Consider the following 72,089-nt stretch of genomic DNA (forward strand, 5'->3'; position numbering starts at 1 on the left):
ATGAACATAAGAAGAGTTATGAAAGGCTCAAGAAATTAGCTATAGATGCTCCATCCTTGAAGTATATTGATGTGTCAGACAGTATTATCTGACACTGCAAGAGAAAAGACTAAATGCCTATAAGACAAAAGCATTTACAGACGCATAAAATTATATGCACATGTAGGAAACAAACTGTTAACAATAATGTATGTTCACTTTTTTGCCAGAATTTAAGGCCAATATCACTAGCACTAGTTTAGATTTCAAATTATTTGTTAGAAAAGTAAACTTAAAATACATTTTTTATGGTATCTCTGGTAAAGGGAAGAATGCTTTCAAAAAAGCTGGTAATGTTAACCCTACCTTGATTAATTCCTTAAATACTTTTTCTTCAGTTTGTGAAAGTGAACTTTATAACCTATTTAGAGGATGAAAAGTGAGGGAAGGAATAATAATAATAAAAAAATGAAAAACATTTATAATTTGACCCAGGCATAAGCTAATGCATTAAAACAGTTGAAGAGTTATCCCCATCTTAGATACATGAAATCTGACAAGGGACAGGCAATAGTGATAATGGAGTCTTCAGATTATAATGAGGCAATGTTTTTATTGTTAGCTGATTTTACTAAGTATAAGAAAGTCACTAAAGATTTTGTTAGGAGGAGTTACCAAGAAGTTGACTTAGTTTTACTTGATTTGTTGCATCAACAATATATAACAGTGGAATTATTTTAATTTCTTATGGTTGAGCAACCACATCTAGGAGTTTTATTTGGAATACCCAAAATACATAAAGATGCCATTCATCCTCCATTTAGGCCCATTGTGTCAGCCCCTTATAATAAAACATCTAAGATATCTATGTATTTGGATGAGGTTTTGAATCCAGTGGTTCAAGCTAGTACGTGGTATTTAAAAGACTCTTGGACTTTTTAGATGAACTTAAAAAGTATAGTTTTATAGGAGATGGAATGCTTCTGTGCATCATAGATGTCTGTTCATTTTATATATATATATATATATATATATATATATATATATATATATATATATATATATATATATATATATATATATCCACTGAACAGGTTGAAAGGCTTGAGTTTATGAGATTATATTGAGTAAGTTTGGAAGTCAAGTGAAACAAGACATTTTTGTTATATGCCAATTAATGGAGTTAGTGTTGAGTATTTTTTTATGTTTGGTGATGGGATTTACCAACAAATGAAAGGAGTAGCAATGGGAGCTCATGTAGCTCCAGTTTTTGCTAATTTATTTATGTGCTGGTGGGAACAAGAATTTTTTTAAAAAATTGCCTTATTTTAATTATATAAGATTTTATAAGAGGTACATTGATGACCTGTTGTTTATATGGGCTGGTAATGGTTATGAGCTGGTTGAATTTCTTTCCCAGATAAATAATAGTGTGCCTTGGTTAAAATTTACCGAAGGTAGTAGAGGGTCAGAGTGCATTTTTTGGATGTTGAGATTCAAATAAATGTTTTTGAAAGGAAGTTTTTTAGTAACATCTATAGAAAAGAAACCTTTACAAATAATTATTTGCACTTTGACAGTTTTCATCTGAAATTCATGAAGTTAAATATTTTTAAAGTGCAAGCTATTCATATTAGTAGAATGACTAGTGATGATAACACCTTCTGGGAAGAAGTTAATAAATTAAAGCAGATCTTTTTAGAGCAAAGGTACCACTTAGATGAGTTAATGAATATTTCTAATAGTGTGGGTGCACAAAGATATATTAAGTATCCACCTATTATTAAGGCAGGTTTCTTCCCCAACACTAATGAACAAGGTCAAGGACATTCCCAACAGAGGTAGTGAAGTATTCTTTTCTTCTCCCCATGAATATTGATAGGTTGCAAATTAAGAAGGTGGTAGATGATAATTAGAAAATAATCATGGGAAATCAGGATCTTGTTAATGTTTTGGGTGTTGAACTGAGATGTATTTATAAAAAAAACTAAGAATTTAAAACAACTTCTTGAGAGTTCATCTGGAATTATTAAAAGGACAGGTAAAGACAAACAAATAGGTACTTTACCCTGTCAGAAATGTTCACAGAGTAGGTTTATGATGGGAACCTATAGTTATTACTTTAAACATTTAGACTTTTTCTTAATTTCTAAAGGTAGGTTTAATTGTCAAAATGATGGGCTAATTTATTTAACTGTTTGTTCTAATTGTGACCATTTGTATATTGGGAAAACTACTTGAAGGCTAAGAGAGTAAGAGAGCATCTCTTTGCTATTAAAAAGAAAGAACACACTGATGCATTAGCTAAACATGTATTACAGTGCAAGGATTTTAGGAAGTTTTTTTCTTTGTTGTAGAGTTAGTAGACAAAACTAAGTCTGTAGGGTCAATTAACATTTATTTGGAATTCTTAGAATTAAAATGGCAGATTTTTTTAAGGGCAGACATTGCCCCAGGTTTGAATGAGAAAATATCTGTCAGAAGTTATTTAAGAAATGTTAATTTTAGTGGATATGGTTTAAGTATTTTTTTACAATTTTTTATCTTTGAAGCTTATACATTTTTTTATGTCAAGGAATGAGATGCTAAATCTACAAAATGTATAATGGTTCTTACTGAAACCAGAAGTGATGTCATGATGATGGTGATATATAAGGGGGTGGGTTTTGTGTGTTACTTATTCTGAGGAAGTTCTGAATAAAAAGAACGAAAGCGCTTAACTTTATTCTTCTGGTCGAGTGTCCTTTTGTCAGTATTTTAGTGGGTTTTTTTTTGTTTGCTGCTGGTTTGTTTTTTAACAATAATGTATGCATTCTTTTTAGATGAGACCCAAAGTGGTATTTATATTGAGTGGAGGAAATGTAGCCAGAACACTGGAAATAGTGCATTAATCTTTTTGAACTGAACCACTGGGAAGTTAGCTACTGGATTCAGAGACTTTCAACATGGTACAATAGCATTCACAGAGCTGAGAGTGCAACAGGGCCTATGGAGCCTGATACAGGGATGGTAGTGACAGTTTTGGCTGATTTTGATGGTGAAGGACTTGAAATGCCAGTTTTCATGGATTTAATCTAGGTGGAAGAGCCAAAGGACGGGGAGGTGACTGACTAGAGCACAATGGTTGAACCAGGGCTACAGGAACAGGACATTTCTGAAATTCTGGTAAAAACAAGGAGCAAAATCTGGGTTCATGTTCAATTAGTGGAAAAACAGTCTTCAAGAACATATACATGTGAAGGATCAAGTAAGAAGAAATTATACAAACATTAAATGGAGAACTACAAAAACGTCTGCTGAAATTGTGAGCAAGGCAGACAGAATAAGCATGGAAGAAGAAGGAAGGACAAACCTGCAATACAACACTGAAGGACTAAATGTGCAGAGAAAATGACAGGTGATATGAATCACAAAAAAAAAAAAAAAAAACACAGAAGCCATTAAAAAACCCAGTGGCAAATAATATTATTCCTAGTGCTATATATTTTATAGCACTAGGAATAATATTATTTGCCACTGGATTTTGATTCAAGAGTATTAATTCACTTAAGTAATGAAAACTCTTGCAAAGTGGCATATATATTTATTTATTTATTTATGTATTTATTTATTATCAGAATACTTTATGAATGAAGCAAGAAAAGTATGCTGTCACTATAAAATACTTTCTATTTTAGAACTGAAGAATGCAAGCAAAAAGAAAAATACATGTATAGTTTATCACATTAGATGTAGAAAATAAGAGTTAAGAACTCTTTTCTATCTTTTGTCATTAAGTATATCATGTTAAGAAAGTGTCTAATAAAAGAAAAGTCTGGACTGGAGGTAGAGAAGTTGGAAAGCACTGTATGCAGGACATGGAAAAATACACCATGTATCTAACATAATGCTGATATTATAGGGAAAAGGATTATGTTTGATACTGGAACAACCAGAAGCTTGTGTGTATGTGTGTGTGTGTGTGTGTGTGTGTGTGTGTGTGTGTGTGTGTGTGTGTGTGTCTGTGAAACAATCCATTTGCAAAATGTGTAATTGAGGGGAGTGGAAGCATACTGCTAGGAGCTGTAAACCAGTATGTAGAGTTTGTAATGATTCAATTTTACAAAAAAGAAAAAACAATGAAGAAAAATTGTAGAGAAGAGAAAGGGCCGATTGCTTAAAGATGTTACTTGCTATGTTTGTGAATAAGGAAGTATTAATGGGAGAATAAGTGAAGAAGAGAATGTAGAAAGTACTGGAAAGGATGCAGTAAATGGAAAGAAGGATGGCCTGCAAAAGCAATGTCTCAGATGGAAGCCAAATAGAATTATGCAGTATTACAAACTGATAAAGAAAAGGAGTGATAGTTGGATCAGTGGAAGAACATGAACAAACTCATGAAATATCAACTGGGGAGGACTAGGAAAAGAGAGAGTAAAATAAAAAAAATGGAAAGAAGAAACACAAATAATAGAAAAGTATGATAAAGAAATGCTGGCATTAAATATAAATATTAAAGGAAATGGTACCAAGAATTTATTAGTGAATGGATGATTTAAAAATTAAGCATGGGTGTTATATGTTTGTTGAACACTAAGTCTGTGAAGAAGGAAAAAAATGAGAAATAGTTTAGATTATATGGTCAGTTGTAAATGAGACATGATGAGAGATAAGGACTCTGATAAAAAGTGAGGAAATAAAAATATTAGATGTGACAATAGTAGTACCCATGAGGACGGTTTTATCTGATATGAAATTAAAAGGAAAAATGTGTCAGAGTAATAGTGTCATTTGCATTCACAAATACATCTGAAGCAAAAAAAAGTTTGAAGAAAAAAGATAAGTATGTAATATTAAACATGTGTTTTACTTATGATAAGAGACTTTAACTGTAAGTTAAGAAAGGAAAGATGTAAAATAATATCTTCCGATGATAAAAGACACATGCAGAGTTGAAATAGCCACTGCTCATACGAAAGAGGACTTTTTAAAGCTTAAATAGCTTGTATGATATACTCAAAATATTTGAAGGAAGTGAAAGGGTGAAAATGGCTGAATTTTCAGATCACACAGCAGTATGGGTTAGATTAGGAAAGTAGAAAAAGAGGGAGAAGCTGAAAAAAAGTTAATTAGTGAGGTTAGAAAAAGGATGAATTGAAGGAACAATGTTGTTATTTATGGAATAAACATATGATGAAAGAGCACAATGAAAACTGAATATATTGGTGGATGATGCATAAGAAAAATTATGAGCAGTTTTTTAGAAGTTGAGAACAGAATTAACAAAGAACTAAGATAAATGTGATATTTGATAAATTTGAAGAAACTCTAAGAAGGTATGAACAATAATTATACCATGACCCCCCCCCCCAAAACGTGCACGCTGATTGGCCAGCGCCCCCATTAGTTATACTATACTAATAATGGAAAAAGGTCCGGTAGACTTTTTTTCCATAGTATATCTCGTTGCTGCTATCTAATCACTATTAAATGGGTGTTACATAATAGAAAAAACAAAAAACGGAGATCTCATTGCTTATTTTAGGTGCTTCTTGCTCTGATTTAAACTCATTAGAATAGCGAGAAGAATTTTTAAAAGGATCGGAGAAAGCAAGACCTTTAGCGTAAACATTACTAATAAGGTGTTATTATATACCACAGTTTTTTCTTTTAATACGGATATTGCCGAATAGGGCATAAAACAGGCCAATGTCATTGTCACATTAATGCTAAAATTGTTTAGTTTTTTTCTTTTGTTCTGTCCCCATTATAATGCAATGCTTGGTACTTAGGGTCACTAAGTTATACCCATCATACACAGCGCCAAGCGTCGCGTTATACTAGGACATGACAGTGACAAAAAATTGCATGAAAATGGAAAATAAAGACAAACCTGGGGATTCAATGAACTCTCTGCAGGCTTAGCATGAAGCCTACACAGAGTTTAAGTGTTAGCAGGATGAGCAGAAGTGCTATCTGCATATGCATGGTGTGCATCTCACTTACATAAATACATGAATGCAAGCACAGTTTTGTGGCCAGCAACAGGTTTGTTGACCATGAAACCATGCAAAGCAGCGTGAACACCTAAAGACATGTAAACTTGTTTACCTACAGGCAAACTAGGTCTACAGGATTGCAGAGAAAGCCACAGTGACTACTAGGGTTTAATATAAAACAGTGTATACAATTCTAACATATTATATGAAAGCATAGTCATTGCAGAGTAGAGTACAAACCTGTTTTAGGCCTACTGAGTAAAAGTTTTGCTAGTGATTAGCAAGAGTACATAGACTGCATTGGAAATACATATTCATGGGAAGTGAGTATATTGAAAAGGGGCACACACACATGAATTGTAGGAATGAACACAGGGAAAGAGGACAGGTAAAACATGGTAATGTACAGCAGATGAAGGTATGTTAATGTATGTACACCACAAAGACAAGGCAGTCGTAGCATGAACAGCAATTACATATCTACATGATACAGTACATACTACTGTTTACACCTCCTATGTGGGTATTGTCATATCATCACACAGTTATTGTATATTATGTGACTGTCACACGTAGTGACATATTGATGGAAAACATTTTTCATTATATAAGCATCCTGACATGATCACTGGAGAGGACATTTATTAAACACGGTACATACGATAGGGGGTAGGTGCATATTGTGAAGCTGTGCAAAATGAGTTGCCTGAATATAAAAGTAATGTCAGCAGAGATCTCAGCCAAGTGGGACACATAGCAACAGGCTCATGGACAACAGTAAACAGAAGCACGTACAATCATGGACAATATCAGTATATACTACCATTGCTCTGTGTCATTCACAGAGCATATGTGATTCTGAGTTACTATACGTGGTTCTGCAAGAACACATTTGTACAACTGTCATGATTTGTCAGTAATCTATGAGGGGAATCAAGCACAACTTCCTCAAAAACTAACATCTTTCACAGGTGTTAAGAGGGACACTGTTATACCTGTAGTTGAAATTAAGAGCAATCCTGGTTAGTTGACAGGTTTGTATGGCATATATGCCACAATCCAGACTTTCACAAATGTCACCCATTCCTTCAATGTTGTCAATTCGTTATATTTACTGTGTGCATCACAGGAACATGTAGTAAACATGTGTCTTGTATAACACCTTGAAGGGGCTTCAACACTATCAATTCCTAATGGTTATGCATCAAAAATAATACTTAGGTATGGCTGATAAGTTGTTTGGGAGCTCACTGTAGCAAAAGTGATACATTTGAGTAACTCTTCCCTAGAAGATGTGTTGGAAGGAACATGCAAAAGGGTACATTGCACCCAATTATTGGTGTGATCAGGACTGAGAACAATGGGATTATAATGCCGTTTGATGTGGATTTCCCACACATACTCAGGGGTCGTGCTATATATAAGGGATTCATCACTTCTGTGGGCACATGCTGGTGGACGTTCCACATGCCATCTACCTGAGTACACAGGTCACATACCATTTGGTCTGCTCATAGGGTTGTGTTGTCTATATTGTAATTAGCTTGTGTAGTTTCTTTCATAAAGGAAATAATTTCCCCATGATTTTTGTTCATCTACTGTGTTTTCATGGCTGTGGAAACAATCCTTTGTGTGTGTTAATAATGTCTGCATTATACCAATACAATACTTGGATTCAATGATTGCCCACAATTTTCATTCCTCTACAAAGCTGATTAGACAAAGGATGTGTTGTGTTAGTCTTGTTGTCTGAGATAAATACTGAACAGAAAAGGGACTAGTACAGAACCCTGAGGTACAGACCTGGTACTTGACTCTAGCTAGAGGTGACTTCACATACTTCAACATTATCTGTCATGTATGTCATACCCTTGTTTACCCACTTGGTGATGTATGAGTTTATGCCCACTTGAGACAGTTTGCTGGTAATATCCGAGTCTGAATTTGTGTCACATGCATTGGCCATGTTTAGTTATGCAGGATGATAGTGTTTTCCCCATGTGTGCCTTTGGTGACCTTCTTGAGGACATCAAACACACATAACAGACTCAATGTAGCCTTAACAAATCAAACATGGGATTGGTACACAGTCTGGAGATTATCTGTGTCCTTTTTGATAAGGTCCATGATGACTCATTAGTCTGCCTCACAGATGAGGAGAGTCAGATGTATGGGTCTATAATTCCATGCATTAGGTAATTGTCCCCCCACCCCCAGTCAGATGGATGCATGCTGCTGTACACCCTTCTATGAGAACATAGGCTGTCGGGAGACTGTGTGATCTAACTATGTCTACTACATCAGGTTTTAAGCCATGCTATAGGCAAACTGTGATCTTGCCAGGGGACATTGACTGTGTATTATTAGTCATAGAGAGCACACAGATGAGGTGCCTTTCTGAGAATAAAAAATGAGTAATGTTCGCATGTATACTTTGGCTGATGACCAGTGGCAACAAGGGGGTGAAATATGAGAGAAACTGTTAGCTAGCAGATTATCTATATTATCCAGCTGAGTATGTCTGGTGGCATCCACAAAGTTCTCTTTGCTTAGTTGTGTATTCCCCTTAACAATTCACATTTATTGAAATACATGATTTGTGAAAAGACCTCCAAATACAACTTTGCTCATGTGTCACATTCCACAAACTGGTACTGTTCACACTGTCAAACAACTGCACTCATGTCACGTAATTATATCAATTGCAAGACATATGCCTATACTATAGACTGTGTAACTGTGACAATAAAGACAATCCTGGAACATATAACAATTGGAGTGTACAGACCACCAAAGTCAAGTGCAGATGACCTAGAGGAATTCATACATTTCTTACATGAAACACAGGATGGAAGAATAATATTAGCTGGGGACTTAAATTTACCAGAAGCAGACTGGAATAATATTGACTCAACAACATTAGTAAAGAAATTATTCACAAAGTATATTCAGGAACAACAAATGCTTCAGATTTTAAAAAACCTATCAGGGAACGGAATATACTAGATATTTTTTGTGTTCCTAAAGAAATTACTGTAACTTCAAATCAAGTTTCACCACCATTGATGTTCAGTGATCATGGGGTCATAAAGGTTAATTTGTTGCTAGATAATTCTGCCAAATTGAAATCTAAGCCAATGCACAGAAGGTTAATTACAGATTATAGGGAAGCAAAAATTTTGCTATATAAAACTAGCTGGAGTGAGGTGTTCAGTGGAAAAACTGCAGATGGAATGTGAAAAGTTTTGAAAGAGAAATTGTTTGAGTGCAAAAAGTCAAAACAATGTTTAACAACAGGATCTAGGCACGTAACATCAGGGGGTATATTTCCATAAGAACAAGATACCTGATTAAGGTGACAGACAAAAAAAATATAAGAAATGGAAGAGAGGTCGAACTACAACTTTGAAAACTGAAATAAACAAGGTGGACAAACAGATTAAGCATAGTATTAGACAAGATCAAGAAAAATTTGAAGAAAATTTATATAAAGATATTGAGCATAATAGGAAACCTTTTTATAGATACATACGATGTGGAAGGAGTAAAGATACAAAAATAGAACAACTATGTGCAGATTCTAAAATTTATTCTCAGACACAACAGATTATAGATATATTTACAAAATCTTATGCAAAAGAGTTTGGCTCCACAAAAGGGGTGGTAAGTTGTCCTAGTGACATCCAGGTAACTCCAGATACTGGAATCAAATTAGATTATATTGAAAAAGAAATATGCAAACTGGATCCAAACAAAGCGCAAGGAGGAGACGGAATAAGTAACAATGATTTGAGAACACTTAAGCAAGAACTTACACTGCCATTACATCTATTATCCACTAGGTCATATAAATATGGGGAGATTCCTCAAGATTGGAGACATGCACTTATTAAACCTGGCTTTAAGGGAAAGGGGAGTAGGACAAACCTAGAGAATCATATAGACTCAAGTCTACTTTCATCTTCTTCTTCTTCTTTCGGCTGCTCCCATTAGGGATCGCCACAGCAGATCAACTGTTTCCATTTCTTCCTGTCCTCTGCATCTTGCTCTGTCACACCAACCACCTGCATATCCTCTCTCACCACATCCATAAACCTTATCTTAGGCCTTCCTCTTTTCCTGTTACCTGGCAGCTTCATCCTTAGCATCTTTTTCCCAATATACTCTGCATCCCTCCTCAGCACATGTCCAATCCAACGTAATCTTGCCTCTCTGGCTTTGTCTCCAAACCTTCCAACCTGGGCTGACCCTCTAATATACTTATTCCTAATCCTTTCCATCCTCGTCACACCCAGTGCAAATCTTAACATCTTCAACTCTGCCACATTAAGCTCTGACTCCTGCCTTTTTGTCAATGCCACTGTCTCCAACCCGTATAACATAGCTGGTCTCACTACCCTCTTGTAGACCTTCCCTTTCACTCTTACTGGTACTCGTCTGTCACAAATTACTCCTGACACTCTTCTCCACCCACTTCATCCTGCCTGTACTCTCTTCTTCACCTCTCTTCCACACTCACCATTACTCTGAACTGTTGATCCCAAGTACTTAAACTCATTCACCTTCGCCACCTCTACTCCTTGCATCCTCACCATTCCTCTATCCTTCCTCTTTTTCACACACATATATTCTGTCTTAGTCCTGCTGACCTTCATTCTACTTTCATGTTGTGGAAAAATAATGGAGAAGGTAATACTAGATAAGTTATTGTCAGAAATGGATAGGTTGGGACTAGAAACCATATATCAGCATGCATATGTTGAAAATAGATCTATTACCACCTGTAACATGATGTTCTATAACAGTATAATAACAGCTATGAATGAAAAATTATGCTGTGATGTGATTTATATAGATTTAACTTCAGCATTTGACAGGTTCATGCAGAAAACACTGATCAATAAATTAGTACAACTAGGTATTGATGTACTGTTGATAAGCTGCATAGCTTCATGGTTTTCAAATAGGACATGGTAACTATCACACACCAGCTGGATAGGTGAAATCTTTGGTTACAGTCAAGGTGTCCCACAGGGCTCTGTACTAGGCCCTTACTTGTTTAGAGTCTATCTTTCAGACCTTGCTTTTTCATCTGAGGTGTTCTACAGTCTATATGCTGACGACCTGAAATTGGGTAAATTGATTACAAGTGTTACAGATAAGGCTTGTCTGCAAAATAATTTGACTAAATTGACCATTTGGGCACAGGAGAATAATATGTGGATAAATACATCAAAAACTAAGCATATGAGATTTGGGAGACATGAACTGAAAGGTGAATATTTAATATAGCACACAGTGATTAAAACTGTAGACTCATTTAAGGACCTGGGTATATGGGTAGATTCAGCTATGTGTTTTTCTAATCATATCAACCAATTGGCTAATGATAGTTATAAAACTATAGGTTGGATAAAAAGATTTATATAGTCTAGGAAATCAAACATAATGAAGTCATTGTTTGTTAACAACACTAGATCCAAACTTGAGTATGGAATAACAATATGGAAACCCTATTGGAAAACAAGCATGAATAAACTGGAAAGAGTACAGTGGAAATATACTAAGGGCATCCATGGATGTGAAAATCTAAGTTATTATGAAAGACTAAAATATCTGAACTTGTACATTGTCTCTTACAGACATTTAAGAGGAGATCTTATTCAGGTATATAAGGCATTTAGGGACAACTACCTCTGGGAATGTTTGGGGTTATCAAAAAGTACTAGAGAATCATCAGATAACCTATGTAGAAGATTCTAGAGGAATGAGAAGTGTACTAATTGGTTCTCTGACAGAGTAGCTGATGCTTGGAACAGACTACCAAATTACATTAAAGCAAGTACTAGTTTAGATATTTTTAAGAACAGCCTGGACATTTATTATGGGAACAAGTGTTTTGGCATATTAGCAAGCTAGAAGGGCTTAATGCCCATGCTTGAAACATTTGTATGTATGTATGTATATGTGTTTTATGTGAAAGCTGTGTTTGAGCAGACTGAGGCCATGTAAGGACACATTACAGATCAGTTGTCTGTGCTTCATGCAGAACATTTTCTGACACAAATGCTAATAGTCACACAGTGGTGCTGCTGACCACCTCAATAATCCTTGGGAGTAGCAACACAACCACACACACAGTGAATGATATAAGGGTGCAATTGAATCAAAACATGTGATATTGTTGTGCATATCACATCATTACAACATGTGGATGAAACAAAACGTATGTGTCCATGTAATCTGTATGAATTTATATTGATGTCTGTCACAAAGCATTTAATGATGGTAGGTAGATACATGCCCACCTGTGCCATACTGTAAGAGTCTCTGTGATGGTGAAATGAGAACTGTGTCGAAGGCTGATCTGCCCCACTACAACAACATGTCTTAATAAACCAACAATTATAGAAGGAGCATGTAATGAACTGGTAGCAATGGGTATATATACATTAGCTCACAACACAGATTGTAATAACCTCTTGTAGGCATACTGTACATCCACACCTCAACATAGCACATGTCAATGACAGCAACATTAAAAGGTGGCTTGCAGAGGCTCATGGAAGGACCCTGCTTCATGATGTGTGTATGCATATTTGACATGCGGACATCATCCACTCCTCTGAAGGAATGTCATGTGGTCAGAAGGAAAAAGAGGATGTTGGCTGCATGGGGCTACATTAAAGGTTCTCCTAAGTGGTAGTGAAGTGTAAAGCGATACAAAGGATCATACAATGGCCATAATATACCACCAGCCATACACACAACAGTAGACTGGGTCTGATCTGAACATTACACCTGTGTAGGTATAGCAGATGAATGTCATGCAGTTTAACAGTAGCACCACCACATATGTCTGACTTTAACACTGTCACAATACACTTTATGGAGTATGATAGGAAGAACATGTTGGGAGAAGTGTCTGACATGGATGTGGAGTCACATGTCTGTGTTAAATTGTCTCAAAAGTAATACCTGAATGCATACACACTGAAGTTGCTTGCTGTCAGATTAGAATCCTTATATATCTAGGTAAAGTAGCTTGAGAACGCAGTAGTTAATGATACTGCCACAGCACAGGTTTGTCTTGAATGATAGCAGAGTGCATGTTATACAAGATGACATCATCAGTGTATGTTACAAGAAAATGTTCTGAGGAGGTTCTGACATAGCTGTGGACTCAAATATCATTCTAAAACTGTCACCATACTGATTGCTGAATGCACACACAAACCAGCTGACTGTAGTGAGAGTAGAACCCCTACCTGACTATCTACAAAGCACAGTACTTAACAACAGAGCCACAGCACAAGCCTGGCAGTGATAGTGTCAGACAACACTTTATAGCTGAAGACATCAGCAGTGTGTGTTGAGAAGAAGATGGTAATAACTGCCTCACATGCTGGTCTAAAAGGGTCTCTTGAATGTTGTGAATAAAAACACACACACACACACACACACACACACACACACACACACACACACACACACACACACACACACACACACACACACACACACACACCGGTTGATTGCAGTGAGATTAGTAGCCCTACCTAGGTACATCAGCTGGAGAACTCAGTACTTAACCCAAACGCCTCAGCACAAGTCTAACTTTTACACTGCTGCTGGACAACTTCTTGTGGATGACATCATCACTGAATGCTTGAGAGAAGATGCTTGGAGGCCTCTATAAAATGGATGGGTAACCATTTAACTGTCAAAAAAATTTTGTACTGCAATTTATTGAATTGCTGACAGTAGTATACAGAGTTAAGCTCTTCTGAATTATGCATTTGCCTTGTCTTAGTGGTCTTTACAGATGATGCCATCATCATTAAATGATGTGGGTAACATATCTTGTTATTAGTGGTGTGAGAAGTGTGGAGTTTTGTATTTTCTGTTGTGTTTCCAATGTGCAGTTATACTTTAAGAGACAGCTTGTCAAACTATATGTAAACAGCTGTCAGAAATGCATGTAGCAGAAATGAGACATATGCAGCTGTTTTCCAGGTTGCTGTGTATATTATACACTTAAATTGTCACATACAGACACACACATTTTTTGTGATCATATTTGTGTGTTCATATTTGTGAAGAATTTATGTCTATATTAATACAAGTAAAATATAATCTGAATGTGTATTGTCATTATAAAGGTGTACATGTTATGTAACAATGCATGTTTTTGTATTTATGTATGTAGTGTAGTTTATATTTGAGAACAAGTACTGACATATCAAGTTTGAAGTGCATGGGTGAAGGTAACACATGACTTAGTGTCAATATGTGTTCAGTCATTATAAAGTGCCTTCCCTTTGGTTGTGTTTTTACATGGACATTAATGAGATGAAGACTAACTAGACAGTAAACATAAGAAATATATGCTAATAAGCATTTTCCATAGCAGAGCAACTGGTTTGCCCGATTGATTGCTGTGTTTGCACATGTGAGATGCACATTTAGGGAATCTAGTTGAACTTGAGAAGTACTTATCCATACTGGCTATGGTGGACACAGCTAACAGATACTTTGGTGTTTATAACTAGTTCACTTTTATTCTACTTTAAGTGTGTATTTCCTTAATGCAACAAGTTTAAGCAGCATTGTGTGGAGGTAACCACACCATGCCATAGGATGTGAAGATCCATTCACCGTTGCTTGTCATTAGTGTGTGATGCCAGACTCCATGCAAATGGAGAGGACAACAAGTGAAAGGCATCACTGGGAATTTCTTATTTATGCATGTGGTATGTGATAATATTTTTGACTAGATTAAAGGTGGGAAAATGGGATAGAAAGGAAAGTGCTGAAATTGGGGAAAGCAAGGGAAAGAACAAAAGGAAAGCAATATACGAATGTGCAGGAAGGAGTTAGGAAAGAACCATTGCTATCCACCTCTTTAACAGTGTAAAATTAATTTTATAGCCAATTGGGCCGAATCAAGTGTGTCATGAAGACATATGTGCGAAGTGGACAGCTATGTGTTGGACAATATATATATATATATATATATATATATATATATTTTTTTTTTTTTTTTTGGACAGGTGCCCATTCTTGAGTTTTTTATTTCAATAAAAGAGGAATGTTGGGTAAGGGATGTAGGTACTTCAGGGTCAGGTAAGTAGTGTAGGTGAGGAAGCAAATGCAGATAAACAGGACAAACAAGACAAAAGACAGGGATGGTGAGAGACATAACAGGTTTTTAGGACATCATGACTGGGGATAGGCAGGGGACATCAGATATCCATGATCATCAAACATGGGGACAGTAAAGTTCTAGTCTTCACCCTCAGAACTGCCATCACCATCTTACTGTTGGAGTGCTTGATGTTTTCATTTGCCCCGATTTCTGGTGAGCATCTTCTTACTCTGGCAGAGGCATGCACCAGTAGTGCTTTCCATTAACTCACTCACCATACCTAGCATCTCCTGGTGGCTGACAAAATCAACACCTCTGTCAAGCTATGTTACCTGATGTGAAGGGCCCAGGTAGCACAGGGCCTGCAGAGGCAATACTGCCAGGTTGGGTCCCATATGTGCTGGGTGTTGGTGTAGGAGCCATTGAGATGGGGGGTAGGCTGAGCTGCAGTGGTTGACCTACCTCACTGTGCTGTGAATCATTTTGTGAGTTGGTGGAAATTGATGACATCAGAACATTGTGACCACACATATAAAAATAAAAAAGAGAGGGGGTAGGATAAGAGAGAGAAAAAAAGAAGATAATTAGTGCTATCATATATGGCATACAATAAATTACTATGATATAAATAAAAGAATTTTACTTTTACATTAATTATACTTTATAACAACTGCAAACTATGACTGATGATGGTTCTGAGTAATCCTTAGAATATGCATATATTGCATATATGCTTGATTAAATTATGAAGATTAAGTTAACAGCATGTCATGTATGCCAATTTTGTTGAAGTTATTATGTAATATTTTTAACTTATTGTACTATGTATCTGTTACCAGTAGGATTTAAACACACGACATATGAATACACTATTACAATTGACTCCTACAGTTGGCTGAGCTACAGTCTGAAGCATGCATGCCTGGTTTTTACAGTTAAGATATGCATGCTTAATTTGTTAATAATATATTCAAAAGCAATACTTTAACTAAAATAATTGTAGTCTCTTGTTCTGCATACATACCCCTTGCTTTGCTTAGTCTTTACAATTTGTCAGCATGGGCATCTCTGTTCACTGCTATCACCTGGGTGGTTGTAAGAGAAAGAGGGGAGAAAAAGATAAGAACATTATGCATACCAGTCTTGGCACTATCCACCTTTCTACCTAATTTTAAGTAATATTATTTGTGTAATTACACAACTGTGGGTTGTTAGCAGTCCTAAACACATGCAGCCACTGGTTGAGTTGTTCCTACATGTGCCTTTTCAGGTTATTATAGTGGTGCCTGTATTGCTCTCCACTGTATGGAATGCCAGTTGCACTGGACACAGCCTTTGCCAGGATATTCCAAGCCTCAGATTTGTGTTGAGGCCTGGTATTGTCCCCCCACAGCAGCCTACAGCTATGGTGCTTTACAAGGAGTCCATATAATATTCTGGGCACCACCACACCCCATCTTTGAGCCTTAAATTGTACATCTTTCCTTCTATCTCCTGCCATGTTTGTTCAGGTAAAACAGCAACAGTTACAAGTGTTTCCCTCCAGTTTGTGTTACCATGTTTAATGCTAGTTCACAAACCCAAACAACCTTGCCAACCAAGTTTGTGCAGTGTTAAGCAGAGAGCAACAGTGTCAAACACAGAGGACTGCAGTTTATGAACTAGGAAGCGCAATGTGACAATTGGCATTCGTTTTTGGTTTGGTTGCTGTTGTTACTGTTAGTTGATTTAACTTTGCAGACATGTATTAGGGGTATAAATTTTATGATCTGACACATTTTGTGTGACTTTACACACTGATGCAATTAATTTGTACAATGTGGGCTTCAAATCTACGTAAAATAGACAAAACATATTCTTCTGCATAGGTGATTTTTTCATCCTTGCCACAGACGAAGTATTTGTCATATAAATCTCCATTGATATATATATATAAAAATATAAAATAGACAAAACATATTCTTCTGCATAGGTGATTTTTTCATCCTTGCCACAGACGAAGTATTTGTCATATAAATCTCCATTGATATATATATATATATATATATATATATATATATTTATTTATATACACATGTTCATCATTCATGTGTGTATGACTATCATTGAGCTCTCAAGTCCATCCAAGACCAGAAAAATATAATTACAGAAACATAATTGTCAGTATACCCTCAGTCACAGATCATTTAAGCTACAGTGCTATACATACTTATTGTTATTTATAATTATGTTTATATTTTTTTTATTTTTTGAAATATAGTTAATAAGCATTAATATAATTTGGAGTGTGCTAGATTAGGACACGGGCTCACCTGTATTCTGAGCATTAACTTATACCAGTACCCACAGGGAAGTTTAGTCTATAAGTGCATTTTTTGCAGTCATTACTGTGCAGAGTGCTTGTAGCAACGGACACCTTGTTGAAAATACCTGTTAATTGCTTATACATATACATTAAACAGTTCAGTGTTTAACCATGTATGTGTGTGATATCAAAGTTCAGAAAATAAGCGTTTAATTGTAGAACCCTAATTGTACTGATACCCACACTTATATATGTAATATATATCTGATATGTCTGTGTATGCTCCTTGCACCAGCTATAGATAGTCATTCCTATGTGTATTTTTCTACTGTTAACTTTTATATAAAGTAAAGTGGAACAGCAGTAATACATTTTTTCCTTTGTTGGACTACAGCCCAGGCTCACCTGTATGGTACCCCTTAACTTACAACTGATGCCACAGGAACAACTATAAAGCAGCTGTATATTTTGACATTCATTACTATGTATATATGCTGACTGCTGCAAAGCACCACTCAGTGTGTTTGCACAGTGGCAAACTGCACATGATAGAATGTTTTTGTAATTTTTATTTTATTTGACATTTGTTAACCAGGTTAATCTGACTGGGCAAGAAGCCCTTTTTCAGCAGAGGCCCAAAGAGAAAAGCTCCAAAAACATATACAAAAATATGTACAAATATGTAGTCCAAAATAAACAAATACCTCATAGAGTATACAACAGTACATAGTTTAGGGAATCAAATTGTACAATATTTACATATATACAGAGATTAGGAGTGCAGTTAGCAATTTGCAGTTAATCACAAGTATAACATGCTAAAGAATTCCACATTAAGCACTGAACAGTTTCTGATTCTGTGAAAGATTGCCTGCATTAAAAAGGAGAAAAAATAGGGTTTTAGTTTGCAAGTAATGTGGTACTTAGAAACAGATAGAGGAGGAAGAGAAGGAGAAGTGGGGAAGGTCAGGTAGGAGTGGGACAGGGGCATGACCACTTTTTGAGCATGTAGTCTTTTAACATTTTTTTTAAACTGAAACTGCTAGTGGTTGTTCTTAGATCCGGGGGGTGTTTATTCCAGGTGGTGGCAACAGAATGGCTATACAAGAGCTTACCTATTTATTTCATAGGCTTATGGATTTCGAGTCGATGTTTGTCAGCACTGCAAATACAGCATTTGGGAATATAGTGAGAGATAAGGGTAGAGCAAGCAGGGCAGAGGGAGGGATTTACTAGAGTAGAGTGAGCAAGGTAGAGTTGTGGAAGTAAGAGTTGTTCTTGAGCTTCTGGCCACTGAAGGTATTTTAGGACATTACAGTGGTGGGAGCGGTAAGGAGGGTTTGCAGGAAATCTAGCAATTTTAATGCGTGCATTTTGAAATTGACTACTGTCTGGTTTTTGTCTGCAGATATTCTCGACCTGTAGGTGATGTGGAAGCCTGCTGACTGCCTCACAATGCTACTTAGCATGTATACATGATGGTAAACAGAAAAGGTAACAATGTATCCTTTTTGAAATTGATAATTTCTGCTTGTTGTCTGGGCCATTAGATTATGTTTGTGTGAAGGTAAAGGTAAGTGACTAGCAAACATTACAGGCAAAACACAACTTGCATTATTCTTGTAACAAGTGTTTAGTAGGTTTCCTCATTAAAAGGTAAATGTGGGATTTGAACCATGATTTAAATATACTATATAGTCTGCACTTTATGTCATTTACACCACACTTGATTTACAGCTCTGATTTATGCAGTCTTTATCATAGAAGTAAGTTACATGAAATGTACCTTATTTATCCATTTTATAGTGTTAGCACTAAACTGCACGTTGCACAAATATTAATATTAAAAAAAAGAAAAGATATAAATGACATTACAAAATAGATTTTTAACACACATTACATATTTTTACACAACTCTGGATTTGAACTGTCAGACTAATGAAACTACAAAACACAGTAAAGGTGTCTTATCCCTCTTTGCAACAGAAACAGCTTTGCAACAGGAATGCAAATCAATGTGCATATAAGAAAAATTCCATTTACCCTACAATATTAAGAAGACATATAACACTTGTACAGTCTCAGATGTCTATACACGTGTTTATTACATGTTTAGTGGAATGACTGATCACACAACCATTTATGAGTATTGTTTGCACAAATGCAGCTCTGTGTTCTCTTTCTATTGTGTACCTTCTTCTCATATTTGTGCTGTAATCTCACATGTGCAGTTAGTAGGGCATTTTGTATCATTGTCTTTAAAATATATGAGAATATTAGACGTAAACAATACAAAATAAAGCAGCGGCGCAAAACATCAGCCAATATATCATAACAAACTTATTTATTGTAGGAAACAAAGGTAAGTGCTTTCACAAACAACTTCATCAGTCCTATAAAACCAAACCAACAACTTCAATTTATAGGAGAATCCTAATTAGCAATCAGTAAGCGTTACTATGCTCAACAATACATCACTACAAGATAACCATTTCCACTATATGGATTGCGTGCACTTTAAATATTACAGAACAGGTACTACATACACAGACATACTGAGTGTTCTACATACCATATTAGTAACCCGAGGTGTCGTTGACTGTTAATGCAATCCTTTTCAGTTTGTGTTTCAATCTTCTTTGTAACGTTCTGCTGGTATATACAGATGGTTTGAATGTGTGATAAGCCATCCTTTTATAGTTAAATATCGGTAACATGTGCTATCCTGACCACCAATTTGTGTTCCAAAGTAGTTAATTCGATGCACATCAGCTGTGCAGCTACTCTATTAGCTAATACGATGGCAACAGTGGTGTATAATTGAGTACTCCACTTGGGGGTTGTCCGTTTGCCTTACTTTCAAGGAAGAGGGCCTGGATGTGTTGTTTGTGATGTATTTCAACAGCTATATGGAGACAGACAGAGATATATTAGCTTCATGACTCCCGTGGATTGTGTGTAATGGCTAGAAGATGTTGTTCTACATGTGAGTACAGCTGTTATATTTCAGAACATTGCTACTTATGCAGGGTTTGTTTGTACCTGATACTTCTGCAGATGTTTCAGTCTGGCAAGGATGTTTGGGCAGTTCAAGGCTGTATGGCTATGCATGAACTGTTAGGTGGTTTACAGTGTGCTCCCCAGACATCCTTGGTTTGGTGTACATGTGTATCTTACTATGCTGTTAATCAGTAATTGGTAACACTTCCCGGTGTACACACAACCCTCTGAAATGGGATTAGTGCAAACAAACCCTGTAACATCAGCAGCTGTTCCATTGTATAACAGCAACTATTTCACATAGGGCCATGTTAGTGTATCACTGACATGGTATGTTAAGGCTTCTGCAGATGTCATACAGTGAGTAAATGATTTGTGATGTTATTACAGTTTGTATTGTAATTGTTTGGGTGTGGGGGAGAAGTTGGTGGGTGTACATAGCAGATGCAGGTGTGTAGGAACTGCTATTATATATAATCAATATGTGTGTGAGGGTTCCTTCCCTATTTGAACACCTATCCTTTAGTGGACTAATACTATGGTAATTGCATTCTGTATCATTAAGGCACTGTTAACTGGTTCCTGTATAGCATGCAGGTGATGTTAGTCCTTGAATCCTTTCGGCAATACAGAGGGACATTTAGTTAATCAATGGAGTGGCAACAGCAGACACTTTTAGGCCATGCTTATGAGTGGCCTCGGGCAGTTAGGCATGTACCTACCTATGTATCTATGAATCTATACATACAGTATGGACACATGCTGATAGTTTAATTTACTGTTCAGGTATTAACTTACCTTGTGCCAATGGCAGTTGTGTGTACAATAGTTGAGGGCTACCTATGTAGGAAGCACACAGTAGACCACCTATACTTGACAATTTACAGGTGGTCGTGTGCGTGTGCCATCCATGTTTGCTGTGTGTGCAGGTGGATAAGGGTGTCAGTCCATAAGTGCCTACACTGTCAGTGTGTGTGCTACACTTTCCCTCTTTGCCAAGACATGGGCATACTGGGTATGCCTCCAAATGTCTACTGGGGCTGGCACAGGGTGTTCATCATCTGAGTCCCTCTGTGCCTGTGGGGCCCTTGGCAATGGTGGTGGGCTGTGAGGGCCTTCACCATTCTTTCCCTGCTGCAGCTGTTTCCGCAGGATCATATTGTGTAGCATGGCACATACTATGAAGATGTGGGCACACGTGCCTGGAGAGTACTGCAAGGCTCCACCAGATATGTCCAAGCAACAGAACTGTGATTCAGCATCCCAAACATGCACTGTATGATGATTCTGGTTTCTGCGTGTGCCTCATTATGGCGTTCTTGCATCACTGTGTGTGCATTTCTGATGGGAGTCATCATCCACGGTTCCAGTGCATAGCCAGCATCCCCACCAGGTGGCCTTATGGGATGTCCCCCCTGGCAAATACCTGATACAGCTGTGTCAGATGCCAGATGTGGGAATTGTGGTAGCTTCCAGGGCAGCCAGCACACACATTCGTTATTATATCCTGGGCATCACACACAACTTGGCAGTTGATGGAGGCAAAGCCCTTGCTGTTGATGTAGACCCTACCCCGCTCACCTGGTGGTGCTTTAATGCATATATGTGTGCAGTCTATTGCAACCACTACCTCAGGGCATTCTGCTATTTGGTGGAAGAGACGCGTATTGCTGGCCAACGCCTCATGGGTGATGGGGAAATTTATGTGCTCACCGACATGTGCTGACATGGCATCCAGGAATTGGTGGAGTACCCTTGATGCTGATACCTGTGAAATCCCCATCATATCCCCAGTTGGCCTTTGGAAGGTACCTGTAGCTAGTATTCTTAGGCCTACACATTCCTTGGTATCCACTGGGATGGGTTCCCTTCTGTTAGTTCTGTGTGTGAGGCATGGCTGGCACAGCTCAACAATTTGCTGCAGGAGGTCCCTGTCCACTCTATAGCGCTCCACTATCTCCAGCTCATGTAGCCCTTGGTAGGTTACCCTGGGTCTGCACACTCTTCTCCATCCCCTTAGTGTGGGTTGCTCAGCAGCATTCACATCCTCACCACCCTCAACCTCTTGCACATGCTGGTTTATAATAGCAAAGGCAGCACCTAACATTTTTTCTCTTGCTTTTGTTTTGTAAAATTTCCCCACCTGTATACACCGGTAGTGCAGAGGTTTTGGGAAAAACAAGGGGGACAGGTGTTTGCATAGTTTATAGTGGTGTGCTGGGCTGGGCTGCTGCCTGTGTAATTGGCTGTTTCTGATACATTCCACCTGTCAGCTAAGCTAGTTCTCCTTGATTACCTTCCTACTACTGTTTTTCCTTCCCATTGCCTTCTTGTTTAAGCCTTTGTGCGCGCCGTACAAATGGAGTGCTGAAATGTGCACAGAGCTGCTATTTCCTGGTTTAACTTCCTTTTTCTTCCTGTAAGACCCAGTGCGCTGTGCACACACTTGCTTACACTTTGTAAAGAGTGCTAGGCAGTTTGGACACACCTCTAGCTTAGCTGTGCTAAGCTAGGAACAGTCCCAAGTCACAGGTCTCCAATCCGCTTACAGTATGTCTGACACCCCCCCCCCATGATGTCACCTATATCCTAGTCTTGCACCCAGCTATTTATACTCTTACACTCTTGGGACCTGCCTCACACACCGAGAATATCTGGGATTCACTAACCTTTCCCTCATTTGCATAGGATTGCCTACTAATGCATAGTTACATGTCCCACACTGAGCCTTAGCAGCCACTACTCACTGGCCAAGTTGTCTTTTGCCTGCCATTGACTTGCATGGCAGAATACTGATTTTTGTTAGAATGCTCATTTTCAGTTTATTTTATTATTTTCCCCCCCGATCCCGTTTGCGTGCTGCTGCCCTATGCTTAAACAGCTGAGATCGGCAAAAAAAAAAAAAAAGTTGTTTTTATTTTTTTTAAACACTTTGCAATGCCAATGACCTTCTTCTTGGCCATTGGCATGCTTCCTCAATAATATGCAGCCTTTATTTGGAGCTGTCATAGCTCTGTTTTGGAATTTGCAGAAATGTACTCGGTTACTAACCGAGTGCATTTCTGCAGATAGCACTAGTTTTGCACGGACTATTGCAAGCTTTCTGGATTGCAAAATCATCTCATTTGCATGGATTTCTCCTGCAAATGAGGTGATTTGCATACCAGGGCTTAGTCCGTGCAGGATTAGTGCTGGAGCTCTCGTGCACGCCCCTGCAGGCTGTTCCTGGATCGCACGGCAGACATTTTGCCTGCGTGGACTCCTGCACTCATCTTGCACTCCATGCAAGCTTTTGAGAATCCGGGGGAATATCTGAAAATCCTATGCCACCCAGATCCCACAATCTTATATGATATTTTAAAGCTATTCTTGGTTTGATCCGATGCCATAAAAATGTTAAAATCACAGGGTTGATATTTATTTGAAAAGCTTTATTTGGAAACACAGAATCAGTTTACTGCCATAATTAATATTATTTTATTTTATCATTTTCCTTATGTACTTTGCAGAATGCCCAATAATAACATTAAATTACAGATTGGACAAAGGGCAACAGTGTTTTGTACCTTTCTTGATATTTATCCCTTGTAATAGAAAAAGACCTATTTTATTATAAGGCATAGAGTTTATGTACATGTATGAAAGTAAATCAATGCACTTGTCTATAAATCCATTAATTTTGGGCATCATGAACAAATATTTTAAATTTCTAAATTCAAAAGATTTCTCTAAATCCAAACTAACCACAACTATCTCATGCTTACTAATATCTGCATCAACAATTAAAGTTTAGAGACATGAAAGCTCTGTCATAGCAGCTTATTTATTTAGAAAGTCTTTACTGCTATAAAATGGTATGACTTTTTATATTTAGTTTTGGATCATTTTATTAGTTATGTGCGTATGGCTTAAATTGTTCTTATTTTTCATCATTTCATTATTGATTAGTTGTTCTAGTTTATTCTGGGCAGAGGTTTTTGCATTTCTACAGCATTATGCCTCATTTAGATATTCACACTCAGCAGTCTTGGTTTGAAAGATTTATCTTTTTTTCTGTTACAGTTTTATTTGCTTATTTTTTCTGATTTCAGTGGTGTGCATAAGAATTAGGCTGGATGAGAATTTCATAAAGAAGATGGTGTTCTGAGTATAGACACATTGGAGTAGCTTGTGTCAAGAACTGTGGGTCTGTTTTCAAACTTGAACACTGTGCATCCTTCTGTATTCAACTTCAGGCCCTGGACTCACTTCAGAGAAGAAAATAGCTGTTAGAAGACTTTATGAGACTTTCTTACAAGATTAATACTGAAAATAAAAAGATTGTGTGATTTTTGTTATACTTTTGGGTATCGGTTATAATTTCTATCTTTTAACTGTATTTGGCTCTAATGTCAGTTTGAGTTGACTGGAGGAAAAGGGCATGATTAATGTTTTCAGTCTGTTGCTAAATGCTTAATGGATTTGGAATACTGTTTTAACTGTAGTATAGTTGTTCTTTTCAGATCGATGCTGTAAATAATGTTTTTTTGTTTATATGGCTGTTTGTTTGTGTCTTTCGTCTTTTCCCGGTTAGGGGTAGCCACAGCGGAACTCCGGTCCGCTAATGATTGGTAGTGGATTTTTACGTACCGGGTTACCAGCCCTGACGCACAACCTTCAATGAAGGCACGCCCCATTCACGTATGCCTCCACACAGAAGACGCTCTAGCTGAGAATTGAACAGGACAACGTCTTGCTATAAGGCGACAACGCTACCGCAGCACCACCACCGCAGTGTAATGCTCCATATTTATTTATTTACGGCTGCATGCACTTAAATATTTATTTATTTTACTTCACTTCTTTTAATTATTTTGGTTTTATTATGTTACAGGGTGTAGTATTTTGGAGAATTACTAACGCATTGAAAACATACATATAATGTCATTTATCATTTTGACTTAAAGTCTCTTGCCCTCTGACACATTTTTGCAATGAGGTAAATACTCTGCCTTTAATACATGACACTAGTTTGAAGAGAACAAGTGTTATATGCAGTTTAAAAAAAGACAACAAGCTTTTCTTAAGCATTTAGGAACATGTAAGTTCATCACACTTCATTATTATATCTTAAAAAATTTTCAAACCTTTTTAAAGAAATAGTTTAAATCTAGCACCATTATTTTAACTTATAACATTTCCTGTAATTTAAATTCAGTCCCTTGAGGGCAATCACTCATACTAAAATGATATCAGACTTACCACTGATTATCAGTTTCTTGTCTAATACCAGGTCTTTCTAGCTGCCTTGTCTGTGTCAGTCAGATGTCCTAAGAGATTATCAGGCCTTTTCCTCAGGTTTTGTCATTTTCCTGTCTTTATCTAACTCCCTATTCTTTCTGCTTCACTTCGTCCCTTTCTACACACATCCAATATTTGGGCATATGTGTGAAATCCCTATCCAGTAATGCCCAAACACTACAGCTATAACACATTATAATCTGTGGGGGCATAATATAACGCATACTTCCCAGCTTAGTCCTGTGGGAATGAGTAATACATTCCAGCCAAATCCCACCCTGGCTGGCTCACAAACAAATATGTATGTTTTCTCCAAACATAATTCCATTTGGAAGAATTTTTCTAGGAAAAAAAGCCAGTCCTGACAGACACAACATCATAGTTGCCTTAGTCCATACATTTCTATTTTTTTTTCTGTCTTTTTTTTTTTTGCCACGGTCTCTCCTTTCTACTTCAGTTTTATCAAGGCATTCATTAATCTTTTGCTGTACCTCCTTTACTAGGAGGTTCAGTACATGGGTTCCAGTAATACAGCTAAATAAGTGGCAACACGAGAACTTCTTCAAAAATATCTTTTATTCTAACCAAATCCTTAAACAGCATGGACATGAACTTCTTGAGGTTGTTCTTGATCATTCTAATACACATTTCTTTTGGTTTCTGGTTTTGGTTGTGCACTCAAGCTGCTGGTTTTGTTTCGTAATTCTGCGTCCCACAACATTGTGCAAAATAAGTGACAAACACTGGGTATACGCAGCACTGAAATGCTTTTCAATGGTTTTTATTCTGTCCACATCTGCTGCACTGGAGACTCTATGCCCCTGTAATTTTTCTTGTCCAGCTTTACAGTCATTCATATCATTATAGCCCATGTTATCATAATGGTCTAAAACAACTGATTGCATTTTTACTGAGACACCGGAAGATGCAGAAATGCTATTTGTTTTTACCTTTTTTAAAGGTTTTACTTTTTAATGTATATCATTTTTCATTCATTAACCTCTCTAAATTTTGTGCTGTCAGTCAGACGTTTCGATATATATTTTAAACAGTTTACAGATCAACTGTGCATTTTTATTCTCCATTTCAAATTTCAGTGTAGATTTAAGACGTTCAGTGTCTGTATACTTGGGTATGCTTTCCATTGTCTTACACTGAATAACAGTTTCCCCTCTTATTGTTTTGCTCTGCAAGCTGTAGCTCATTCATTGACTTGTTTACTGGTTTTTCTTTTACATGAACCCCGGGATTCATGAAGCTTGCACCAGGCACCGGAGTAGCATTGGCGATCTAACAGCAAATATGGCCGCTGAGCGATTCAGGTACGGGCTGTTTCCACGTGCACTACCAGCGTACGCCAGAGCTGCGCAGATCCCAGTGCATGTATGCTAACTACCCCATGCACAGCAGTGTAGCATGCAAATGAAGGTATATAGCGATTCATGAAGTGGTGCAGGCATAGCATAAGCATGAAGAAATGTAAACCAAAAAAATGGTTTACATTTTTTCAAACATAAAATCAGAGCCATGAAAGCAGACCAAACGTACATATTATAATGTCAATATATGCCAATGGCTAAATATATAGCCAATGGCATAAAAAAACATGCACAACACATAAAAAATAATATTTAATGTCATGGCCACACTAATGCAAAGTAAAACTGCAGTGCATTGGTGCGCAAATGGAATCACAATGAAAATATATTTAGATGTCATAAAACTGCAATGTAACACAATTCATGAATTCCCCATAATAGTCAATGGCATGCATGCTACACCACAACCATGGAGCAAGGGTTGCTAAGGGTCTGTGACAGTGTTCTGCACTGTTACTAGGAATTAGTAGTCAATGCCATGCAAATGAGTCAAGTAATACTGAATCGCAAACTCCCCCGCCGGTGTAAGGATATACCACACAGCATAGCGGTACAACACTGAGGTGTAGCCTGGAGGTAAACATGACAGCAAAAGAGGGGTGCGCCACCGTAGCTGTAAGCACATTGGAACATTGCTAATCCGGGTTTCCTGTTGCTAAGCAAAGCCGCAGGATAGGGGTGTGGAAGTAGCCATAGCGTTGCTTAGCTGAGAGCACACAAGGTAACCGAAAGTGCATGTGAACGTGGATGAAAACACGCTCGAAACCCGGTAAAAAGCTGTGTGCAGCACGCACCACAGCTGAAACAGGAAGGATACGGGAAGACGATAAGGAAATGCTGCAGCATGGTAATTGGAGTACAAATGAGTAATTAACACCTAGGAACTCACAGTGGGTCACTGGCAACAGCTAACAAGGCTGCTAGCAGCTACCTGCAGAACAGGAAAAGGGAGGTGCCGTACTGAAAGAAAAGAACTGTCACAGCAGAACAAAGCAAACTTGCAGTAGATCAGCTACATAGCACATTTTGCAACACAATCCTGGGTTGTGAAAGTACAAAACAAGAAAGCAGGCAGTGGGATGCATGCCTAACAATGGGAGGGGAATTGGGTTGAAAAGTGAAGTAAACGGCAATAGATGAATCACGGCAGCCAAGCGTAAGTCAACACCAAAGGCCCCACAATAGCAGTACCTGCTGTAAAACCCATAATTAAGACACCCTGCAGCTGGAATTGCACATACACACCCAATTACACCAGCATCATCCATTACACAATAGTATAAGGTGTGAAAGCCCCCCACACACACACACACACACACTTGTGTATTCCCAGACATTCTGCACCATTGGTGTATACAGACAGGGACGTTTTAATATGCACATGTTAGGGGCTGCCATAGCTTTGATTCACCAGCATGTGTTGGAGACTGATGATGGTGTGGAGGATGATGCTGACAACCATCACAGGCACCAGAGGAGGAGAAGAGTGTTCAGACCCAGGGTAACCTACCAGGGGCTACATGATCTGGAGATAGTAGAGTGTTACAGGGTGGACAGGGACACCATACAGAAACTTGTTGAGCTGTGCCTGCCACGCCTCAGAGCCAGAAGTAACAGAGGCGAACCCATCCCAGTGGACACGAAGGTATGTGTAAGCTTGAGAATACTAGCCACAGGTACCTTTCAAAGGCCAACTGGGAGTATCATGGGGATCTCACAGACATCAGCATCCAGGGTATTCCACCAGTTCCTGGATGCCATGTTGCCAGATGCCAATGAGCACATATACTTCCCCTGAATGCAGGAGGAGTTGGCCAGCAATATGCGTCTCTTCCACCATGTGGCAGACTACCCGGAGGTACTGGGTGCAATAGACTGCATGCACATACACATTGAGACACCACCCAGTGAGCAGGGTAGGCGCTACATAAACCGCAAGGGATACCCCTCCATCAACTGCCAGGTCATGTGCAATGCCCAGGGCAGTTGTGGATGTTTTGTGTGTGTCTCACTGTCTGTGTAGAGAGCAATGCATTTTAGGCTAATCACTCACAGTACACTTGAAATGGCATTCTTTGGTAAATCCTGCTGATGTCATTCAATGTGAAATTCACATTTGGGGAAGACGTACTTCAGTAATGTCCATGGCTCGTACTATAACTGTATAGTGTAATAAACTAGTTAGGTAGGGGTTCAACTCCCAGACATAACAGGTGAGTGAGTGTTTGTAACTCATATCCTGTGTAGAAGGGGGGTGAGTGTGTGACAGCTGTGGGCAATATGGAGGGAGGTTTGCTTATTTTTTTTGGAGGCCGTACTATATATCACAATGTCAACCATACAGGGATAACAGATGTAAATTAGCTGAGAGGCTGGGGTGCAAAGCCATACCCATACATGTGACATCAATGCCAGCCACTTGTTTGGCTGTAGGAGGATGCCTATTCGTACAAGATGTGGGGTCTTTCAACCCCATTAACGGTGATTGTGGACATATGTGTATTTGTTAATCTGCCATTGCTATCTACAAATGTATTGTCATATATACCTATATAGATTAATACATCTGCTAATATATATATAACTATGTCCGTATACACCTACATAGATATATATCTGCATACACATATGTAACGTGCTGTGTATATGTAAACATATAGGTGTAGACACATATATGTGTTGATTTAGGCATATGCATGTATATATGTGCATATATATGGATATATATGTATATAGCTTTAGAAAAAAAAAAAAATATATATATATATATATATATATATATATATATATATATATATATATATCTACATATCTTGATATGTTGTATCTGTGTAGATATTAATATAGGTACACACACATACATCTAGATGTTGGTATACATTCTCTGTACTGTTGCATGACTGGCGTGGATGATATGTTTCTGCAAACATCGCATCTCTTTGTATCTGTCAAGGCTTAGTGGTAAATTACTTTGTCTATGGTGTGCAGGGTCCTTGGTTTGAGCTTTGCAAGCGCTGTTTATTTTGTTGCTGGGCAGAACACAGCCCATTGGATGCACAGTGATTAAGGCACTTTAAAGCAGTTTTAAGCAGGTTTGCGCAGGTTTGCAGGGAGCTAAGCAATGCCTACACAGGGTAAGCAATTCAGCAGCTAACTGAGAATAAAAAACTGTAGCCAGACTTTAGCAGTGTTTACCTCCATGCAAACTCACGCAAACTCACGTACAACTGCTTTAAGGTGCCTTAATCACTCTGTATCCATCTGCCCTTGTTCTGGGTAGCAACAAAATAAACAACCTCTGCTAAGCTCGAACCCAGGACAATGCACACCATAGCCCAAGTGATTTACTTCTAAGGCATCTCAGATATACATAATCCTGCTGTATTCACAAACATATCATCCAGCCCAGTCATACAACAGTACAGAGAATGTATCCCAACATGTAGATGTATGTGTGTGTGAAAATATATTAATGTCTAAACGGATACAACATACTGATATATGTACATGGTCATTCCCTGAAGCACACTGGGAACAGGTATCAGAATGGTCACCAAGACAGTACAATTACAACAAATTTCAGGCACTCAATGCTGACACAATTTGGTTCATTTGGAGTAAAGGTTAGGAAGAGTTTAGAGAAGAACTGGACAATCCTGGGCATTAACAATGAACTTTTGGTGAAATTACGGTATCACCCAACATTTACCCACAAGATGGGTAACAACATCAAATACCTCTTGGAACACACCTTAAAAAAGGTCTCGGAAAAAAGTATGAGATCATGTGGGATGTGTGCACAATGTGTTTACATATTGAGAGATCAGGTAGTAAGGATAGGTGAACCATTGAAAGAGATTAGATTGGCAGCGGGTAACTGTGGAAGTAAGGGGTTGGTGTACATTGGTATATGTGAAGGATGCAATGGATTTTACATAGGGAAAACTGGGAGGGGTTTTAGGAGAAGGATATATGAACATTTGTATGTCATCAGATCTGCCAATGTTAACAACGCTTTGTATAAACATACCCTAACTTGCCCCTCATTTACTATATTTAGATTTGGGATTTTAGAAATAGTGTTGAAAAATGCCTGAGGGGGTAACTGGCATAACAAAATAGAGGAAAGTGAACTGCGATGGGAACTGCAATTAAATGCATGTGAATTACCAGGGATGAATGAACTAGCCTCCATAAAGCCTATTTTAGTTGCCAGAGTGAAAGTTTTATGAAACTTACACATATTTTTAATGGTTATTGCATTTTTAAACACGTGATTTGAATTTTTATATTAGTGCAACTTCACTTTAAATTTAATTATTTGCTTAATTAGAAATGGTATTTAAAGATGTGTAATGAATTAGATTGTGTATTTGATAAAATCTGCATGTTGGCAGACGAAAGCGCTTATACTTGTTTAGATTTATTTATCAGAATAAAGACTGTCGTAACACCATTTGGTTTTGACATCATTCTTTAGAGGGAATTACAGCTCCATTTATGGATTTTGCTTTGATATATGTAAATATATATATATTTATATATATATATATACATACACATATATGTAAGCAGATATATATATATATATATATATATATATATATATATATATATATATATATATATATATATATATATATAGGTATCTATGGACATACATCTGTAGATAAAGAGATAAAGTGGGAACATAGCAGAAACATATATGTCCACATGCTCCATTGACAGGCACAAACAACATACACCATGCACGAATAGATATTCCCCCACAGCCAAACACATCTGCCCTGCAATACACTACCAACTGTTGCAGATCCCATAGCCAGGACTTTACACAGCAAGGACACAAGATGTTAACAGTACTCCATCCCACCTGTATGATGTCAGGCTGGTATCAGTAACATTTCATGCAGTACAGTCAGGCTCATAATGACACCCGTTTTGCAGTCATCTGTTACCTTTATTAGCCAGAGTCCCATACCATTGGCCTGTACTTCAGAGATGTAGATGCCAAACAACAGTGGTCCCAGGAATGAACTCTGCAGTACTCCACTTGTCACTTGTCTGGGGATGGATTTGTAGTCAGTTACACCTACAGTTTGAGTTCTGTCAGTAAGCCATGTGGCAAACCAGAGAGTGGCAAAGGGATGTATGGCCAGATTAGTATGTTAATCTATGTTTTCAGACTGGGGGATGGTGTTGAAGGGCTTGGTGAGGTCCACATAGGCTTTGTGGACTGCCTTACCCCCTTCAACAGCTATGCAGACTGAGTCAAAGCAGTCAATCATTTCAGGAGACAAGACTGGCCTCCATGAGCCCAATCTGTGTGGGGTCCAGTGTTTGAGGATTGTCAATGTCTGTGTTCAAAACATCCCTGATAATGCATTCCATGGCCATGCAGATCAGGCTCATCAGACTGATGTGATGGTAGTTCCAGGGATCACAGGTGGATTCCCCCTTGTGGAGTGGGATAACTGCAGCTGTGCACCACTCAGTGGGCACCAGGCCTGATGTGAGGCTATGATTACACATGACAGTTAGGTGAGTTGCCATTCCATTTTGTAGTTCATGTAGTACACAGCCCAGGATGTAATCTGGTCCCATGGATGATGTATTCTAAGTTGTGGGTAGTGCGTTTTCTGCCTGTGTGGCTGTGATTACTGGGCAATGGAACCCTTTATGTATTGACGTGGGCCCATTTGGGGGTGTGAAGGGGTGAATGCAGCACTAAATCAATCTGTCAGAATATTGGCACATTCCATAGGAGCAAACTATGTAATGCCATTCTGTTGCAGCCCAGAACACTTCTGAGCATTGCCAGTTAGAATTCAGACATAACTATAGAATGTTGTGTGGTTGTCTGTGGAATCTGTGGTGATTTTAATTACATAATCAACTTTGGAGGATTCCATGAGGGATCTCAACATATTACTGGGGCTGGTAAGGGAGTTGTTTGCATCCTGGGATTATCCTGTTTCCTTCAGCAGTGTCTACCATCTGTTGTATACTCTTTTAATGGCAGGAGACCACCAGACTGGCTTGATTATCTGTGAGGTGAGCGCCGTAGTTCTATGTGGGATGTCAGGAATCATGCACAAGTGGCTGTGCTCATATAGTGCGCAGCATACAATGGCACCAGATAATACTTTAATAAAAGTATTCTTTAAAAGACAAACCAGTTTCAGCTGAATCAAACCAAAGCCTTCATCAGTGTAAAAAAGTGACAAATAAAGAAATACTTAAATACAAAATGAACTAGACATGTGATCAATTAAAGATGATCATTAAGTCCTGGTTTAAAGAGACCTCCTAACTTAACAATCAATTTTTTCTCCATAGTATTCAACAAATCATGCCAACCCAATTTGTTATTCCTGGATCTCATAATTTTATCAGTAATAGTAAAACTAAATTATGCATTTTTATGTGACAGGGTGTGCTTATAAAGGGCATTAGTTTCTTTGTGGTGTTTTATCTCAGAGATCTTCTGATATCCTGAATTTCAAAGTTCTGGAAGTTTGACCTATGTAAAAGGCTGAGCAGCTACAATTAGCCAAATAAATCACCCAATCAGAAGTACAATTGGCAAAAAATCAAATGTCAAAGACTTGAGGGGTGTTCTGACTGCTAAAGCTTCTGTGTTTTAATAGTCTGGAACAATGGATACAATGGCCACAAGGATGGCAACCAATTAGGGGCTCACCTGATAAAGTGATTTCAATTGATTTAGTATTGGGAGACTGCCCATGTTTGAAATGGTTAAAAAATGCAGCAATATTTTTGCCTTTACAAAATGAGAAAAGACATCTGTCACCCAACAATTCACTCAGTCTAGTATCACATGTCAAAATATTCCAATGTTGTTGAACAATATTCATTAATGCTTTAGTGTTACGTTCATAAGTGGTAATTAGTCTAGGTGACCCACCTCCTCTATCACCCTTTTCTTTATTGGGAAGGAGGTTATTCCACTCCATATTATCCACCACATGTTTAGTATGTATGACTTGACCCATTTTATAACCTCTGTCCCTGAATCTAAGAACCAAATAATCTCTAAAATGTGTGTAAGTGTTATTACCGGAACAAATGTGTTTCATTCTCATAAATTGAGATTTAGGAATATTCTTATAAATATGAGGTGGATGAAAGCTGGTGGCATGGAGAAGTGAATTATTTTCGGGAAATTTCCAGTACACTTCAGTGGTCAACATATGGTCAGATGCACGCGAAACCAAAACATCCAAAAAAATTATTTTGTTTTTCTCATAGTTGACTGTAAATTCAGTTCCCCATTTGTTCTCATTTAAATATGTAATAAATTCCAGAAGGTATTTCGTATCCGATCTCCACACCAACCAGCAATCATCCAAATATCATCTCCAGATATCCATTTCTTCTATGTATAAGTTATGGGAGTTATCATAAATAATCTGTTCTTCAATATAAGCCATAAATAAATCAGCATATATTGGTGCAAAAGATGCTCCCATAGCTGTACCTTTTATTTGTAAGAAGCATCTGCCCTGATAAAAAAATATGTTCTTTGTGAGCACATGTTTGGTGAAGCACAGTAACAGAGTATTGAAACCAAGTTTGTACATTTCTGTTTTATTTAACCAATATTCTAAGGCTTCTAATCCTGCCCAATGTGGGATATTGGTATAGAGAGATGTAATATCTAATGTGCACAACAGCCAGTCTGGTTCTAATTGTACTTCAGAAATAAACTGAAGAAATTCTGTAGTGTCCCTGATGCGTGCTCTGACACATTTTAGGAGAGGTTGCAAATATTTGGTTAGAAAAAGAGACAGAGGTTCAGTAAGTGAATTTGTACCAGAGACAATGGGTCTGCCAGGAGGATTCTTTAGAACTTTGTCTATTTTTGGCAGAAAGTATATATATTGTGGACATGGGTTGGTTTATGTTAATTGTATTCTAGTGTTATTGCTAATAATGCCCTCTTCTACTGCTAAAGAAAGAAATTCATCAATTTTTTGTTTAAAGAAGGGGGTGGGGACAGTGGTAAGGTGGGTGTAGTAGCGTGCATCAGACAACTGTCTGTTAGCTTCTTTGTCGTACTAGTCCCAATCCTGTATAACTACAGCTCCACCCTTATCGGCCCCAATTATGACTAACTCATGATTATTAGCTAGCTTAATAATATTGTCCATAGATGTTTTAGATATATTATTAGCCAAAGGGTTGTGTGTCCTGAACTGAAAGTGAAGATCCTTGATGATGGCATTTTGAAATATGGACACATTATGATTCATAGGGGGTATAAAAGAAGATTTATGGTATTTGAAGTCATCAGTGATTCTTGAGGTTGTCTGCTCCTGAAAAAATAATTTTAAATTAAGATTCCTGCAAAATGAAAGAATATCATTAACAAAATTTTCTTCAGAAACGAAAAAACCAGGTATGAATGATAAACCTTTATTTAGGATTTCAGTATTAGAGGAGGTGAGGGTGTGAGAAGAAATATTAGTTATGTTTACATTTGTTCCTTGTGTACAAACATTTGGAGTAAGCTCTCCATATTGTCTACTTCTACGGTGTTTCCTGCCCCCCCTCCTTGGTGTAAATCCTGTAAGGCAGTAGAGTTCCTTCTTTTCATAGCAGGGGAGCCTGTGGCACCCACTGACTCTGTCTCTAAACCTGAGGATGATTCCTCACCTGATGTGTCAGTGCTTTGTGTGTGTCCCTTTTTTAAAATGGATTTGGTATGTTTCCTTTTGAAAGGTGTCCGATTGTGTTGAGTAAATCGGACATGTTTTTACTTACCAAAATTAAAGGGGTCTCCTTTGTTATAGTCCCCTAAGTCCCTAAGGAACTTCTTTTTCTTTCTTTCCTTTAGCTGAGTTTCTAAAGTAATCAACTCTTTACCTAAATTTTTAATACTGCTGCGATATGTGAGTTGTCCTTCATACTTTTTTGCCATATCACTTAGCTGGGTGATAGATTCTATCTCTTGGTCTATAATCCTATTGTGGTGATTAGCTAGTATCTCTACGAATTTGAGAGAAGTTTCCTGTTGTACTCCCCCCATTGTTTCAATAAAAGGTCATCAGGAGTGCTGACAAGTGGCTGTGTAGGAACACGTAAACCACATGGAGTGATACCTTTAGTTAAGTAAGCCTGGAAAAGCTTATAATGCCAAACGCTGTTCCGTAATGAACGCATGTGTTTATTTAAGTTCAAAAAAATTGTCTCACAACTTTCGACATTGGGGCCAGCATCAGTGCCTTCCACATTCTCTCCAAGTGTCCCCAGTCCAAAGACTGATAGGTCCTCCCTATCAGAAGCAAGGCCCTTTAATAAATTATCCAGTTCCATAATATATATGGAATGTATGTTGCTAACTAAATGGGCCCAAATATGAATCTCAAAAGATTGTCAAAACAAGACCCCAAAAGTTATAGAAAAGCAGCCACCTTAATATTGTAATTGGAAACAACCTACTGCACTTTGTTTGCAGTTTTTTGATCATTATTTGCTTTCCTGGGGACATAGTTTGGAGTATTATACCTATTTTTTCCATAGGCTGCAAGAGGTGGACTTTATTTATTTTTTACAACACATTTGGTCATTTCCATATCATGCGGCAACTTCTGGGCTGTGTTTGGGATGTCTTGTTTCAGTTATCCAGCTACAGTCCTGCTATGGAACTATATTCAAGTTAATATATGGTGAATTGTGTTTGGTGACTTATCGCAACACTGGGGATTCGTCAACTAGTCTGGTAACATTTTTTGGTTACTTAAAATGCCATATGTGACTTTTCTACATACATTCAACGGCTTCTTTCTGGTGGCCGTACATTTAATAGTGGTGATACTTTTGGAATTCCATCTTTAACGGTTTATTTGGGACTACCATCCAACCTGCTTGAATTTGTCATATAAAATAGTGTTTCATTTTTTTGGCAAGTTAACTTTTGTTGGCAGTTGCTATTTCCACAATACTATCGGGGCAGCTTTTCACTTTGTGGCATTATTTAGGCAGTGCATGGAACGAGTATCTCTCAGGACCGACTGACCCATGTTCAACTGCTGTTCACATGGAACCCTTCTCCACTTCGGCCTTCAAAGCTCTCGTTTGAATATTTGCTACTATCACCAAGATCTGCACCCGCGGCGGCTCCACCCGGGCCCTCACCCTGGGCTTCAGTGCCACCGCTGGGCGTCTCCTACTGCCACGCCTAGCCCTCGCTCCCAGCGCGCGATGGCCGGTATGGGCCCGACGCCCAGCGCCATCCATTTTCAGGGCTAGTTGATTCGCAGGTGAGTTGTTACACACTCTTAGCGGATTCCGACTTCCATGGCCACCGCCCTGCTGTCTATATCAACCAACACCTTTTCTGGCGTCTGATGTGCGTCGGCATCGGGCGCCTTTAACCCGCGCTCGTTCATCCCAGCGCCAGTTCTGCTTACCAAAAGTGGCCCACTGGGCCAGATTCCACGCCCGGCTCCAAGCCAGCGAAGTCGGGCTTTACCCATTTAAACTTTGAGAATAGGCTGAGATCGCTTCGCCCCAAGACCTCTAATCATTCGGGCTTTACCAGATAAACTGCATCCGACGCCAGCTATCCTGAGGGAACTTCGAGGGAACCAGCTACTAGATGGTTCGATTAGTCTTTCGCCTCTATACCCAGGTCGGACGACCGATCGACGGCATCGCCAGGACCGCTACGGACCTCCACCAGAGTTTCCTCTGGCTTCGCCCTGCCCAGGCATAGTTCACCATCTTTCGGGTCCCACCAGGCGCCACGCCCACCTCCCCGACGTGGACGGGTGAGACGGGCCGGGCGGTCGCCACGGGGCGGGGATCCGCCTCACGGGGCGCCGCCCTCACTTTCATTGCGCGGGGTCTCCTGCCCACGCCGGACTCGCGCACCTGTTAGACTCCTTGGTCCGTGTTTCAAGACGGGATGGGTGGGTCACCGACGCCGCCGCTGACCCCGGCACCGGTGAGCCCGCCGCCCGGGCGGGGACGCCGGGTCGGGCCGCACTGAGGGCAGTCCGCCCAGTCGGGTAGTCCCGCTGGAGCCGGGTTCGCCCCCGCCGAGGGCGGGGCGGGCAGGCGGCGGTCGCCTCCCACGACCCCGCACGGCGAGGGCTGATGCCGCTGGTTGTAACACTTCTCCGAGGGAGCCACCTTCCGCGCTGCCTTCCCGGCCGACCCGAGCCGCGCGCACGCACGTGGAGGAAGTGCGCCGACGGCGGCCGGCGCGCCTGGGACGGTCACCCACCCCGGAGGGGAGGGGATCCGCACGCCTGGCCGGCGCGGCCACCGGGTTGAATCTCCGGGCGGACCGCGCTGACCCCACCCGCTTACCTCTGAACGTTTCACGCCTCTTGAACTCTCTTCAAAGTTCTTTTCAACTTTCCTTACGGTACTTGTCCGCTATCGGTCTGCGGCCGGTGTTTAGCCTTAGATGGAGTTTACCACCCGCTTTGGGCTGCATTCACAAACAACCCGACCGGAAGACCTGATCCCGACGCGCCGGGGCCGCCACCGCCTCACACCGCCTGCGAGCTGAGCCTCGATCACAGGGACTTGGGCCCCTGGGCGGCGCTCGGGAGACGGACTTCAGACGCCATTTCCCTGCGCGCCGCCTCGGCGGGATTCGGCGCTGGGCTCTTCCCTCTTCACTCGCTGCTACTGAGGGAATCCTGGTTAGTTTTTTCCTCCGCTTAGTAATATGCTTAAATTCGGAGGGTCGCCACGCCTGATCTGGAGGTCGCTGCCTGAGCTGGGGTATTTGATCAAGGGCTCAATCAGTATGATGTAATTAAGGCATGTTGGGTTTGGTTTTCAACTCAACATTGGAAAGTTTATACACAAATATATCTTGGATTTATTAAATCATTGCCTTATCGTCCTATATATACTGACTGATAACTTTGTTTATACAAATATTTGGATTGGAAGTAATTATGATTGTTAATGCAAATTACAGATTAGGTAACTTTTTTTTCATTTTTGAAATTAGTTCTATGTATTGTGCCAGTTTGAATATAGGTTGTCATATAAAACTTTACTGCATTAACAAACCCAAAACTTTGCACTTCTAGAAACTCAGGGGTTGATTGAATTTTATACAACATAATCCTATTGATTGGTTAAACAAGTTCTGGTATTAACTTTCTTATGAAGGTTATTTAAGCCATGAGTTTTATAAATATTGGCTCTATGTGTTCAAGAGCCTTTTTCCAACTTTTTGGATGGGTAAATTCAGGATTTAGGTCTTACCAGACTTGCATAACCAGATGTACATTGAGCACTATGCTATATTTCTACTTATATTCATACATAATTTATTGTTTTGTTCATGAGTATATTCTTTTGATTGCTGATTAATACTAATAAATAAGCAAAGCTGTTTATAGTTGTCCATTGGAAAGCTTATAATAACCATGTTCGTTGTTCGGCTTTTCCCGGTTAGGGGTTGCCACAGCGGAACTCCGGTCCGCTAATGATTGGCAGTTGGTTTTTATGGTGTCGAGTTGCCAGCCCAACACCCAATCTTCAACGAAAGCGCACCCATTCAACGCATGTCTTTCAAACTCCCACTCGACTGCAGGGAGGACATACAGACTCCACACAGAAGGCACTCCCAACCCAAGCCGAGAATTGAACGGGAGAACCTCTTGCTGTGAGGCAACAATGCTACTGCTGCACCACCACGGAAGTACACTATCATTGTCTATTATTATTATTACTTTTAGTCAATTTCTATGAATTTTGACTTTGAGGCACATCACCTGGGCGTTTTACCATTTAACACATTGTAACAACTTCTATATAGCCCGGTTGAATCATTAATTTTGGAAACAAACAAAATTTCTTTATAACATCATATTTAGATTTGGTATGCTTTTATTATAGACCTGGGGCTTATTGGTTCATACAAGGATCGGCTTATGGCCTACTGTAATATACCACTCAGTACTATGGGTTGTACTACATTTTTGTGACATAAATGTGAGCATATAATTTTATGGCCTAAGGCATATTGATCTAGGTATTAATCAGCCGGGGTCATTGCTATATACAACATTATAACTATAAAAGAATATATTATTTCCAATTACAATATTAAAATTTTCTTTCTATAACTTTTGTCTTGTTTTGACAATCTTTTGAGATTCATATTTTGGGCATTTAGTTAGCAACATACATTCTATATATTATGGAACTGGATAATTTATTCCTTGCTTCTGATAGGAGGACCTATCAGTCTTTGGACTACGCTTAGACAGCACTGATGGCCCCAATGTTGAAGGTTGTGAGACAATTTTTGAACTTAAAAACATCTGTTCATTCAGCAGCGTTTGTATAAAACTTTCCAGGCTTACAACTAAAGGTATCACTCCATGTGGTTTACGTGTTCCTACACAGCCACTTGTCAGCAATCCTGATGAACTTTTATTGAAACAATGGGGGGAGTACAACACGAAACTTCTCTCAAATTCATAGAGATACTAGCTAATCACCACAATAAGTTTATAGACCAAGAGATAGAATCTATCACCCAGCTAAGTGATATGGCAAAAGTATGAAGGACAACTACATATCGCAGCAGTATTAAAAATTTAGGTGAAGAGTTGATTACTTTAGAAACTCAGCTAAAGGAAAGAAAGAAAAAGAAGTTCCTTAGGGACTTAGGGGACTATAACAAAGGAGACTCCTTTAATTTTGGTAAGTAAAAACATGTCCGATTTACTCAACACAATCGGACACCTTTCAAAAGGAAACATACCAAATCCATTTTAAAAAAGGAATACACACAAAGCACTGACACATCAGGTGAGGAATCATCCTCAGGTTTAGAGACATATTCAGTGAGTGCCACAGGCTCCCCTGCTATGAAAAGAAGAAACTCTACTGCCTTACAGGATTTACACCAAGGAGGGGGGGCAGGAAACACCATAGAAGTAGACAATATGGAGAGCTTACTCCAAATGTTTGTACACAAGGAACAAATGTAAACATAGCTAATATATCTTCTCACACCCTCACCTCCTCTGATACTGAAATCCTAAATAAAGGTTTATCATTCATACCTGTTTTTTTCGTTTCTGAAGAAAATTTTGTTAGTGATATTCTTTCATTTTGCAGGAATCTTAATTTAAAATTATTTTTTCAGGAACAGACAACCTCAAAGATCACTGATGACTTCAAATACCATAAATCTTCTTTTATACCCTCTATGAATCAGAATGTGTCCATATTTCAAAATGCCATCATCAAGGATCTTCACTTTCAGTTCGGACACACAACCCTTTGGCTAAAAATATGTCTAAAACATCTATGGACAATATTATTAAGCTAGCTGATAACCATGAGTTAGTCATAATTGGGGCCAATAAGGGTGGAGCTGCAGTTATACAGGATTGGGACCAGTACGACAAAGAAGCTGACAGACAGTTGTCTGATGATTTAAAATTAGCAGTGACCACCCTTTCTTTAAACAAAAAATTGATGAATTTCTTTCTTTAGCAGTAGAAGAGGGCATTATTAGCAATAACACTAGAATACAACTAACTGCATTTATTTTAAAAATTGCACTTAAAGTTACATTTAGTCAAATTTAGTCGAAAGTTTGCTTGTTTGTTTGTTTAATTGAACTGTGGAGGCTGCCCACTAAAGTGTGCTAGCCTGTGCAACTAATTTATCACTGTCTCTGCATTTTCTGTGTATTTCTGCAAAAAAAAAAACAAAAAAATAATCCTTGTTTTCCCACCTTTTTCGACTAGTTTAGACCAGTATACAGGCATTGCTGTATTCTGGGCTGTGGTTTAGTTCCTGTGTTGTCCATTACCTTACTTGGATAAAAGAAAGTTTCTTTGCTCACCAGTGGGAGTGGGGAGCCTTGAGCAGCCTACCTATCCTTGGGGGAAGTGACCTCAGCACAAGAAGCTGTTAGTAATTGGTTGTTTGGGACCATTCCTAGCTCTTTTGTAGTTCACTGCTTAAAATCCGCCTCTGGGCATTTTTTTCTGGCTATACTGCTCAGACAAGCTCCAATGGGTTTACAGAGTGGTCCTAGCAGCAAGGAACTCGAAAAGTGACTACTTTCTGGATTTAAGTATCTTTGCTTTTTTCACTGAAAATAGCTTCTGCTGCTTACTTTAAACTAGCCTGAACTGTTTTACTGATTACTGCATTTATTTTAAAATTGCACTTAAAGTTACATTTAGTCGAATTTAGTCGAAAGTTTGCATGTTTGTTTGTTTAATTGAACTGTGGAGGCTGCCCACTAAAGTGTGCTAGCCTGTGTAACTAATTTATCACTGTCTCTGCATTTTCTGTGTATTTCTGCAAAAAACAAAAAATAATCCTTGTTTTCCCTTTTCGACTAGTTTAGACCAGTATACAGGCATTGCTGTATTCTGGGCTGTGGTGTAGTTCCTGTGTTGTCCATTACCTTACTTGGATAAAAGGAAGTTTCTTTGCTCACCAGTGGGAGTGGGGAGCCTTGAGCAGCCTACCTATCCTTGGGGGAAGTGACCTCAGTACAAGAAGCTGTTAGTAATTGGTTGTTTGGGACTATTCCTAGCTCTTTGTAGTTCACTGCTTAAAATCCGCCTCTGGGCATTTTTTTCTGGCTATACTGCTCAGACAAGCTCCGTGGGTTTACAGAGTGGTCCTAGCAGCAAGGAACTCGAAAAGCGACTACTTTCTGGATTTAAGTATCTTTGCTTTTTCACTGAAAATAGCTTCTGCTGCTTACTTTAAACTAGCCTGAACTGTTTTTACTGATTACTGCATTTATTTTAAAATTGCACTTAAAGTTACATTTAGTCATATTTAGTCTCTAGTTTGCTTGTTTGTTTGTTTAATTGAACTGTGGAGGCTGCCCACTAAAGTGTGCTAGCCTGTGTAACTAATTTATCACTGTCTCTGCATTTTCTGTGTATTTCTGCAAAAAAAACAAAAAAAAAATAATCCTTGTTTTCCCGCCTTTTTCAACTAGTTTAGACCAGTATACAGGCATTGCTGTATTCTGGGCTGTGGTGTAGTTCCTGTGTTGTCCATTACCTTACTTGGATAAAAGGAAGTTTCTTTGCTCACCAGTGGGAGTGGGGAGCCTTGAGCAGCCTACCTATCCTTGGGGGAAGTGACCTCAGCACAAGAAGCTGTTAGTATTGGTTGTTTGGCCCCATTCCTAACTCTTTTGTAGTTCACTGCTTAAAATCCGCCTCTGCGTTTTTTCTGGCTATACTGCTCAGACAAGCTCCATGGGTTTACAGAGTGGTCCTAGCAGCAAGGAGCTCAAAAGGACTACTTTCTGGATTTAAGTATCTTTGCTTTTTTTTCACTGAAAATAGCTTCTGCTGCTTACTTTAAACTAGCCTGAACTGTTGATTACTGCATTTATTTTAAAAATTGCACTTAAAGTTACATTTAGTCGAATTTAGTCGAAAGTTTGCTTGTTTGTTTGTTTAATTGAACTGTGGAGGCTGCCCACTAAAGTGTGCTAGCCTGTGTAACTAATTTATCACTGTCTCTGCATTTTCTGTGTATTTCTGCAAAAAAAAAACAAAAAAACAAAATAATAATCCTTGTTTTCCCGCCTTTTTCGACTAGTTTAGACCAGTATACAGGCATTGCTGTATTCTGGGCTGTGGTGTAGTTCCTGTGTTGTCCATTACCTTACTTGGATAAAATGAAGTTTCTTTGCTCACCAGTGGGAGTGGGGAGCCTTGAGCAGCCTACCTATCCTTGGGGGAAGTGACCTCAGCACAAGAAGCTGTTAGTAATTGGTTGTGTGGGACCATTCCTAGCTCTTTTGTAGTTCACTGCTTAAAATCCGCCTCTGGGCATTTTTTTCTGGCTATACTGCTCAGACAAGCTCCACGTGGGTTTACAGAGTGGTCCTAGCAGCAAGGAACTTGAAAAAGTGAATACTTTCTGGATTTAAGTATCTTTGCTTTTTTTCACTGAAAATAGCTTCTGCTGCTTACTTTAAACTAGCCTGAACTGTTTTTTTACTGATTACTGCATTTATTTTAAAAGTTGCACTTAAAGTTACATTTAGTCGAATTTAGTTGAAAGTTTGCTTGTTTGTTTGTTTAATTGAGCTGTGGAGGCTGCCCACTAAAGTGTGCTAGCCTGTGTAACTAATTTATCACTGTCTCTGCATTTTCTGTGTATTTCTGCAAAAAAAAACAAAAAAATAATCCTTGTTTTCCCGCCTTTTTCGACTAGTTTAGACCAGTATACAGGCATTGCTGTATTCTGGGCTGTGGTGTAGTTCCTGTGTTGTCCATTACCTTACTTGGATAAAAGGAAGTTTCTTTGCTCACCAGTGGGAGTGGGGAGCCTTGAGCAGCCTACCTATCCTTGGGGGAAGTGACCTCAGCACAAGAAGCTGTTAGTAATTGGTTGTTTGGGACCATTCCTAGCTCTTTTGTAGTTCACTACTTAAAATCCGCCTTTGCACGGCTTATGCTGTGCGCATAGCGCAGCGCCGGTTAAACAAGGTTAAACTTGGTTAAACAAGGTTAAACTTTTTCTGGCTCTGCCAAGTCTGCTCTTCAATTTTTCCCTTAGAACTGTTCTACTTGCAATCTAAACAGCCTATACTCTATCTGAAAAGCTCAGCACTTGCTCCTAAAGCATTTTGTATACAGGTAAAGCACTCTTAAACAAACGAAAAGTACTTCATTCACCTAAATTCTGTAGAGTACCCATTTCCCTATAGGTCCTTTCTGACTCAGTTACACAGCAATCTTTTTCACTATTTCTAGCATGTCGAAGGGTCAGCTGCTAGCGTCCTCTCCTGTTCAGCTGGTGAATCTGGGAATCTTGAGGCAATGTTACAATTGCCTCATGTACACAGACAACCCTCTCCTCCTCCCAACAAATACAAATATGCGCGAGATGCAACTATATAGCCAAACTGGAGGCTGAGCTCTCTCAATTCAGTACTGGCAAGACCAGTCAGGAGGAGAAGGTAACCACGCACACCACAAACCCAGTCTCACATAGAACTATCACAACTGCAAACCAAACACATAAACACACAAAAACATACTCGGAGGCGCTGATTAAAAATCTACCAAAACAACAGAGGCCTCCAAAGCAGACACCCAAGCAACCACCACCTCAAGACATAGCAAATGCAACACATAGTTCACAAAGTCAGTGTGCTAAACAGTCACAGCCCTTAAGGCCAAACAACATGCCAGACACACTTGTAATAGGTGACTCCATAGTCAGGCACACTGACGTCCCGCTCACCAGACTGAACAAGGAGAGGGTCACAGTAAGCTGCCTGTCGGGAGCTAGAATCCGCCACATAACACAAGCACTCAGGTCACTCCACAGCAAGTACAAATATGACTCAGTCATTGTACATGCAGGTGTAAACGACCTGAGACGTACCTCCCTGGACTACATGAAAAGAGACATAGAGGAGCTCTCTGATTATGTAGCCCAAGCCGGTATGACCCTGACCCTGAGCAGCATCTTACCCTCACCAAGAATGATGCCACAGTACAAAGACAAAATGATCAGTTTTAACAATTGGCTTAATTACTGGTGTCATTCTAAGGGGATCCAGTGTCTGTCTGCTTGGGATGACATGCTTGACAAGCCACGCTGCCAAGGGATGGTTTGCACCTGTCACCCCTGGGCTTCCGGATATTGGCCAAGGCTCTTGCCACCCCCATAGTGCCTTTTTTAGGCAAGGCTCAAATGACAAACCTACCTCCCCTAGAAAACACAAGTGGAAAAACTAAGGGTAATGCTGCTCAATGCCAGAAGTCTAAACCTCAAGATGCACGCCCTCGAAGCCCTTCTCAGTATGGAGAACATTGATGTCTGTGCAGTGACTGAAACCTGGTTCAAGGCTCCTGAGAGCACCCCAGCACTATCAGGTTTTACCTCATATCATGCTTTCCGGCCCCAAACTTGGACAGAACCACAAAAGGAGGGGGAGTATCCATTTTCATCAAAGATACCCACACCTCCAGGTTAGTGGCAACGCACAAAGCATCGGAGACTATCCAGGTGCAACTAACCATAGGCAAAACTGCCTTACAGTTTGTAGCATGCTACAGACCACCCTCTCAAACTCAGGAACCCCACACAGCCTTCCTGAAGACACTGGAGAGTATGAATGTCTCTCCAAATACCATCATTTTGGGAGACTTCAACTACCCAAACATAGACTGGGAACATTACTCAAGCCCCAACACTCTAGCCCAAAGGTTCTTAGAATTCATAAACTCAAATGCAATGGAACAACTAGTCACCATTCCCACAAGAGGAGACAATATACTAGACCTGATCATCACAAACATGGGGACAGAATGCTCCACACTGGAAGTACATCCCTCTTTGGTAAGATCAGACCATAAATTAATCTCACTGGAAATCCACATCCCGCCTCCACCCCCTGCACAAAAGACCACAGTGAAGAACTTCTCAAAAGCAAACTTCACACTTCTTAAGACTGAAGTGGTATCTTTCAAGGCCTCTGGGCCAGTGGAAACCACAACCCACACTGCTGAATCCCTTGCAAATGCCTTCTATAGGCACCTTCAAGAATGCATGGATCATGCAATCCTAAATAAAACCAAGACTCATTCCCCCAAAGGCAGGCGACCGGTCTGGTGGACCCCAGCCATAAACAAACTTTACAACAGAAGGAGGAATCTACTACATGACAGAGCAAAATCCCTAAAAGGAAAGGCATCTCTGATCAGTACTAGCAAAAAACTACGATCACTCATAAAATCATCCAAGGCCAACTTTGAGATAAAAATCGCAAATGACACAAAAGACAATCACAAGGCCTTCTTTAGCTATGTTAGAAACCTGGGTGGAAACTCCCAGATATGCTCAGAGTTAGTCCAAAATGACACAAAATACACTGAACCCACTGACATTGCCAACATTCTGGCAGACAGGTTCAGTGCAAATTTCTCCTCCTCCCCAAAGGAGAAATAACTATCCCAGCAGAGTGTAGCCTCCTTAACATCTCAGATGCCCAGGTGAGAGCCGCCTCTCTAAAGCTAAAACACAGCATCAATGGGACCGGATTGTGTCCTGGCCTGTGTGCTACATGAACTCCAACCGGAACTAAACCCACAGATAAGGCTCCTGTTTAATCTTAGCCTTACCACAGGATACGCACTCCAAAGAGTGGCGCGGCAACAGTGGTCCCACTTCACAAAGGCGGTGCTTCTACGGACCCTGGAAATTACCGCCCATAAGCCTGACGAGCCTGGTCTGCAAAGCTATGGAGAGGATCATTATGGAACTCATAAACAAAGACATTGGGGACCTACAGACATTGGATCCTACCCAATTTGGCTTTGTCAAGGGCAGATCCTGCCTTCTGAACTTGGTCGACTTTTTGAAACAGTCACTAAGGCCATTGATGAGGGTAAGGCAGTTCACACAGCCTACCTTGACCTTGCAAAAGCCTTTGGCACAATACCCCACTCGGGCATCATAGACAAACTCACCAGCTTAAATGTAAACCCATATGTCACAAGATGGGTTGCAAACTGGCTCAAGGACAGAACCCACAGGGTCAGAGTTGCTGGAGCTATGTCAGACTCTAAGCCAGTCACAAGCGGTGTCCCACAGGGCTCAGTCCTGGGACCCCTCTTGTTCGGCATTTATTTTTCCGAGGTACAGGCAAACATAGGAGGATTGTGGCTTACAAAGTTCGCAGATGACTGCAAACTGGGCCATAATTGATACTCCAGCGGACACAAACATCCTTCAGAGAGGCCTCATAGAAACGGATAATTGGTGCCAGAGCCATGGCCTTAAGCTAAACACCAAAAAATGTATAGTCATACCCTTTGGGAAAAACAAGGTACCGACAAATTACCACATAGGCGGTAATCCATTAAGCACGGAAGAGGTAATCAGGGACCTAGGGACCCAGGTTGACAGTAACCTCTCATTTGACACTCACATTGCCAAAGTGGTTAGGAAGACCTTCTATATTGCCTACCTTATCATGAAGGGTTTCACATCTAGATCAAGAGAGGTCATTGTGCCCCTGTACTCTTCTCTTATCAGGCCAATGATTGAGTACAATGCCCCATTTGGGATGTATCTCACCCGACACCTGCAGCAGTTGGAAAGACCCCAAAAGTTCCTCACCAAGAGGATAAAGGGCCTTAAACATATGTCATATGCTGCCCGACTGAAAAACTCCAGCTCTATTCAGTCGCATACCGCCTACTCAGAGGTGATCTGTGCCTGACGTACAAGGCCATGTCCAATCCTGAATTAATGGACATGCTCCACCTCAGAAAATCCAAATCCATCAGAGCCACGAGAACAAGTGACTTAAACCTCACCACAGAAATAAATAGAACGTGCTGGAGGGACAGATTCATAACCCAGAGGCTCCCTACACTCTGGAACAGAATCCCAGTCCATGTTAGGCAGAGCCCCTCACTGACTCTATTCAAGAGAAATCTCGAGTGGATGGGAGATCGTAGGTTTACCCCGGGGGTCATCTCTTTGTCACTACTAGACAGAGGCATAGTAAACTAAACCCTAAAAGGGCGTAGTATTCTCATCCTAAGGGGTGGTGTAAGCCACATACACTCTGGCTAGGCTTATAAATGCCCTAGGGCAGATAGCCTAGTACGAACCTATGAACCCTATGAATAACCAACCCATGTCCACAATATATATACTTTCTGCCAAAAATACACAAAAATGCAAAGAATCCTCCTGGCAGACCCATTGCCTCTGGTAGAAATTCACTTACTGACCCTCTGTCCCTTTTTCTAACCAAATATTTGCAATCTCTCCTAAATGTGTCAGAGCATGCATCAGGGACACTACAGAATTTCTTCAGATTATTTCTGAAGTACAAGTAGAACCAGATTGGCTGTTGTGCACATTAGATGTTACATCTCTCTATACCAATATCCCACATTGGGCAGGATTAGAAGCCTTAGAATATTGGTTAAACAAAACAGAAATGTACAAACCTGGTTTCAATACTTTGTTACTGTGCTTGACCGAACATGTGCTCACAAAGAACATCTTTTTTATCGGGACAAATGCATCTTACAAATAAAAAGTACAGCTATGGGAGCATCTTTTGCACCAATATACATTGATTTATTTATGGCTTATATTGAAGAACAGATTATTTATGATAACTCCCATAACTTATACATAGAAGGAATGGATATCTGGAGAAGGTATTTGGATGATTGCTGGTTGGTGTGGAGATTGGATAGGGAATACCTTCTGGAATTTATTACATATTTAAATGAGAACAAATGGGGAATTGAATTTATGGTCAACTATGACAAAAACTAAATATTTTTTGGATGTATTGGTTTCCCGAGCATCTGACAATGCGTTGACCACTGAAGTGTACCAGAAATTTCCTGAAAATAATTCGATTCTCCATGCCACCAGCTTTCATCCACCTCATATTTGTAAGAATATCCCTAAGTCTCAGTTTATGAGAATGAAATGCATTTGTTCCGATAATAACACTTACAAGCATTTTAGAGATGATTTGGTTCTTAGATTCAGAGACAGAGGTTATAAAATGGGTCAAGTCATACACACTAAACATGTGGTGGATAATATGGAGTGGGATAACCTCCTTCTCTATAAAGAAAAGGGTGATAGAGGAGGTGAGCCACCTAGACTAATTACCACTTATGGACGTAACACTAAAGCATTAATGAATGTTGTTCAACAACATTGGAATATTTTGACATGTGATACTAGACTGAGTGAATTGTTGGGTGACGGATGTCTTTTTTCATTTCGTAAAGGAAAAAGTTTGCTGCATTTTTTAACCATTTCAAACATGGGCAGTCTCCCAATACCAAATCAATTCAAATCACTTTATCAGGTGAGCCCCGAATTGGTTGCCATCCTTGTGGCCATTGTATCCGTTGTTCCAGGCTGTTAAAAAACAGAAGCTTTAGCAGTAAGAACACCCCTCAAGTCTTTGACATTTGATTTTTTGCCAATTGTACTTCTGATTGGGTGATTTATTTGGCTAATTGTAGCTGCTCAGCCTTTTACATAGGTCAAACTTCTAGACCTTTGAAATTCAGGATATCAGAACATCTCAGTGAGATAAAACACCACAAAGAAACTAATGCTCTTTATAAGCACACCATGTCACATAAAAATGCATATTTTAGTTTTACTATTATTGATAAAATTATGAGACCCAGGAATAACAAATTGGGTTGGCATGATTTGTTGAATACTATGGAGAAAAAATGGATTGTTGTTAGGAGGTCTCTTTAAACCCGGACTTAATGAGCATCTTTAATTGATCACATGTCTAGTTCTATTTGTATTTAAGTATTTCTTTATTTGTCACATGTTTACACTGATGAAGGCTTTGTATTGATTCAGCTGAAACCGATTTGTTTTTTAAAGAATACTTTTATTAAAGTATTATCTGGTGCCATTGTATGCTGGTCTCTTTATGCTTTTTTGGAATGCTTTGCTTATTTTGAGACCTTGCAGCTGCCGTACTCGCAGAGATTTTTTTTAGTCTGTGTACTCATATAGTGCCTTAGTGCAGGATTCAACAGTTAAACTGTCAGCTCCTGTCTCCATGGGTGTCACAAACATTGTCACTTCTGCCTTGAGTAGCATGGAGTTGGCCTTGGAGAGGTCTTTTATGTTTTATGGACAACTGTATATACATTCCTTTCACATGTTCAGTTTGATTAGCCTATGGTGGGATTACTTTGGTGGAACCGCAGTTCCATGTACTGTTGTGATGGCTGACTGGTTAATTACTGTGACTATAGTGTACAGGGTCCTGGTTTCATGACCTGCAAAGGCAGGTTATTTTTGTTCTGGCCAGAATAGCGGTTAATGCATACAGACTAATTAGGACAATTTAGGTTAGTCACACTCAATATCATTCAAATGCCCTACTTTGCTAATCCTGCTGCTGTCAATTACTGTGAAGTACACCCTTGTGAAAAGAGTACTTCAGCAATCTCTGTGGTGCATGCTATAACAACATAATGCTGTAGTGTGATATGGAACTTTGGTAGGGGTTCTATTCTCACCCATGGGAGTTGTGGATGCTTTTGTGTTTGTGCGTATGCCTGTGTAGAGAGCAATGCATGTTTGGCTAGTCACACTCACTACAATTCATTCACTCTACTTTGGCAGTCCTGCTGATGTCACTCACTGTGAAATAAACCTTTGGGGAAAGAGTATTCCAGTAATCTCCATAGTGCATTCTGTAATGGCATAGTGCTGTAGTGTAATAGCTAGTTAGGTAGGGGTCCTAATCCCCGATGTGACAGGTGTGTGTGTGTGTGTGTGTGTGTGTGTGTGTGTGTGTGTGTGTGTGTGTGTGTGTGTGTGTGTGTGTGTGTGTGTCTTAAGGTGCTGATGTATGTCATTCATCTCCTGGGTGGAGGTGGTTGTGATTGTGTAACAACTGGACCCAATGTTGAGTGTGTTTGTAAATATTCTTATATGGTGCCCCTGGCATAAATCACAATATCCACCATGCAAGGAAAACAGATGTGATATCAGTACATAGTCATTCATGGGTTCGAAACACAGGACTGGTGGGTGTGTGACACAAACAAACTCCCTTTTTACTCTCCCAACCCACCCTGATTTATCTTTGCCTATGTCTGCCTCTCTCTCTATCTTCCTGGTGGATATGGAGACTAACACCTGCTTTGCTTAGGCAGTGGCATGTGTATTGTCAGTGATGTTCATGATCAGCTGATGGCCACTGCACAGATTACAGCCCTCCTCTAGCTGATTGCATGTGGAACAGCTGTCGTAACATTCCCATAGCCAGTTGCATGGCAACACACTCCAATATCTACCAACATCTTGTTGGTGTTGGGTCTTATCATTCACTGTGAGAAGGAACTAGATCGGTTGTTTGGCGAACAGCATCACAGATGGATTGGGGACTTACCTCTGACAACATACACTGTGGAAACATGTTAACACACAGGAGGGGATGTGCCTGTCGTGACTACAGACTGTAAGTGCCACTATACTGCAGTTGGGGTACTATTGGTTTAACAGGGTGTGTGTGGATATGGCTGTCCTACATGTTTTAATACTTGTCATGTCAGTGCTATGTCTATGAGGAATCCCCATCTGTAGGGTCATCTGCAGACCAGGCAGTGTGTGGTGCCTTGTATTCCTTGTGTTACCCACAGAGCACCTATCTCTCAACTGCAGATGGTAGTGTGAGGATTGCAGTCAGTAGATGGTGGCAGCCGGGAGAGTTACTGACATCATATCCCTCATAGGGCATATGTTGCATCAAACCCTGTTACAACAGGAAATGTATGAGGTCATCACAGCGACATGTCAATATTGGGCCTGTGTTTGTCCCTCCAGCCACAACCCTGTCAACCTTTGTACATATGTCATACAGTAGGGGCTGCATATGTTCTGTACACCATATTCAGTGACAGCATATCTGATAAGCCAGTGAGATATCAGACTGCTACACATGTTATGTATAGTAGGGGTTATAGTTGAGGACATAGCCTGGGCATTCTGTGGTTGTGTGTACAGTACTGAGGTATGTGTAAGTCTGGTTATTGTTGACAGCGTGTGTATAGTGCATATGTACCTTGGCCTGTGTAGAGACTGTGGTAGATGTCATTGTTCTTGGTCCTGTTCTATCTGATGTCACATGCTGCTCCACTGTATGTCACCCTATCAGGTTACATGTTTGTAGGGGTGAACACACACATGTCCCAAACCACAGACAGCCATTGGACCACATTGTGTAGTGGCCCAGTATATGTAGGGTTGTTCTGTGAGTGGCTCATATGAGGATGGTGAACATCAGATAGTCTATATATTGCGCTAGCTTACCATATGCAGCTGTGGCTGTGTTCACATTGGTTGTGGTTATGCACTTTTACACAAGTGTGTGTTACTCTGTGATGTGACATGCCTGTAGAGCCTGCTATCTATGCAGGTACATGTGTATTCCACATAGGAGATGTAGCCCAGTGTTGAGTCAGTCTGCCTGTAGCCTGCACTGTGCTTTGTTACATGCCTAGCAGCTTACTGTACTTCTCCAGTGAGTGTCATGTCCAGATAATTGCCAAATGTACTGCTGCCTGGCCACCATGACAGTCATGTATGTCAGACAAAGCAGTGGGATGCTGTTCAGATGTATGTCAGTAACTAGTGGATAGTATGTGGCCATGGCACCTCTGTACCAGTGGTTATTATGTGTCAGGACAGACAGGGGTGTACGAATGCATAACCTATGGGGGCAAATGTATACCAGTTTGTACGTGTTATACCCATCTACATGGCTGGTAACATCCACATTGACAGGCTTGGTCCACATGTCTTGCATGAAGGGGTTCTATGTATACCCCTGGACTGACCCGTGTGTGTCATACTGTCCACATATATTGGCCATATTGCAGCTGTAGTCCACAGAGGCATTACTGTGCTAGCAGTGGTACTGTACTATAATGACCGTAGGATGTCTGTAAGTAGCCAATGGCGCACATGTTAACAGCAAATGTGGCATCCCACACACGCCATTTCTGTGAAGACAATCCCTATTACAGTAGCAATAGTCTACAAATATACTGAGAGGTTGGGACTACTGGGGCTGAGGGAGGGCTCCACTCCATGTGCAGGACATATGATGAACATATATGTATAAATAGGTATACATATATCCATATAAATATGTACACATATACATATCTTGCTTACTGTATGACAACAGTTTTACACATATGTGCCTGTGTTCCAGCTTCTGTCCTTCACCTACATACCAGGCTTTGCACATATGACATGCTGTCAGAGGTTGTTATGTAGTAGGCTGTGTGTAGGTCATGCTGTCATTCCTGCCATCACTCCACTGCTGTTGTATCCCTCACACATACTGGGGGGGTTGGGGCCATATATGTCTGGGTTTCACCTACACAACACATGTGTATCCTAATGCACTCCAGAGGCCAGTGTATGTTACAGTAGTATATGGCCCAATATTAGTAAGTGTAGGGGGGGTGCACCATGACTAACCTAGGCTGTTACAACATGTGTGGGTATCTGGGATAGGCTGCCTTAAGGTATTTGGATGTACTTTACCATACAATCCACCTTGGTTAAATGCAGGCCTACTGCCTCCTGCCATACGGGATGTTCTGTTTGTCAGTGGGATTGTGATGGTGTCAGGTATGCTTTGTTATGTAACAGATACATCTCATTGTGTCAACTGGGGTCTGTCCCCCCTAGGGATTGTGCCCAGAGTGTAGATAGAGGCAGCTGACCTATACATCTGCATTATGTACTGTTGATTGTCTGGTATGCTGTGACCCAGTCTGTCATTACTAATGTACTACTTGGAGGTCTCGGCCTGGACAGCAACATATGTCAACCTTTCCAGACTACTGTCTTAGTATAACTGTTTCACAGTTGCATTACACTGCTCATATGGATGTCATTGTCTAAGCAGCTATATGACACGGCATATACAACTGTCATAGTACACAAATAAAACTTTCACATTCATTTATGCACACCTGTGTGTGGGGTTATACCCTTTGATATCTCTGTGGGTATATGTTGCAGGATATGAATGTCATTTGTATGGGTGGTTTATACAGTTTCCAGTTGGTAAGGTGGTGACTGTAGAAACACTGTCTGCTCCATATTGTGTGCAGTACTACATATGTATATTACTTTACAAATCTGTGTGTGTATGTGTAGTTACATATATATCTATATATATATGTATATATATATATATATATATATATATATATATATATATATATATATATATATATATATATATATATGTATATATATATGTATATAGATATAGATATATATACCTGTATCTGCATATATGTGTCTGTGTATATGTACCCTAGGGATGGCCATGTCATGTCTGGTCCTGGTTATGGGATCTGCAACACTTGGTACTGTATTACAGGGGGGTCGTGCTTGGCTGGGGGGTATACCTATACGTACCAGATGTATATTGTATGGGGCCTCTCAACCCCATTAACATTGCATGAGAACATATATGTTTTGTTATTTCCCCATTATCTACAGATGTATGTCTGTATATACCTATATATGTGTATATATATATATATATATATATATATATATATATATATATATATATATATGTATATCTCTTCTGACATAAGTATATAACCTGCCGTATATATTTAGACATGTAGATGTGGACATATATATCTATAGATGTAGGCATTTGCATGTTTATATGTTCATAGATATTTATATGTGTCTATATATATATATATATATATATATATGTATATATATATATATATATATATATATATATATATACATACATATATCAATATGTTGTAACCGTTTAGACAATAATATATTTACATATATATCTATAGATGTAGGCATTTGCATGTTTATATGTCTCTCTCTCTCTATATATATTTATATATATATATATATATATATATATATATATATATATATATATATATATATATATATATATATATATATATACATACATATATCAATATGTTGTAACCATTTAGACAATAATATATTTACTCACACAAATATATCTACTTGTTCGAATACATTCTCTGTACTGTCGAATGACTAGGCTGGATAATATGTTTGTGAATACATCAAGGATATGTATATCTGCAAGAGCTTAGTGGTAAATCACTTTGGCTATGGTGTGCAGGGTCATGGGGTTGGTCCTAGCAGAGTCTGCTTATTTTGTTGCTAGGCAGAACAAGTGCCCTTGGATAAAGTGTGATTAAGGTACTTTTGAGCAATTGTAAGTAGGTTTGTGCGATGGTATGCACTGCTAACCTCCGGTTACAGTTTCATGCACTCAGTTAGCTTCTGCTTTGCTTAACTGGTTAGGCAATGCTTACTCCCCATGCAAACACACTTAAATACACTTACTAGTGCCTATATATGCTTACTACTGCTTATTTGTGCTTAAACCTGCTTATTAGTGCCTTATTCATTATGACACTGACACTTCACATGTACATTTCATGCAGTACTCCAGTTCACTTTTAAATGTCTTTATGTGGGTTATACAGCAAAAAGATGTAAAATTATGTTAATATACAGATTTCACATGGAAAATGATATGTGCTGCAGTGGGACTCGAACCGGGAATGCCTGTTCATTAGGTGGATGCTCTAACCACAAAACTATTGCTGTGCTGCTTCATTTGCATATATATTCCTTGTTATCCTCTTCCGCCTTTTCAGCTGCTTTAACCATAGCTGGGCAATGGTCACACCCGCGCACCTACGGTTAGCTGTGCTCGGGGTTTTAAAATTAATAAATAAAAGGGTCTCTTCATTTTATTTAAATGTACTTTTTCTGTTGAACACATGGGGACTGTTGGAGGGGATATGCAGACACCTATGAGTGGTCTCGCTCATTTATTTACACTTTCTTCTGTTCTACTTTGCAGGGGCATGTTTATTCTGAGAGCTCTGCTCTCAGACACGCCCCCTGCACTTATCCACGCTCAATGTGGCATTAGGAATTCAGGCAGCATGCCTTCATTAATATGCATGGCTCGCTTCTGTCCTCCTCTTAAACTGCTGCTTCCGTGCAGGACTAGATTAATCCTGTACGTAAGTTTAGTAAATCCAGGGGATTGCCTCAAACTCAATAGCATTATTATTTAAAACAATTTGCTTTTGATTTGATTCACACTGCAAAGCATAATGGAAACAATTTCATGAAGATATTCTTCTTAAGCAAAAATTAGTTTTCCCATCATGTATACAAGAAATACTAGATAATACATTAACATGGCTCCTTAAAATTATTTACTTGATAAAACAACAACTATTCATTTGATCATCATACATCAAAACTTTCATAAAATAATTTAAAAATGTAGTAAATAAAATGCTGATATAATGAATTGGTTATTTACAATCATATATAAAATACTGATATAATGAAATGGTTATTTACATCTTTCCAATTGCTTTTACCACAAACTTGATTGATGAAGCAGAGCTGCAGAAATTACAACATCTAAAAAAGTTGATTTTAATTTACTGGGCAGACTACTTAGAAAATCACAAAGTAATGTAATTAGATAACATGAATTTTATATTTAACTTACATTTTAATCATTGGATATTAATTCAAAGCATCAGTATATATTAACTGAAACAAACACAAGGACATATATACATATATTTATACATATATAAAGTCATCTTTCCTCCAGTGTCAAATATGTCTTTAGTAGTGGCAGGTAAAGACATCAGTCCAAGTCACTGATTAAGTGAATTGTACAAACGAGTTTACCTATTACTTCAAGAGGATAGGGAAATTGCTGGGGTTACAAGGAAAACTTATTATATGAACACTTAGATGCAAACAATAAGAGGTTGATATTATAATTTGCAGTTTCAACTTCATCTTTGTTACTCTGGAATATTTTTTTTCTTGGAAATTCTTACTTAAAGCCTTCTATACCTCATATAAAATTATTAAATAATAAAAAATACACAGGGAATTTAAGGGCTGGACATGTGATAGGCTAATAAAAGCAAATAAACTGAGGGTATATGTTTAACTCTTGAGAGGGTTTGTGGCTCTTTTGGTTAAAAATACAAGAGTTAAGCAAGCATTGCAGACAGATAAGTGTTGTTTAAATAAATTGCTAATTGTATTTATCACTCCATTTCTTAATTATATCTTGCAGCATCAGTACATGTTGTCATAAACATTACTGGCAATCACCAGAAAAACAATTACTAGAACATGGAAAGTAATAATGCTCTTGGACTTCAAGATTCCGTCTCAACAGCCACTGAGATGTGCTTAAAACAAACAAGTATAATCACTACAACTCTAAGATAAATACTCTGAACTTAAATACTCTGAACTATAAATTCTAGACAATGCTAAAACAGTTAAGAATCACCAAATGGACACAGAAACTATGTAACCACAGCTGAAAACACTGCAGTAGTTGAATCCAATTTTATTCCACAGACAACAAGAATTCCAATAAAAAAAATCAGGTTTCCAATAAAAACTTCAGTTAAGCGCTTTCTTCCCACTTAATGTAGGACTTCATCAGAACAAACAAACGTTTGTTCTGATGAAGTGCTACATTAAGTGGGAAGAAAGCGCTTAACTGAAGTTTTTATTGGAAACCTGAAGTTTGTAATTGGAATTCTTGTTGTCTGTGGAATAAAATTGGATTCAACTACTGCGGTGTCTTCAGCTGTGGTTACAATGCTAAAACAGTTGTTGGATTAATATAGTAAAGAAGATAAATATACATTGTAAATATTTTAAAATGTTATCTTTTTTAATGTGACTTGTATGTTTAAAAATCACTAAATGTTTTTGAAAAAAGGAAGTACTGTATATTAGTTCTACTCACCTTACTATGTAAAAAATTATCTCCATGGAGGTAAAGGATACAAACCTGAATACAACCTCAATGAACTAAGTTTAATTAGCAGTCCAGGTACTACAGAATCTGATGTTGAAAGAACCAAATGACCATGTCACATATATCCAGTGCTGGGTGGGCACTGTGGTTTATGTCACCTTATAGGTAGGCTTGGTTCCCTTGTTTAACCATTGTACTCCCACGTAGGTTTGTAAACCTATCACATTTATGATTAACTATGTGATACATAAAAGCTCTGTGTGAGCAGCATATGTGAATCGACAGTCTGCCCCATTCTTCTCTGCATTTCAGAACTAGAACCTCTAGTTCTCTTCCTCAGTCCCCTTCCTTCCCTGCTGTAACATCATGGGGTTGTTATCATTAACCTGTGACTTTAGTGGGGTGTGAAGAGGCAGAAGAACATCGGGAGAGATATCTAGCAGTTGCCATGTTGCCATGTAAGGGAACAAAAAGAAAAGTAAACAAGAGTGAAAGCATGGAATGTGTGAAAGTGATGAAGTGTCAGACATGCATAATATCTGGTACTGAAGGTTAGAGAATGTGTAATTTAACTTTTGACTTTCCTATTTATCAGGAGGCCTTTTTCTTATTACTACAGTGCAAGCTATAATGAATACATGGTCCTTAACTGGAAAGACACATATATAGGCAGACACGTGCATCCACAAACACACACACACACACACACACACACACACACACACACACATATATATATATATATATATATATATATATATATATATACACACACACACACACACACACACACACACACACACACACACACACACACACACACACGCATGCACACACTTTCTCTGCACTTATTTATTTAGATTGCTATTATATTACTGTTTATGATGCACATTGATATAAAACATATACTTGTCAATAGGATATGGATGTCTTTCTGCTGAATTTTTTTTATATCATCACATTTGAATGCATTAACTGAATACATTTTTCCATTTACCCTCCCATTGTACTAATCTATGCTCCATTAAAATTGTATTCTGTTATGTTATCCCATTTTCACATCATCTGCAATTACATTCTTATAATTCACATGCCCTAACTTCATACAGGCTTACCTAAACAATCCTGTCTTGATTTTTGATTGACTGTTCAGTTGCCTGGTAAGAGAAGTTTTATTTGAATTTATATTTTATTTCTTACCACTGTTTTTAACTTTTTATAGGAAGAAAGGAAAAGTTTGTGGAGAGGAATCTTTACTTTGATTTATATTTTGTTGTTTTACCTTTAATTTTCACTGTAAGTTGTTAGAAAAGGATAGGTTTTAGACAGGCAAACTCTATCAATGGCAAAGGGCCTAGTTAGATATAAATTCATCCAGATTGCAAAGACAACAATCTAGAGCTTATTTAAACAATGCTGTATTGGTTTGTGATTGACTTTGCAGCATCTTGATAACAGAAGTTTTATTTGAATTGATGTTTTATTTCTTACCCCTGTTTTTAACTGTTTGTAGGAAGGGAAGGAATAGCTTGTAGACAAGAAGATTTACATTTGTTTATATTTTGTTGTTTTACCTTTAATTTCGCTATTAGGGGCTTGGGCAGCTACAAATTCCTACAGACCATAGACAGGACAATCCAGAGCTTATCTAATCAATCCAGTCTTGGTTTGTGATCTATTGATCAAAACTGTTAAAAAAGAGGTGTAACTGCAAGAGATAGTAAACAGAAGCTGCTGCGTGCATTTGTGTATGATATAAAGGAATTTAAGTTTTTGTGTGACTTTCACAACTTGTATGGTCAGACCAACAACTTTCCTGTACTTAATTTAATATTTAGTTGTATATCATCTGTGTGACTTTTCTCTTAGAAGTTGATTTCAGTTCTGTTTGAATTATGTGGTGACTGATTTTCATTAATTTAATATTTAGTTGTATATCATTTGTGTGACGTTTCTCTTAGAAGTTGATTTCAGTTCTTTTTGAATACTATGGTAACTGATTTTCATTATTCTTTAAGAATGTTTATTCATTTGCAGCTGAATATGGATTCCTTTAATGAGTATGCCATTAATGATTTGCTAAAGCACAAATATCTTGTACAGTGTAATAAATGCTAGGTAAATTTAATGGTAATATCTAATAACACTGGTAATTTGTGTTCCTTGTCTAAAAAGCTAGATGATTTGCTTACCATTATTATTAGTAAATCTAGATTTACTGATCATGATTGCACTTGCGCACTTGGCATGGCTTGGAGAACTGCTGCTACATACATTAATGACTGGGCTGAAGAGATAAATAATGTTAAGCAAAGAGCAAATAGAACACATTTAAGAAATGAAGTGTCTATTGTCTGTAAAGATCACTCAACCCCAGTAAAACAAAATAATGCCACTAATATCATTAGAATTCTGGATACACATATTCAGCAATCTTATGATTCAAAGCATATAGAAGGAAATAAAAAGAAGAAAGGAAGAAGTTCACAACAAATAAACAGGAAAAAGAAACCGATAAATGTCTGTAAAGCAAAAAGAATATATAGTAAAAAATGCACTGCTTTGTGATGTTACACATATATTACAGGGAATGATAATATTTTTTTTCTATCAGAAAATGTGCAGTCTACATAAAAAGGCATCATTTTTTTCAAAACAGAAGGTAGAAAAAAGAGGCAAGGGGCAGCTGAAAAGGAAGACATCAAAACTGAACATGGAAGCACTGAAGAACATTACTGCAAGAAAGAAGAAGAGAAAGTCAGAAACAGACAACATAGATCAAGCTATAGATGTAGAAAGCCAGCTGGATGAGAACTGCATGCTTACAAAGGTAATAAATAATGAAAACAGTGGGATTAATAAGACTAATGATGATGAAGATCATTCCTTTGTAACAATTACTAGAGCAGATATTACTGAATTAGAAGTTGAAGATTCTTCAGATCTGGTCAGAAAAAGTATTCTTGTAATTGGAGATTCAATGATTAGAGGAACTAATATTTATATCTGCAGAGAAGATAATGAACATCAAATAGAAATATGCTTGCCAGGAACAAAAATAAATGATGTGAGGCAGTCCCTAGAATGCCTTAATGTATGGAAGTACCATTCCGTTTTTATTCATGTTGGTACAAATTATCTCATCTGCAAGGACTCTCTGACTCTTACTAGGAAACTTACAGCACATTTAGATAGCATAGCTTGTATAGGTGTTAAGTCGTATTTTTCACAAATCACTTATAGGAAGGAGAATCATGCCACCCTGAATTATTATTTATTATTATTGTTGTTATTATTATTATTATTATTATTATTATCATTATTATTTTGACATTTGTTGACCGGGTTAGTCTGACTGAGCAGAAAACACTTTTTCAGCAGAGACTTGGGGAGAAAAGCCCCAGCAATATAAATTAATTTGTAACAACAATTACATGATTTGAGATAAACAAAAAGAATACAATTAAATTACAGTCATTTTAGAAAAAGAAGAAATAAAAAAAAAAATAAGAGAATACAAAATACATTACAGAGAGGAACAAATAAGACATAACTAGAAGTCAAAAGTTTAGACTGTAGGCATTCAGTTCATTTTTACAGAGAGTTTCAGTAATAAATGAAAAGATTTTTTGGGTAAATACCTTCATGAAAAAATATTCTGTTTTAAAAAATGAAAACGTGTAGAGCATCCAAGCCTAATTTTAGGCACACATGTCTTCTGACAGGATGCCGTGTACTTGTCAAGATCAGGAAAGTAAAATTTTGCAGCAGATGTTTTGCAATATTTGACAAATGCAAGGTAGGATTTTTGCCAGGTCAAAAACAAATAGGAACATTTGATGCATCTCTGATGGCTGTTAATGCTAGGAGCATTAACAATAAAGTTTTTTTATTATTATTGGAAAGTTTGCTGTGTTTCCACAAGACTGATGTCGTTATCTTTTGGGAAACATGGTTCAATAACAATGACTGGAAACCAGTTCTCTCATGATATAAATGTTTTTACTGTAACAGACATTTAACAAAAAATCAGGTGGAGGTGTTATGATAGGGATTAAAAACAGTTATGAGACCTGTGGTTATTACATGTTCAATGATAACACCTATACTATTATAGACTGTATAACTGTGACAAAAAAGACAACCCTAGAACATATAACAATTGTTGACATGTATAGTCTACCAAGGTCAATTGTTAATGACCTATAGAAAGTCATACATTTCTTGCATAAAACACAAGTCAGAAGAATAATATTGACTGTGGACTTAAGAAACAGACTGAAATAATGCTGATTCAACATTAGTAACAAAATTATTTGAAATGTATGTTCAGGAACAACAATACCAGGGAAAGGAACATACTAGACATTGTTTGTGTTCCTAAAGAAATTACTGTTACTTCATGTCAAGTTTTATCACTGTTAATGTGCAGTGATCATGGAATTATTAAATTTAATTTGCTGCTAAATAATTTTGCAAAACTGAGATCAAAATCAATGCACAAAAGGTTAATTACAGATTATATGAAAGTTAAACAGTCGCTATATAAAACTAATATGAATAATGTGTTCAGTGGAAAAACTGCAGAAAGAATGTGGAAAGTTTTGAAAGGGAAATTATTTGAATGCAAACAATCAAAAAATTGTTTAACATCAGGATCTAGGTGCACAACGACAGGAGGATATATTTCCATAAGAACAAGATACTTGATTAAGGTGAGTGACAAAAAATAAGAAATGGAAAAGAGGGCAAACTACTACTTTAAAAACTGAAATATACAAGCTGGATAAACAAATTAAGCATAGTGTGAGACAAGTTCAAGCAAAATTTGAAGAAAATGAATATAAACATTTTGAGCATAACTTGAAACCATTTTATAGATATACAAGCATACCTCTCAACTGTACAAATTTTCACAGAATGTCCAGATTTTTGCCTTATATTTTTTATCCATTTCTCATAAAATTGTGGTTTTCTGGCAAATCACTGGCAAATAATTGAGGGCTAAAGTCAGAAAATAATGACAGACAATTAAGTTTCAGACTTCACACCATTCAGAAAATACATGCTAATGCAAAACCTGTTATTCTATCAACTTTCTAAGTTTATAAGGGCAGAAATTAAAAAGTGTCCCTATTTTGGGGGCTTTGTCCCCCCATTACTTATGTCTTTGTCCAGATTTTTTGCTTTAAGAGGTTGAAAGGAATGTATACAAGATATGGAAGGACTAAAGATATTCAAATTGATAAGCTGTGTGTAGATTCTAAAATTTATCCTTAGAGCAGATTATAGATACATGTACAAAATCTTATGCAAAACAGTTTGGCTCCACAAAGTGGGTGATAAGTTGCCCTGGCAACATCCAGGTAAACCTCAGATACTGAAATCAAATTAGATTATATTGAAAAAGAGCTAAGCAAACTGGATCCAAACAAAGCACAGAGAGGAGATGTAATTAGTAATAATGACCAGAAAATACTTCGGCAAGAACTTACAATACATTTATATCTGTTATTTACCAGGTTGCATAAATATGTGGAGATTGCTCAAGACTGGAGACATGCACTCATTAAAATCTGTCTTTAAGGGAAAGGGGAGAAGGACAAACCAAGAGTCATACAGACCCTTAAGTCTTCTTTCATATTGTAGAAAAATAATGGAGAAGGTAATGTTGGATAAGTTGTTGTCAAAACTGGAAAGGTTGGGAAATGAAACCATATATCAGCATGCATATATTAAAATAGATATATTACCATCTGTGACATGATGTTCTCTAATAATATAATAACTATGAAAATTTGTGCTGTGATATAATTTATATGGATTTAACTTCAGCATTTGATAAGATCATACACAAAACATGAATCAGTAAATTAGAACAACTAATATTGATGTATTCCTGATAAGATGGATAACTGCATGGCTTATAAATAGGACGTGGCAAGTATCATACAGCAATTGGACATGTGAAGTTCTTTGTTACCATCAGGGTGTTCCAAAGGGCTCTGTCCTAGGCCCATATGTTTTAAATTGTATCTTTCAGATCTTTATTTTTCTGAGGTGTTATACAGCCTGTATGCAAATGACTTGAAATTGGGTAAACTGATTACATGTGTTACAGATAAGGCATGTCTGCAAAAGAACTTGATAAAATTGACCATATGGACACAGGAGAATAATATGCTGATAAATACATCAAAAACTAAAATTATGAGATTTGGAAGACATAAACTAAAAGGTGAATATTTAATACAGCACATAGTGATTGAAACTGTAGATTAATTTAAGGACATGAGTATATGGGTATATCCAGCTTTGAATTTTTTTCTAATCCTGTCACCCAATTGGTTAATGATAGTTATAGAACTGTAGGTTGTATAAAAAGATTTATTCTGGGAAATCAGAAATGATAAAATCATTGTTTGTTAGTTGCGTTAGACCAAAAATGAGTATGGAATAACAATATGTAAACCTTATAAAGAAACAAGCATGAGTAAACTGGAAAGAGTACAACATAAATATACCAAGGGCATCCATGGATGTGAACTTTTAGGTTATTATGAAAAATTAAAATATCTGAACTTGAACAGAGTCACATATAGATATTTGACAGGAGACCTTATTTGGGTATATAGGGATTTTGCGAAAAGGATGGACATGGCTGTGGTGAATATGTATTTTAACAAGAGGGAGGAGCATAGGGTGACATACAAGAGTGGAGGGAGATGCACACAGGTGGATTATATTTTATGTAGAAGGGCCAGTCAGAAGGATATTGGAGACTGTAAAGTGGTGGCAGGGGAAAGTGTAGTTAAGCAGCATAGGATGGTGGTTTTAGGATGACATTGGTGATCAAGAAGAGGAGGAGGAGTGTGAGGGCAGCACCAAGGTTCAAATGGTGGAAAATGAAAAACGGTAATTGTGAGGTGGAGTTCAGAGAAGAGTTAAGACAGGCACTGGGTGGCAGTGAAGAATTACCGAATAGCTGGGAAACTACAGCAGAGCTAGTAAGAGCGATGGCTAGAAAGGTGCTTGGTGTGACATCTGGAAAGAGGAAGGATGACAATGAGACCTGGTGGTGGAATGAGGAAGTACAGGAGAGTAAACAGTGAAATAGGTTGGTGAAGAAGAAGCGGGATTGTCAGAGAGATGAAGAAAGTAGACAGGAGTATAAGGAGATGAGGTACATGGAAGAGAGAGGTGGTGAAGGCTAAGGATAAGGCATATGAAGAGTTGTATGAAAGGTTGGACACTAAGGAGGGAGAAAAGGACCTGTATCGATTGGCTAGACAGAGGGACCGAGCTAGTAAAGATGTGCAGCAGGTAAAGGTGATAAAGAATAATGAGGGAAACATACTCACAAGCAAGGAGAGTGTGTTGAGGAGATGGAAAGAGTACTTTGAGGGGCTCATGAATGAAGAGAATGAGAGGGAGAGAAGACTGGATGATGTCCGGATAGTGAATCATAAAGTGCAGTGGATTACAAGGAGGAAGTAAGGATAGCTATGAAGAGGATGAAGAATGGAAAGGCTGTTGGTCCAGATGACATACCTGTGGAAGCATGGAGATGTTTAGGTGAAATGGCCATGGAGTTTTTAATTATATTGTTTAATGAAATCTTGGAAAGTGAGAGGATGCCTGAGGAATGGAGAAAAAGTGTTTTGGTACCGACAGAGGGATTAAATTGATCAGTCACAGCATGAAATTATGGGAAAGAGTAGTGGAAGCTAGGTTAAGAAGGGAGGTGATGATTAGTGATCAACAATATGGTTTCATGCCAGGAAAGAGCACTACAGATGTGATGTTTGCTCTGAGAGTGTTGATGGAAAAGTACAGAGGTCAGAAGGAGTTGCATTGTGTCTTTGTGGACTTAGAGAAAGCATATGACAGGGTGCCTAGAGAGGAGTTGTGGTATTGTATGAGGAAGTCAGGAGTGTCAGAGAAGTATGTAAGAGTGGTACAGGATATGTACGAGGGTAGTGTGACAGTGGTGAAGTCTGCAGTGGGAGTGACAGATCCATTTAAGGTGGAGGTGGGATTACATCAAGGATCAGCTCTGAGCCCTTTCTTATTTGCAATGGTGATGGACAGGTTGACAGACGAGATCAGACAGGAGTCCCCGTGGACTATGATGTTTGCAGATGACATTGTGATCTGTAGTGAGAGTGAGAGTAGGGAACAGGTGGAGGAGACCCTGTTAGGGTGGAGATATGCTCTAGAGATAGGAGGAATGAAGGTCAGCAGGACTAAGACAGAATATATGTATGTGAATGAGAGGGAGGCTAGAGGAATGGTGAGGATGCAGGGAGTAGAGGTGGCGAAGGTGGATGAGTTTAAATACTTGGGATCAACAGTTCAGAGTAATGGTGAGTGTGGAAGAGAGGTGAAGAAGGGAGTACAGGCAGGATGGAGTGGGTGGAGATGAGTGTCAGGATTGATTTGTGACAGACAAGTACCAGGAATGTCTGCAAGAGGGTAGTGAGACCAGCTATGTTATATGGGTTGAAGACAGTGGCATTGACAAAAAGGCAGGAGTCAGAGCTGGACGTGGCAGAGCTAAAGATGTTAAGATTTGCACTGGGTGTGATGAGGGTGGACTGGATTAGGAATAAGTATATTAGAGGGTCAGCCCAGGTTGGAAGGTTTGGAGACAAAGCCAGAGAGGCAAGATTATGTTGGTTTGGACATGTGCTGAGGAGGGATGCAGAGTATATTGGGAAAAAGATGCTAAGGATGAAGCTGTCAGGTAACGGGAAAAGAGGAAGGCCTAAGATAAGGTTTATGGATATGGTGAGAGAGGACATGCAGGTGATTGGTGTGACAGAGCAAGATGCAGAGGACAGGAAGAAATGGAAACAGATGATCTGCTGTGGCAACCCCCAACGGGAGCAGCCGAAGAAAAAGAAGGGCATTTTTAGAAAATTACCTCTGGGAATGTTTGGGGTCATCAAAAAGTAATAGAGAATCATCAGACAACCTATATAGAAGATTCTGTAGGAATGAGAAGTGTACTAACTGGTTCTTTGAGACAACAGTTGAACATGGAATAGAATACCAAATTGCACTAAAGCAAGCCCTAGTTTTGAAATAAAAAAAAAAACAGCCTGGAAATGTATTATAAGAACAACATTTTTGGTATATTGACAGGCTAGAAGGGCATTAATGCCTATGCTTGAAATATCTGTATGCATGTATGTATGTATAAGCTCTCCATGACTGGTCACATAATACGTTTGTTTACAAGCAAGGACTTGTGTTTACATTGTGTGCTCATGACTCCCAGTACTATTTCATTGCCCACAACACAGCTGCTAGCCATAAAATGGTGCTTGGAAACATATAAGGAAGATGAGCAGCACGCATATTCAATGAGTGCAGCTGATAATCACATTAAACACACTGTAGTCATGTAGGCTTCACTCAACGCCTGCACAATTGTTAATGAAGCCTAGGCAAAGTTTTCTATACTGGTGCAAAATGCCATACTATGTAAAACTATACGGCATCACATCACCGGCTTTTAATTATTGGAATTATTATTATTATTTCTATACCACTTTATCTTTCTTTCTGTTTAATTTTTGAATGGTATTATTTGCATATCTAATGCTTACCATTCTTTTATTAAGCTATCAGGACCTTTTGTTTCTTATGTTTGCTTATCCTGAATGCATTTTATTCAATGAGAAATATAATCCTGAAAGGCACTGTCTCAATTTATGCTCTAGCACAGAAGGACTATAAATATAGTTGAAAATATTTGTGGATGTCCTAACAGCAAATGGTAAAATATACATCATTTTATGATATCCATTAACATTTACCTCAACTTGTCTTGCAAAACAATTGAATAGATACGTACAAAGGCTCAAATAAATCAAAGCCAAAAAGAGATTTAGAAAACATTGGTGGCATCACTGCTATGTATATATTGGGTAACCACAAATCTTCATATGAAATTCCTAAAAGATTTGAAAGCAGTAGATGGTATTCAAGACATCCTATATTCTTTTCTACACACCTTAGTACTTATGTTTTTCATTAAAAGTACCACAAGAGCTAGCCACAATAACCAAACAGTTGAAAATGTTATCACTGAGATAAAAAGCTCAAAATCATAAATCCAACTGTTTAATGTGCTGAGAACGGCATTTGAACTTTGTTATTCTTTTAACAGTCTAATTCCAAATTCATTTAAAGTATTTCCTAGCCAAAAGCCATGTGAAGTAGACATAGTATTAAAGGATGCATAATATAATTTTGCAAAAATGCTATTCACTTCTTTCTGGAACTGAAAGAAATGTATATTATTATCTACATATGACATGTAAGGTGTTGCATATTTTATTTATTTATTTGTTTATTGAGTTGTTACTCTGAAAAGTGGATTGGTACAAGCACACTTTTCAGCCACAGCATATGTATCTATTTCTGTAAAGGAAAGCAGGAAACATAAGAATTATAATCTGCTTAGACAACATAACTGCATATCAAAGTATTCAGATATAGAAAAATCTAAATTATTTATAGCATTTCCACACAGATTATAATCAAACATTTGTAAGCATTTCCACAGAATGTTAATAAATAATTACTGAAAGTAATATTCCCAGATTATGGCCTGTGATATGAATAATTTCATTTGTATTTACAGTTTCAGAAAATAGCATTTTCCGTTAGTAGACTGAAAGAGAATGGATTAGAATGTTTTCTAAGAGCAAATGTATATTTATAAGACTATCTTCATATATCTGGAAGGTGTTAAAGTAAAAAGACTTCCCTTCAGCTTTCTGAAGATCTTTCTATACTAATTGCTAGATTTTCAGGATTGTGTTATAAATTCAGATCATTTGCATCTGACATAGCATACTTACAAACTACCTCACCACCAGTTTAGGGAGTCGGTGAGCTTTTTTTTTTTTTTATCTTCTTCTTTCCTTTCCCAAGTGTGTCGCTAATTGTACATTTTGGATGAGTATAGATGACATTTCTATGGGGGGGAAGTCCTGCATGGGGAGGTTTTGTCTGGAGGCTTGCAAATGGGGGTGGGGGTTGTGGAGTTCTGTCAGGTCCCATAGTGAAGCTGTTGTAGCGGGAGACTTAGAGTAGTTAATGAGCTCATTTTGAGGTTGTCTATATGAAATTGGGGGATGCAGGTTTTGTGAGTTTTAAAAAAAATATATATATATATATATATATATATATATATATATATATATATATGTATATATATTTAAAAAAAATTGATACTCAGGTAGTGTTACTACTGTTAATTTAGAAGTGGGTGGAATAAGAGAATAGTTATGTGAATTGGCAGTCATTTCCTGAAGTGGGTTTACAGTTGTTGCAATTTATCCACCAAGCTTTCTGCTCTGTTAACATCTGTTATGGCAGGCAGGTTATTTTATTGCCTTATGAGGCTCAAGCTATATAAAAAAAAAAAAAAATGAGGTCATCGATTCTTCATGGTTGGCAAGTCGGCTGTACAATTTAGTTATTTAACTGAGGGAGGCTACCAAGGTGCTTTTTGACATAATTCCTTAAGCCACAGCTGTGGAAGGTTTTGCGGGCTCTGGGGGAAGAGAGAAACAACTGGCTATACACATGCACTGTAAGAAGTTCTGCGGTAGAGATCACACGAGATGCACATATTTAAAAGACCTGTAATTTTAAGTTGGTACGGTGGTCGCTGAACATATTTCCATATTATGGTGTTCGGGTGTGTATTTGGAGAGCAGGTAAGTGAATAAAGGTAGCTGTACTCACTTGCGAGAGACCAGATGGGCTATTCTTCCTAGGAGTAGGCTGTTTGAGGGTTTGCTTTCTCGAGTTTATTTGTTTAGCAGTTGGATGCTGGATACTATCCATCAATGTATTGGGGCCAGGATTGTCTGCTGGAGAGCCTTTCACAGAGGGTAGGATTTGCTTAGTATTTGAAACAGCTCGTCTGCTACTTGTGATTATAGAAGGGTGCCCTCATTTTGTCACTGAGAGTTTGGGGAAATTTGCCATGGTTGGCAGTGTGATTCCTAACATTCTGTTGTTTGCAGAGGTACAATTCATTGATGTTTGAGTTGTAAGAGCCTCATGCCTTGTTCTCTTTTCAGGGGGTTGGTTGTTGTGTGGTCAGCCGTTTCAAGTGTTGTGGCGGGTGTTTTGAATTGTGCAAGATCAAGACAGTAGTGACAGGCATTTTCTTTCAGTGCCCATCGGAAGATTTATCCAATGTGGCCAGTGGCTTTCGGGGCAGGTAGGCCTGAGTTAAGCGGAACATGCATGATGGAGGGCTTAGTATGGATTTATCCAGTGAAGATTGTGATACTTTGTTATTAAGCTTACCCAGATCAGATCAGGGCTCATGCAAAGTACTCAGCACTGTTGTTTTAAGTTCTTAATTGCAGTGATTTTTATCTCCATGGTTTCCAGTATGTGTGTGACACTACTTCCGGATGAATGCTTGTCCTTCCAGATTTGTTGTATCTTGCTTGTAGACTATAGTTCTAGTATTCTATCAGACTGCACTTGCCACTCAAGAGGTTGGAGACAACTGATAACTTTAAAGTATGGGAGGGCTGCAACAAACTGGAATGGGGGTGTCTATATTTGGCAGGGTCAGCTTTGATTTGAGTTTTACATAAAGGTTATTTATTTATTTCTTTGTTTACTGGGAAAGTACGACTGGATAATACGCAATAGGGATTATAATGAGGTACATTTGGAAGCTGTTTGGATGAAGTTGTAACTAGGGGTGAGGTACTTGGTCACAGCAGAGGGGAAAATAGGAAGGATAGGTATTGTTCTAAAAGGAGGATTTTTTTGTTTTGTTTACACAATATACTTTCTATAGAGCTAGTAGGTAGTATGCTGAGATAGAACTGGGCATATTATTAAGTGAGAGGAGGTGTTTAGGAATTTAAATTTGAAAATGTCCTATCAAATTCTCCCAAAACAGATGATTGTACAGTTACTACCTTCATTAAAACTAAAAGAAGTTTACCAGCTAGTGGTAAGGGTTGTGCTGTTCACAAATATTTTGATAAAAGTGTGTGGGGGGGTTGCTATAACTGGATTTGAATTTAAACCATAAAGAAATAGGATTGTTATCAGAGTACTGCAGTGTATAGTCTAGGCGCCCGAGTATAAATATTACATAGGAGAGACTATGAGACCTGTGTCCAGGTGCATTCAGGAACATATTACAGATATAATGAATGGATCTAAAACCAACCCTGTTGCAGTTCACTTTCAGAATAATCTATCAAGGGTAGGGGGTTATTGACATTTTATTATATATTATTGTGAGAATCCAGATTTGTTTTTTAATATATCCAAGATTCTTTTGAGAAAAGAGGCATGGTATATTTTTCATATACCACTCTTATCTCTGATGGTCTTAATGATGAATTATTAATGAAATATTTATTATGAAAGTGTTGGAACTATGTAATGAAATTGTGAATCTTGTTGTATCTTTAAGGATATAATTAATGTTTTAATTGATGAATTTGCTGTGCTTTCCCATTGCTTTGCATGTTTCCATTTATTTCTTCATAAAGCAGAGATTTTCTATGTAATTTGGATCCTTGGAAGGTGG

The 72,089-nt window shown here is 38.5% G+C and overlaps 1 long non-coding RNA gene across 2 annotated transcripts; it reads left to right on the forward strand.

Moving 5' to 3' along the window:
- The first annotated feature begins 25,129 nt into the window (after window positions 1-25,129).
- On the forward strand, window positions 25,130-37,255 carry LOC122813365. 2 transcript variants are annotated; one of them, XR_006366674.1, is made up of 3 exons: window positions 25,130-25,139; window positions 28,022-28,026; window positions 37,091-37,255. It is a non-coding gene; the product is annotated as an uncharacterized LOC122813365 (long non-coding RNA). The 2 variants fall into 2 exon arrangements; XR_006366675.1 differs by lacking the exon at window positions 28,022-28,026 and adding an exon at window positions 29,381-29,383.
- The last annotated feature ends 34,834 nt before the right edge of the window (window positions 37,256-72,089 follow it).

The sequence above is a fragment of the Protopterus annectens genome, chromosome 1.part1 (assembly GCF_019279795.1).
Source record: "Protopterus annectens isolate FY-2018-M chromosome 1.part1, PAN1.0, whole genome shotgun sequence".
NCBI lineage: Eukaryota > Metazoa > Chordata > Ceratodontiformes > Protopteridae > Protopterus > Protopterus annectens.